At 42.0% G+C, this 72,089-nt stretch overlaps 1 protein-coding gene across 1 annotated transcript; it reads left to right on the top strand.

Annotated features, from left to right (window-relative positions):
* Positions 1-26,609: 26,609 nt before the first annotated feature.
* Positions 26,610-47,534, top strand: LOC126212626 (uncharacterized). Its single transcript, XM_049940054.1, has 3 exons — positions 26,610-26,981; positions 34,174-34,405; positions 44,341-47,534. Exons 1-3 carry the CDS (start codon positions 26,610-26,612, stop codon positions 44,457-44,459), a joined length of 723 nt encoding a protein of 240 aa, XP_049796011.1. The 3' UTR covers positions 44,460-47,534.
* The last annotated feature ends 24,555 nt before the right edge of the window (positions 47,535-72,089 follow it).

The raw sequence follows: 72,089 nt of genomic DNA, 5'->3' as shown, positions 1-72,089 counted from the left end.
CACGCTGCAGATCAAATTTTAGCTGGTTAAGGCAAAGCATTATGTTCAAGAAAGGATACTGGTATAGGACAGCGCATTGCAGCATTTGTAATTGATAAAACAATGCATGGTAATGTGAAGTTGTGTCTAAGTGTAGATTTCAAGCAAGCAATGAACGCTGCACGTCATGCACTGAAGAAGAAGAAGACAACGACGAAGAAACAAGAAGGAATGTTTAAAAAACTGTATCCTGACAGCATTGTATGCAACCCTGAAGAATGAAGGACCGGTTAAAGCACTCAGAGTTTCACTGACACCCAAGATATCAGGTTGAATTATCCCCTTCCTATTTTCTGCCCTCCCAGGTCTCTCAGCGATGGGTTCACTGGCTGGTGGTGCTGTAGCTATTGCCAGAACAGTGAAGCGGCAAGAGGAAGCAAGAAGACGTAAACACATGAGGGAAGCAGCACCCATCGGAAAACGACTATACCTGAAACCATACAAGGAAGGTCTAGGTCCCTTTACAGATAAAAAGCCCTTAACTATCCTGCCGGATGGACCGCTTACAAATACAGCAAATACAGATCTGCTCAAATTTCGTAGGAAAAAATTCAACATTCCAAGATTGCGAGGTGTTTTTATGCGGTATACATTATTAAAGACTATGCGGAAATCTGGAGAATGTAGAATTGTGAATTTAGTTGTTGCTTGGGGGTTAGAGCCCCATTGAGTGGCATATGTTAAGAAAAATACAAATAACGTCAACTGTTTCGACTCATTTGGAGACCTGCAACCACCAGAAAAGTTGCAGCGATATTTCACCAACAGAACACGTGTGTTCTACAATTTTCATCGCTACAAAGACTTTAATACCTACTTATGTGAGCATCTGTACACCATGTTCTTCCTAACATATATATATATATATATATATATATATATATATATATATATACACATAGAAGTATATATATACGGTTTCATACCATATATATATGTACACCATGTTCTTCCTAACATTTACATAGAAGTATATATATATATATATATATATATATATACTTCTATGTAAATGTTAAGAAGAACATGGTGTACATATATATATATGGTATGAAACCAAAGTGCTCAACACACAGTGTGCACATCAGAACAGCAAGGTGATAATACAAGCAGACTACGAGTTTCTTAAATCGATGGGTCTGAAGCCATGCAATGACATCTTTCAGTATAACTAGCCCGATGGAATATGACGAGTGTATTTTACTCTAGGATTACTTCTTGCAAAAACCTTATGCATCAACCATGTTTAAACAAGAGCAATGAAATCAGGACTGTCTTCCAACACAACGACACTTTAACCCTCCCATGCAAGAGTTTCGTATATCTTTTGATGGGTCGTTACGAAAATGGGAGGTACTGCTACAGTGGCATCGAACCTTATGCATAATGCTTTAGCGTTCTTGTTTCCTGAGATATGATAAGAACTTAATGGGGTCGAGATTTATTGTACGTGCAATGTAGGTGTAACAACTCTTAAAACGTATGTATCTGCTTCTCCTTCGGATATGAACGATTTAGAAAATGCTGGATCGCTCATTGACGAACCAATGGATAGAACAATGGATGAGTACAAGAGATATACTCCATGTATACCTTTAAAACTGCTTATGAGATACCTTGAGGACATGTGGTGAATTGTTATGAATGCTAAACAGGTACTTATTGTGTTATGGAGTGCAACACATAACAATTCATTCGCTCAAGGAGCTCAAGAGCAGAACGAGATCACCATATGGAAAATACCATACATCATTGTATCAGATAAGCAGTGTTTGAAGCTTTTACAAGTTATGAATGCTGGCGTATTTCTACTGTGATCTTTCTGTTCATAGGAGGTTTTGAGTACCCAATGCTACCGACTGCAAGCAGACAAACATGGTCTATTAAAACTTCCGCTCATCTTGCGTTTCAGGCCAGTAAAAGAGGAAATATAGGAAATGATTCATCAAATTTGATAACTGCAAGTTAACTAATGCCAGAGACATCCTGAACTCCAAATTCTACCTGTATGATAATTTACACCTGAAAGGGGATGAAAATGTATACAGTCTAGTATATGACATGCATGCGAGGTTCTATGTTTCATAATATGAAGAGGAAGAATGTCTATTCATTCCTCAGAAATTCAAGGAGCTGGCGCCAATCATTGTAATAGATTGCTCAAAACAGAATAATATAAATAAATCTGGATCTAAAGGTGTACAATTTGAATTTGAATCTGTGGCAAATTTCCCAGAACACACTGCAGTGTATGCTTTTGTTATACATGACCATGTGGTCAACTACTGCCCGCTCAACTGCGTTGTGTAGCAAGCTGTACAAATGAACATGTGCTGCGCCATACACAGAGCATTCCACAATGGTATTTCAAGGTGTGAACATCATTGCAAATGCTCAGAGTTTCTATGACGATGAGTGTAGACAGTACATAGTTGAAGATGTTTCATTCATAGCATACACAAGAAGATGCAGCTATAAAAGAGACATTCTCAGCATACATTGTATCACCAAGCTCTTTCTAAGATGTGAAGTGTGATAATACACAAAGGACTGCAAGTGATTAACATATTTCTACTTTGGAATTCACTGGGATGATCCTGGAGTACCATATAAAGATATAGTGACGTCGCTTCTATTATTCAACCACACAGATACCATCATCTGTGTGAAGAGGAAAGAGAAGATCACATGGATACGTCGAATATTCAAGTTTGCTGCTATTCAAGACCTGGAAGTCTACAGGTGTCCTGCTCTCCGTCGACTCAAGACACAGAAGAAAATGTGTGAAAAATAGTGTTGTGTCTGCGTATGAAAATGTAAAATATCTGTTAAGTTTTGTGAAAAATTTTCATCTCAAAGTCTGCATATGATTTCTCTTATCCCCTTTTTCCACTTTGATAGTATACAGTTTTACTCAGATACTATGTCTATAGTTTTCTTCATGCATAGGAGATATAATTTTAGACATGTTTGCTGTATGTATGTGGAAGCAGACACAGTCACGTGCAACCTGGACCCATAACCCAATATGTGCAGCACGACAGGCATATCCCATGCAACCATTCTATACATTTTGTTATCTTACATGTTCACCTTCATCTTCAGAACTAATGTAATTTGTGTCCTGCATGTCTTTTATATACACAACGAAATAGGGGATAGTTTTTTTTAAAAAAATAACAATAAAGATATATATAGTAACGAATTTTTCATTTGTTCAGTTCACACACAAACAATTTGATTTTTGAGAGACAGTTCAGTTCTTGAGATACAGTTCAGTTCTTGAGGTATAGGTCATTTCTTGAGGTACAGTTCAGTTCTTGAGACACAGTTTGGCTCTGATACTTCAGTGCAGAAAGACTTTTAACTTACATGCTAGTATTAATAACTAGGAAAAAAACCCTCCCAGCAGCAACAGTGGTTGAGAATATTTCTACAATTTGCCAGTAGCAATGGATGTGAATATTCACAATTTCCCAGATATATAAATCTATGGTAAAAACTAACACAGGGGAACTTTTTTACTGCAACTAAATTCCACAGTCCCATAGCACATGTTTTACAAAAATTGTGATGGACTGCGAGCTATATATACTTAACAACTATCCATTCTTGGACAGTTACTGGCAGGCGAAACTTAAAAACTATTCTATTTGCGTGATGCACTACACATAGAGTTTATATAAATAAATATTTAGGTGGCACCTTCCAATGTGTGATACGTATACATTTTTTATTACAGACCTAAAAACTCCGCAATTGGCAATACATTCACCTCATCTTTCATAAGGCCAATAATCTTCTTTTCTGTGGAACAATACCATAAGGATTGTGGGCTTTTTATGAGAGTATGCCGTATTCGTTACCATGGTACCTCATTACCTCATCAGGATCACAGTTCTTCACCCAATAGATGAAGCTACCTGTATCTATATAAAGTAACTTTGGATTTGCGAAATAAGTTTTCCCTAACTCATAATGAAAGTGGAACATGAGGAATATGGATAAGTCCAGTACACACATCTGCATGTAAATAATTTTCATAAGCTCCACTGCAGTCTTCCCCATCTTCACAGCAAAAAAGCTCTCATTGAATATGGCAACCCACTTAAAATTCGGTTCCGCAATGCGTTCTCTTACGGCATAACGCCCATACAATTCAGTTTCAATCACAATTTCACGACGATCTCTCAAATTCTCCATTGTTTTGCCAAAAATTGAATTATTCATTAATTTATAAAAGTCCTTCTTAAGGGCACACATCATGGAAGCTCTCTGTCTTGTATTCAAATGAATATACTCTTTCAACCAGGTAGAATGCTTGAAGGAGGTAGCCTGAGTGATTGTAACCAGCTCCATCCCCAAGCTTAGAAACTGCTGGAATTGTAATAGTAAATAATATATTTCCCCTCATTTCCCAGTGTTGTCATCAGTTTTGGGGTGGAGCATCTTCGCAGAATTAGCTGCTCTGGACACAGTGGCAAAGCAGATTGTGCATCATTCAAACTAATAGGGTATGTGAGTTCTGCCTCCACCCTGTATCCTACATCAGCAGCAGCTGCCATACTGCCCTTGATTTTTCCAACTAATCCCCTGCATTTGTCTGGACACCTATTGCAACTCGCCAGTTGGCATTGATCGCTGCATGGCATGCCTGCATAAGATTTTACATCCAGGTACATGATGTAATTCGATTCAAAGGATGCATTGAACCTGTCACCCATCTGTGAGCTATTTTCCTTGGTGTGCCTGTAGACACATTAGCAAACTCCCCCATGAATCTCTCACTCAATGAAAAGAAACATGTTGGAACCAGTCAATAATTTGATGCTGCGCTTCGTTTCCTGATGCATTGCGACCCAATACAACCCAGGTGCCATCTGACAAAGGGAGGGATACAGAGAATGTGTGGTCATGCATAGACTATGAAATTTCTCAAAACCATCTGCAAGCAAGCTCACATCTGTATCCAGGTAAATCTATGTATACTGTCCTAAAGTGGAGATGCTGAATTCCAATCAGATATTCATGGTATATTCATAATCTGCATCCATTATGGCACCGACTGCTACATTGCTGGAGAACGCACTTAAGATATGTAGCCTGGTTTCGTTGAGTTTTGCCATGATATCCAGATAATTGTGTGGGAAAACCCCCTTCCTAGCCACAGGTTGAAACTTTTCCTCATAGGGAAAAGCAGCTCTAGTGATGTGCATATCCTCCTGAGGTTGAGTTTTAACAAGTTTCTGGAGTAGTCTCTGCATAAAACGAAGCGAGTCAAGGAAGCAGAGTGTGAGTCTTGCCATCATTCGTTTGGAGAATGAAATATATTTCTCGACACTCTCAGGCAGTACACCGAACTAAATTTTCTCCCAGTCATTTTAGCCAAGTACTCAACAAGAAAGAGAGTGCATACCCGCTTAAATTATGGTATCTGCCTTGGTCACTGGTACTTCAAATTCCTTGTCTTTTGAGCTCCGCCACGGAACTTCCCTGTACGATGACAGTGGTCCCTATGAGGAGTTTCTGTTTTTTTACCTAACGGCAGCCCACAAACTTGACAGTCAACCATGTTATTGTACAAATCTTCATTTTCCTGAGATTCCATCATGGGAACATTGTCATGGTAAAGCTTATCAAACTCCTATGAAAGTTTTTCTAGCTCAGTGAGAAGCCAACTGCAGGATTGTCCCTGACATAAGATTTCTAGTGGTTTAGGCTTGAAACATAGGACGATACCATTTGGAACACAGAACATATGATACATGTTTTTCTGTAAATGGAGTATCTGAGGCTGGAGGGTCACTTGCACAGCGTGTCACAGGAGCAAGGAGGCATTCAAAGTTGGCATATATCACAAACAGACATCACTCCTGATGATTGGCATTCCTAAACTTTATGAACCTCTTTTCCTCAGTAAGCACAGTAACACCTACAGGGTCCTTGGAAGCACAATCTAACAGATGCTTGCTAAATACTCGCTTCTCGAAAAGGCATTGAGGCACCTTATGCAAATATGTTCTGTACCCCTATTTTCTTTACCCTTATTTTTATTCATCTGAAGACGAGAAAATGGGACATGTCTTCGATCCAAACAAAATGATAATTGTCTTTCTCCTTAGTTTTCTCATCATAGAATAAGACCATGTTTACATGCATCCTAAAAGTGGTTCAAATGGCTCTAAACACTATGGGACTTAACATCTGAGGTCACCAGTCCCCTACACTTAGAACTACTTAAACCTAAGGACATCACACACATCCATGCCCGAGGCTGGATTCGCACCTGCGACAGTAGCAGCAGCGCGGTTCCGCACTGAATCGCCTACAACCGCTCGGCCACAGCGGTCGGCTCATGCACCTTAGAATCAGTGCCACATTGTGATAAATGGAGGAGGCTGATGACTATACACCTTTTCTGCTCATCTGACGTGCATTTCTCCAAGCCATAAACATGAACAGATATTCCAGTATTCTGAGCCTCAAATTTAGGTATGTTCTCGATCTTAATGGGGAACTCGATAACATCAAAGTTAGGCCCTCCAGGGATAGTATTTTTACACTACAGATCATTTGTAAAATTTCTTTTGACCATTCAAAACAAGGCTTTTTCATTTTTGACATTAATGCATGCCTTCTTATTCGCTATATCTTTAGGTAACTCAGTACAGCTAGACTCTCCATTTACTCTATCATAGACATGTATATGGAAGTCCAGTGGCTGAGTGTTTTAGCTGACCCCATAACTTCCATCCAGATATGCTCGGCGTTATCACAGCATTATCCTCCCAAAGATAATGAAGACTTTTGCCTTCAACTCCAGAGGCAACATTGGGGGGTGGGGGGCTGCGACAGTTTGATCCATTTAATGGCAGGATACTGTAGATCTGCAGACCATTAACACCCTTAAGGAACTTCGTTTCCACGACGGTAAGGCACGCTCTTAGAAATCCGACAAGGCTGCGGCATCCTCCTGCCGAATTCTCGATGCTAGTGAAGGAGATTCGCACCTCAATGGTGTCCGCAATCACCGAGTATTCTAATCGTGGTATGGTCTTACTACTCTGATTTTCTTCAGTAAAAGAACATTGCTACTACTAAGTAGGTGATGACGGTGTCCACCCCATTGCCAAAAGTGGTTACAGCAAGGTGTTCAGGGGTATGTGCCAAGCCACACACACCTTTCGTTGACGCTGATTCTGGAGGGGATAAGATGATGGAGTTGGAGGTGTTGCTACTGGGTCAGGCCAGTGAGAGCAGCCTGGTTGTGGTGATGGCTCTCGCTGCTGCTGCTGCTGATGCTGTTGTTGCAGACCTGACCCGCTAGCCTGACGGGTGGAAGGCCGTTGCTCTTGCTGATTTCCTATCCAGGAACTCCAGAGCAAAGGTGGCGCTGGGGCTACACCGAGAGCAGGCTGAGCGATGGCCGCAGCTGCGGCAGCTTCCCGCACCACGACTATACAGTAAACCACACCGTTATGCAGGGTGGCTTGTGTGCTGGGGCTGACTGGTCATATCTGTGAGGCTTGTGTTCTTATTAAATGAACCTGTAACGAAATGCACCGCTCTTATTTCTATCTCCTCCATTTGCTCTATCAGTCCTGTCTGGTATGGATCCCAGATCGACGAGCAATACTAAAGTATTTGTCGAAAGCGTGAGCTACTTCCTTTGCTGATGGGCTAGATTTTCTGGGCTTTCTTCCAATGAATCTCAGTCTGGCATCTGCCTTACTCGCGATTAATCTGTGGTCGTTCCAATCCAACTCGCTCTGTATGCATGCTCCTGGGTGTTTTATGGAGGTAGTAATTATGTGGTCGTAAAGTGAAGGGCCTTTCTGTCCATGTAATGAGGAATACACTTACATTCAAAACTGCATTCGGTTGTAGCTTTTGCCGTACTTCCAATGTCTCAACAAATAGTATAATTATAGCAAATTGACAATTGTTACCAGAAATCTAGCTACGAGTGAGTACTTTAACACAGCATTCAGATAAAAGATAAATATACTATAGGACAGACAGTTCGTTTGCTAAGTGATCTAAAAGACAACTGCCTTGCATTAGACATGTAGCATTGCAAAATAGAAAATATAAAATATGTAATCTGAGTTCCAACAAATAATGTTTCTTCTCAAGAAAGTCAGTTGTATTTCCGTGGTTTACACAGGACATCAACTACAATAAACTAATTTTAATTCTCTATTTTTATGAAAATGAACGACGTCGGGTCTATAAGCCCACTGTTATGCGAGCAAGGGTTAACTACTGCTGTCTGGCACTGACCATCAGGAAGTCATAACGTTTCTGTGTCAACCATAAACGACACCATGTCCTAAATTCTGGCTGCAACAATGCGGAAGGAAGTTGAAGTGGAGGCAGGCACGTGGTTGAGGGTTGCTACAGCTGGATTTGGCGTTTTCCTAACCGAGGACGCTGGAAACAGCTGATGATGTCGTAGATATGACACGGTCTATGGCTGCGACCCACAGCATTACACTTCTTTCCCCATAGGAAGAAGTGGACCTCGATATTCCTGTCTGTGAACCAACTGCAACATAAGCTCTGGCGTATTCACTATAATCCTGTAATCCTGTACTTCACTCACAGTGTCACTGTTTCCTTTACACCAGCTACACTTCCTTTGTTGTTCTGTTTGTACTTGACACACACACACACACACACACACTGAGATTTGCGTTCATGCTTTGCTCTGACTTGGCCAGCAACTTGTTCCTAGGTAGCAGCTTTTAACTCCACTGTGTGGTAGTTAGTGGCTATTAGGGTGGCATCCTTACACTACTGCTTGATTTGCTTTTACCCGCACATCCCTGCTTCATCTTCTACAAAATTATACTAATAACTTGCTAAAAAGCAAACTAAACTAAACTCCGCCGGAAAAGGCCCCTATGGGGGGGGGGGGGGGGGGGTCAGCCCACTGCTCTCCTGGGCGTATGTCAGTTTTCTAGATGGGAGCCGCTACTTCTCAGTCAAGTAGCTCCTCAATTTGCCTCACGAGGGCTGAGTGCACCCTGCTTGCCAACAGCGCTCGGCAGACAAGACAGTCACCCATCCACGTGCTAGCCCAGCCCAATAACGCTTAACATTGGTGATCTGAAAGGAACTGGTGTTACCACTGCGGCAAGGCCGTTGGAAATAACTACTACCCATGAATAATAACTATAAAGTAGAATACACTTACCTTGTTGTAAATTCTTCTTTAACCTATGGGGGACCAAACTGACCTCTGTGAATTGACTGGTATGTGCACTACCATACTGTTGGCGATACTGGCCAGAATAAACTTCATAGCGTGAGTGTGCTGTCATATCGCACCTTAGCAAATCATGACAGTTTACCTATCCACTGTAAAACTGCCTTGGTTGCATTCTCTAGACGTCGTGACTGGAGAATCTATCAAAAATATACACAAGCTATAATTATATCCACTCTTTTAGTAATTCCGATTTACCCAGTGGCCCCACTTACCCAGTGGCCTCACTTCACCTTTGCTTAAGAAAGGTAATGCAGAAGTCATAGGAAATTACTGGCCCATTTCCCTGCTGTCACCATTCTCAAAAATAATAGAAGCAAGTATGAAATACAGATTAATGAAGTACCTGAATAAATACAATCTTTTATGCGAATCACAGTTTGGTCTCCAAAGTGGCAAAAATACTGAGTCAGCCATAGTAGAATTCACAAACTGATGCTCTTGACAAAGATGAATGTGTCACAGGCATTCTTTTGGATTTTACTAAGGCGTTTGATACAGTCGACCACAAGGTCCTATTAAATAAATTAAAAGCATTAGGAATAAGATGGGTACCTAAGGCCCCCCCCCCATGAACCATGGACCTTGCCGTTGGTGGGGAGGCTTGCGTGCCTCAGCGATACAGATAACCGTACCGTAGCTGCAACCACAACGGAGGGGTATCTGTTGAGAGGCCAGACAAACGTGTGGTTCCTGAAGAGGGGCAGCAGCCTTTTCAGTAGTTGCAAGGGCAACAGTCTGGATGATTGACTGATCTGGCCTTGTAACAATAACCAAAACGGCCTTGCTGAGCTGGTACTGCGAACGGCTGAAAGCAAGGGGAAACTACAGCCGTAATTTTTCCTGAGGGCATGCAGCTTTACTGTATGATTACATGATGATGGCGTCCTCTTGGGTAAAATATTCCGGAGGTAAAATAGTCCCCCATTCGGATCTCCGGGCGGGGACTACTCAAGAGGATGTCGTTATCAGGAGAAAGAAAACTGGCGTTCTACGGATCGGAGCGTGGAATGTCAGATCCCTTAATCGGGCAGGTAGGTTAGAAAATTTAAAAAGTGAAATGGATGGGTTGAAGTTAGATATAGTGGGAATTAGTGAAGTTCGGTGGCAGGAGGAACAAGACTTCTGGTCAGGTGACTACAGGGTTATAAACACAAAATCAAATAGTGGTAATGCAGGAGTAGGTTTAATAATGAATAGGAAAATAGGAATGCGGGTAAGCTACTACAAACAGCATAGTGAACGCATTATTGTGGCCAAGATAGATACGAAGCCCACACCTACTACAGTAGTACAAGTTTATATGCCAACTAGCTCTGCAGATGACGAAGAAATGGAAGAAATGTATGATGAAATAAAAGAAATTAAGATTGTGAAGGGAGACGAAAATTTAATAGTCATGGGTGACTGGAATTCGAGTGTAGGAAAAGGGAGAGAAGGAAACATAGTAGGTGAATATGGATTGGGGGACAGAAATGAAAGAGGAAGCCGCCTTGTAGAATTTTGCACAGAGCACAACATAATCATAACTAACACTTGGTTTAAGAATCATGAAAGAAGGTTGTATACATGGAAGAACCCTGGAGATACTAAAAGGTATCAGATAGATTACATAATGGTAAGACAGAGATTTAGGAACCAGGTTTTAAATTGTAAGACATTTCCAGAGGCAGATGTGGACTCTGACCACAATCTATTGGTTATGACCTGTAGATTAAAACTGAAGAAACTGCAAAAATGTGGGAATTTAAGGAGATGGGACCTGGATAAACTAAAAGAACCAGAGGTTGTACAGAGATTCAGGGAGAGCATAAGGGAGCAATTGACAGGAATGGGGGAAATAAATACAGTAGAAGAAGAATGGGTAGCTTTGAGGGATGAAGTAGTGAAGGCAGCAGAGGATCAAGTAGGTAAAAAGACGAGGGCTAGTAGAAATCCTTGGGTAACAGAAGAAATACTGAATTTAATTGATGAAAGGAGAAAATATAAAAATGCAGTAAGTGAAACAGGCAAAAAGGAATACAAACGTCTCAAAAATGAGATCGACAGGAAGTGCAAAATGGCTAAGCAGGGATGGCTAGAGGACAAATGTAAGGATGTAGAGGCCTATCTCACTAGGGGTAAGATAGATACCGCCTACAGGAAAATTAAAGAGACCTTTGGAGATAAGAGAACGACTTGTATGAATATCAAGAGCTCAGATGGAAACCCAGTTCTAAGCAAAGAAGGGAAAGCAGAAAGGTGGAAGGAGTATATAGAGGGTCTATACAAGGGCGATGTACTTGAGGACAATATTATGGAAATGGAAGAGGATGTAGATGAAGATGAAATGGGAGATATGATACTGCGTTAAGAGTTTGACAGAGCACTGAAAGACCTGAGTCGAAACAAGGACCCCGGAGTAGACAATATTCCATTGGAACTACTGACGGCCGTGGGAGAGCCAGTCCTGACAAAACTCTACCATCTGGTGAGCAAGATGTATGAAACAGGCGAAATACCCTCAGACTTCAAGAAGAATATAATAATTCCAATCCCAAAGAAAGCAGGTGTTGACAGATGTGAAAATTACCGAACTATCAGCTTAATAAGTCACAGCTGCAAAATACTAACACGAATTCTTTACAGACGAATGGAAAAACTAGTAGAAGCCAACCTAGGGGAAGATCAGTTTGGATTCCGTAGAAACACTGGAACACGTGAGGCAATACTGACCTTACGACTTATCTTAGAAGAAAGATTAAGGAAAGGCAAACCTACGTTTCTAGCATTTGTAGACTTAGAGAAAGCTTTTGACAATGTTGACTGGAATACACTCTTTCAAATTCTAAAGGTGGCAGGGGTAAAATACAGGGAGCGAAAGGCTATTTACAATTTGTACAGAAACCAGATGGCAGTTATAAGAGTCGAGGGACATGAAAGGGAAGCAGTGGTTGGGAAGGGAGTAAGACAGGGTTGTAGCCTCTCCCCGATGTTGTTCAATCTGTATATTGAGCAAGCAGTAAAGGAAACAAAAGAAAAATTCGGAGTAGGTATTAAAATTCATGGAGAAGAAATAAAAACTTTGAGGTTTGCCGATGACATTGTAATTCTGTCAGAGACAGCAAAGGACTTGGAAGAGCAGTTGAATGGAATGGACAGTGTCTTGAAAGGAGGATATAAGAGGAACATCAACAAAAGCAAAACGAGGATAATGGAATGTAGTCTAATTAAGTCGGGTGATGCTGAGGGAATTAGATTAGGAAATGAGGCACTTAAAGTAGTAAAGGAGTTTTGCTATTTGGGGAGCAAAATAACTGATGATGGTCGAAGTAGAGAGGATATAAAATGTAGGCTGGCAATGGCAAGGAAAGCGTTTCTGAAGAAGAGAAATTTGTTAACATCCAGTATTGATTTAAGTGTCAGGAAGTCATTTCTGAAAGTATTCGTATGGAGTGTAGCCATGTATGGAAGTGAAACATGGACGATAAATAGTTTGGACAAGAAGAGAATAGAAGCTTTCGAAATGTGGTGCTACAGAAGAATGCTGAAGATTAGATGGTAGATCACATAACTAATGAGGAAGTATTGAATAGGATTGTGGAGAAGAGAAGTTTGTGGCACAACTTGACCAGAAGAAGGGATCGGTTGGTAGGACATGTTCTGAGGCATCAAGGGATCACCAATTTAGTATTGGAGGGCAGCGTGGAGGGTAAAAATCGTAGAGGGAGACCAAGAGATGAATACACTAAGCAGATTCAGAAGGATGTAGGTTGCAGTAGGTACTGGGAGATGAAAAAGCTTGCACAGGATAGAGTAGCATGGAGAGCTGCATCAAACCAGTCTCAGGACTGAAGACCACAACAACAACAACAACCTAAGGACTGGTTTCGATCATACCTGGCAGATAGGGTACAAAGAGCAGAGATAACACATACTTCAAATAGGTCTAAATATCTAGTAAAACACTTATCAGAACGATAATACATAAATATAGGGGTTCTGCAAGTTAGCGTATTAGGACCACCAATGACTTTCCCAGTAGTGTTACTCATGGCGAAAAACTTCTCTTTGCTGATGACAGCAATATCACTGTCACTGAGAAAACAAGATAACTCCTTGCAGAGAAAGCAAATGAATTCCTCAAGGAAGTTTACAATTGCTCAAAAAGCAATAAAGTGACATTTAACATAAAGAAAACTAATGCCATGAATTTCAGTTTGAAGAGGGAAAATGACAATGTTAAATTGAACTTACATGGCATCTCTATAGACTGTGTAAAAGATTCAAAATTTCTAGGAATAAATATTGATTCTCAGTTGAAGTGGTGTGAACAAACCAAGGTACTTGCAAAGAGGATGTCATCAGCATGTTATGCCTTTAGAATCCAATCATCAGTGTGTAACATGCAGTGTCTTTTAGTTACATATTATTCATATGTACACTCAATTCTTAGCTATGGCATCCTTTTGTAGGGGAACAAACGCACAAAATATGAACACAGTTTTCAAACTCCAGAAAAAAGCCATAAGAATCATAACTAAAAGTGCTAGTAAAGCCCATTGTAAAGATCTGTACAAAACGCTGGGGATTTTAACTGCTTCGTGTGAATACATTTACCAGTCAGTTGTTCACATCAAAAATAACATTGGTAATTACTGCACAAACAGTTCTGTTCAAAAAAATGGCTCTGAGCACTACGGGACTTAACATCTACGGTCATCGGTCACCCAGAACTTAGAACTACTTAAACCTAACTAACCTACAGACATCACACAACACCCAGTCATCACGAGGTAGAGAAAATCCCTGACCCCGCCGGGAATCGAACCCGGGAACCCGGGCGCGGGAAGCGAGAACGCTACCACACGACCACGAACTATGGACAACAGTTCTCTCCATGACCATGGAACAAGAGCTAGACTCAACTTACATTTGCCAAGAAAAAATAAACATAAAACTCAAAAGAGCATCTTCTACCAAGGAATGACACTGTACAATAAATTACCAAAATACATAAAAACAATAGGAAAAATACAGTTATTTATAAGGGTAGCTAAAAAGTACCCGTTATGCAATACATTTTATGTGTTGAAGGACTACTTCTATAAAACAAAGTAGGGGTTTGGTAAAGAAAAATGTTAGACAAATAAATAGTAATAGTGATTATAAAACATCCAACATTCCATGTAACACCTTTGCACTATGCTTTTTTCCTTCTTTTTTCTTTTTCTAGAAAAAAACGGACCCTCAAGATATGCACTGCACAGTAGTAACACCTCTTCCTTCTGAGCTCAACATCTCACTCATTATAGAAGGATGCTGACTCAGTTTTTCTGGCTAGCAAATAGGAAGTTGTGGTACAGAAAACGGCCCAGAGATCACCTGTGTGTGTGTGTGTGTGTGTGTGTGTGTGTGTGTGTGTGTGTAGTAAGTGAAGTGTTATGAAACAATGTGTGTATTGTGTGTGCCGTGACTGATAGTGAGGTATGAGTGAATAGTGAGCCATTACATTATTTAATAAGTTGTTTGTCAAAAAAGTATTGTATACCAGGAATAAATCTAATGATTGTCCCTAACTAGATGTCTGTAAATGTATGTGTATACGAATTAGCTTATTTTAAATTTCACTGAACTCTTAAATACTTTGACATGTCCTATATCCTTGTAAAAAGAGATCTAGGGATGAGTAAAGCTACTACTACTAACACTACTAACAGCTCTCCATTATTAATGGCCTAGCTACAGGTCCCACATATGGTTCACCTATGTTGCCCAGTAATACTTTTGCTTTGTTGGCTAATTTTGATGGGTCAGCCAGAGATCCATTATCGCGAACATTGTTCTTCGAGGGACATAGAGCGGTTGAACCCTTTTGCGACTGCTAGGGCCGAATTCCTGCTGAGAAGGCCAATGTATGCATGCCTGTAACCTATAAGAAATTCCTTAATATCCGACCAATGCGTTTCTAGCTACAAGGTTTTAAGGTGGCCTGCCCCCAAAACTCGCACATCTTCTGTTCCTCGATGCAGCGGCAGTTGCTAAGAAACTGCACATATTTTGTTGCACTCCTCGCGTTTTGCAACACCTGATACGCGAGTTGTGTACATTAATTCGTCCCATTTCAGATTATATATGTTTGTATCATGAGACTTTGTAGATTAGGAACTCAAATTACAGTTACTTGGCTGGGCATGTCGTTTTCTTTTTGGCATGGTCACGAGAGTTTTTGAGAAACTGCAAGTACTTTGTTACAGTGTTTGTCTTTTGAAATATCTGAAAGTTCAGTTCCACAGGATAATTATGCCATTCAGGCTACACAGGGTGATTTTTTACACCGTACACAAACTCTAGAGATTGATGGATGAGAGGATATGGAACAGAAGAGTTCTAATAATCTTATGTCCAGAAATGCAGGGCTTCCATGTTAGAGACCATTTATTCCATTACGTTGCTACAGAGACTGCGGCTCACTATGCGCCGTACCATGCAGCCACAGTTACAGTGTGCGTGGTTTTCTCTTTGAGAGTGGTACTGCAGGGATTTTCTCTGCCTCGTGATGACTGGGTGTTGTGTGATGTCCTTCGGTTAGTTAGGTTTAAGTAGTTCTAAGTTCTAGGGGACTGATGACCGTAGATGTTAAGTCCCGTAGTGCTCAGAGCCAAATTGAGTGGTACTGTTTTCCATATCTCTTGTCCTAGTGCCCCCTCCTGCCATGGTAATTGTTGTCAGAAGATGTCAAGCCAACGATTTTCTGTTACCCTCATATTATGCATACTTCTTTGTTGTTTATGTGCCTCAAAATATATAAATGTGTTGAAGTATATATATATATATATATATATATATATATATATATATATATATATATATATAATGTCAAAACAACTACTAACCTATAGAAGTCGTTTTACATAAGCAGCACATTTATTGTAGCAGGAAAAAGAAAGGAACCAGTGGAAAAATTCACAGAAAATGTGAATATGTTCCTCTTTGCAAGACTCTGACAGAAAAGTGGGCAACAAGCTACCTCAATTCTTATTTCATCTTACTAATGAAAAATTTCGGCATACAAACACATTCACACTTTTTTGTGCTGAAAGAGAGTATCAGAGAAAGGAGAGAAAGACAAAGGGAGACAATGTAAGTGAGAGTGGAGATAATGGCAGTGGAATATACTACATGTCAGTGGGAGAAAAAGAAGACATTGGCAGACAGACGAATATAGGCAGTGGCTGTGTGAGAGGGATGCTGCGTGCGAAGGCTTTACTGTGAGATAGATTGGATAAAATTATTTAAAATATTTTGTGTTAAAACAGCATGAATAAGTTCACTTGCCAAAATTCTTGTTGAAGTAGACGGAAAGAAGATTGGGGCAGCTGGTTTCGCACTTGCCTGTCAGAGTATTTTACAGATGAATATATTCCTCTTTTTGTGTTCTGACAAAAACATTTTTCCACTGATAGAAAAGGTGTGAGTGTAAAAGTATTCAAGACAATAAACCATTTTTAAAAAATGATATCCTATGCCTATGACTTTTAAGCCATCTGCAGTTATCGAATTTGGGAAAACGTTATAACAAGGAATAATAAAAAATCACAAAGTGAATATTGTAATCAACTATTAATGTTTAGAAAACCCAATGAGGGATTCAGTTAATTTCAGATGTAAAGATTTCGGATACAAAGACTATAAATCAAAACAATGGAAATAAATAAGGACAAGTCCCTTCCTACAGAAGAATTAGTGGCCTATTTAAATGATGTGATATATATCAGTAGTATAGATCTTACTACCAGTTATTGGTAAGTGCCTCCATCCTTAGTCACAACCATACCCAGCTTTTATTTTCAAAGGACGATCTTATCAATTTAGTGTTACCTTTGGTTTAAATGTGCCAGTACCAGTGTTCATGTGAGCCTTAAATTTGGGATTAGGCTATAAATTAGTGAAAAGTATTGTTCTGTATATTGATGATTTGCTTATTATGTCTGAAATATCGTCAATTAATACAGCTTTATTGAAAGATGTATTTGATAATTTTAAACAAGTACACGTTGCAATGAACCTATCTAAATCTCTCTTTAGAATAAACTTTTTGTATACATAATAGATTCTAGAGAAATCTGAGGTAATGCCCAGAAGGTGGAGGCTATTGCTTAATGCCCATACCTAGGGAGCAAAAAGCAAATAGTTAATATCTCACGAGATTTCTATGAATGAATCAAATCAATAATCCACTGTTATGCAGTTTTTTTATACAGAGATCTTACTGGCAATGGAGTGACAAGGACAGGAAAGTTTTTGCCGAAATCAGGGAGAACCTTGCACTGGACAAAACTGTTACACTATAGCAATCTGGACGAAATATTGAGGGTTTCAACTAATGCTTAGGATTATGAATTAGCACATGAAGCCTTCCTGGGAGATGCACAGAATAACACCTGTAGCATAGCTTTTGCCACTCAAATACTAAATGAAGGTGACCTTAATTGTTCAATGACTGAGAAAGAGGCACTTGCAGTTACCTAGAACTTTAAATTATTTAAGGAACTTCAAGCTGGCAATAAAGCTGTAGTGAATACTGATCACTAAACTCTTACCTTCTTAAGGAATGGTGAACTAATTCACAATATACAGGGTTATTACAAATGATTGAAGCGATTTCACAGCTCTACAATAACTTTATTATTTGAGATATTTTCACAATGCTTTGCACACACATACGAAAGCTCAAAAAGTTTTTTAGGCATTCACAAATGTTCGATTTGTGCCCCTTTAGTGATTCGGCAGACATCAAGCCGATAATCAAGTTCCTCCCACACTCAGCGCAGCATGTCCCCATCAATGAGTACGAAAGCATCGTTGATGCGAGCTCGCAGTTCTGGCACGTATCTTGGTAGAGGAGGTTTCAACACTGAATCTTTCACATAACCCCATAGAAAGAAATCGCATGGGGTTAAGTCGGGAGAGCATGGAGGCCATGACATGAATTGCTGATCATGATCTCCACCACGACCGATCCATCGGTTTTCCAATCTCCTGTTTAAGAAATGCCGAACATCATGATGGAAGTGCAGTGGAGCACTATCCTGTTGAAAGATGAAGTCGGCGCTCTCGGTCTCCAGTTGTGGCATGAGCCAATTTTCCAGCATGTCCAGATTCACGTGTCCTGTAACGTTTTTTTCGCAGAAGAAAAAGGTGCCGTAAACTTTAAACCGTGAGATTGCACAAAACACGTTAACTTTTGGTGAATTGCGAATTTGCTGCACGAATGCGTGAGGATTCTTTACCGCCCAGATTCGCACATTGTGTCTGTTCACTTCACCATTAAGAAAAAATGTTGCTTCATCACTGAAAACAAGTTTCGCACTGAACGCATCCTCTTCCATAAGCTGTTGCAACCACGCGGAAAATTAAAAGCGATTCACTTTATCATCGGGTGTCAGGGCTTGTAGCAATAGGAAACGGTAAGGCTTCTGCTTTAGCCTTTCCCGTAAGATTTTCCAAACCGTCGGCTCTGGTACGTTTAGCTCCCTGCTTGCTTTATTCGTCGACTTCCGTGGGCTACGCATGAAACTTGCCCGCACCCGTTCAACCGTTTCTTCGCTCACTGCAGGCGGACCCGTTGATTTCCCCTTACAGAGACAACCAGAAGTTTTAAACTGCGCATACCATCGCCGAATGGAGTTAGCAGTTGGTGGATCTTTGTTGAACTTCGTCCTGAAGTGTCGTTGCACTGTTATGTCTGACTGATGTGAGTGCATTTCAAGCACGACATACGCATTCTCGGCTCCTGTCGCCATTTTGTCTCACTGCGATCTAGAGCGCTCTGGCGGCAGAAACCTGAAGTGCGGCTTCAGCCGAACAAAACTTTATGAATTTTTCTACGTATCTGTAGTGTGTCGTGACCATATGTCAATGAATGGAGCTACAGTGAATTTATGAAATCGCTTCAATCATTTGTAATAGCCCTGTATTAATTAGATCAATGGAATTATACAGGAAGTTCAATAGAAATTCAATTTTGAAATGAAATATACTACAGGTATTAAGAATATTATGATTAGCACATTACACAGATAACTATCGGTTTTAAGGAAGCCCAGAGCTTGCTTGTGCCAAGAACAAAGTTTAGAATTTATTATACACTCCTGGAAATTGAAATAATAACACCGTGAATTCATTGTCCCAGGAAGGGGAAACTTTATTGACACATTCCTGGGGTCAGATACATCACATGATCACACTGACAGAACCACAGGCACATAGACACAGGCAACAGAGCATGCACAATATCGGCACTAGTACAGTGTATATCCACCTTTCGCAGCAATGCAGGCTGCTATTCTCCCATGGAGACGATCGTAGAGATGCTGGATGTAGTCCTGTGGAACGGCTTGCCATGCCATTTCCACCTGGCGCCTCAGTTGGACCAGCGTTCGTGTTGGACGTGCAGACCGCGTGAGACAACGCTTCATCCAGTCCCAAACATGCTCAATGGGGGACAGATCCGGAGATCTTGCTGGCCAGGGTAGTTGACTTACACCTTCTAGAGCACGTTGGGTGGCACGGGATACATGCGGACGTGCATTGTCCTGTTGGAACAGCAAGTTCCCTTGCCGGTCTAGGAATGATAGAACGATGGGTTCGATGACGGTTTGGATGTACCGTGCACTATTCAGTGTCCCCTCGACGATCACCAGTGGTGTACGGCCAGTGTAGGAGATCGCTCCCCACACCATGATGCCGGGTGTTGGCCCTGTGTGCCTCGGTCGTATGCAGTCCTGATTGTGGCGCTCACCTGCACGGCGCCAAACACGCATACGACCATCATTGGCACCAAGGCAGAAGCGACTCTCATCGCTGAAGACGACACGTCTCCATTCGTCCCTCCATTCACGCCTGTCACGACACCACTGGAGGCGGGCTGCACGATGTTGGGGCGTGAGCGGAAGACGGCATAACGGTGTGCGGGACCGTAGCCCAGCTTCATGGAGACGGTTGCGAATGGTCCTCGCCGATGCCCCAGGAGCAACAGTGTCCCTAATTTGCTGGGAAGTGGCGCGGTGCGGTCCCCTACGGCACTGCGTAGGATCCTACGGTCTTGGCGTGCATCCGTGCGTCGCTGCGGTCCGGTCCCAGGTCGACGGGCATGTGCACCTTTCGCCGACCACTGGCGACAACATCGATGTACTGTGGAGACCTCACGCCCCACGTGTTGAGCAATTCGGCGGTACGTCCACCCGGCCTCCCGCATGCCCACTATACGCCCTCGCTCAAAGTCCGTCAACTGCACATACGGTTCACGTCCACGCTGTCGCGGCATGCTACCAGCGTTAAAGACTGCGATGGAGCTCCGTATGCCACGGCAAACTGGCTGACACTGACGGCGGTGGTGCACAAATGCTGCGCAGCTAGCGCCATTCGACGGCCAACACCGCGGTTCCTGGTGTGTCCGCTGTGCCGTGCGTGTGATCATTGCTTGTACAGCCCTCTCGCAGTGTCCGGAGCAAGTATGGTGGGTCTGACACACCGGTGTCAATGTGTTCTTTTTTCCATTTCCAGGAGTGTATAAAGTGAGGTGACAATAACAGAGGTGTCGGGAAACTAGCTAAAATTATCATCAAGGAGCAGATGACAAATCCTGTGTTGAATGAAGTTTAAATCTGTACCAGAAATCAGTTTAGCAAATTTTAAGAAGAGTAATTGGTTACTCTACAAAGGAATATTACACTGGCCTTGCTGTTACAAGATCCAGGAAGCAAAACTGCTAAGCAAATGTATAACGCCTGAGATGTGCTGAAGTATTGAGAAGTGTGGTAGACAAAATTACCCTGAAATACCTAAGAATCCTCCCAATTACCCGACTATCAGTGTCACAGTATAATGTAGAGGCATCTTTTGTATTTTTTGGTTGTATGCTGTTTGTTAATTTTAGCTGGGAAAGGGGTTTACTGTTTTGGAAATTTTTTACTTGCTAGTTGACAGAGGAGCAAGACAAGGACATTGGATTTAAAAAATTTCCAACATCTGGAATACATATTCTGCTCCCATCCAAGACTGTGCTATGTACATAGGTAGCTAATATGTGGAGGATAACGCCACTGCTGAGGAAAAGTACAGCTGGATCCAGTTTTGAGTTATTCCAGAAGAGCTGGTGTTAGGAGAGTAGGAACATTTACTATTGAAGAATGGTTGGCGAATTGCTAAGAGTCAGTATATCTGAGAGTGAATGATATGAAGATCTGTATATCAATATGCAGTTACATAAATAGTATAAATCGTTCATGTGGTTATAGACCTGTAATGTCCTAGATGTAGTGGAAAAGATTACTAGATGAAGAGTGATGGATGGTTCGTAATAACTAATTTATTAAGTACTTGGGGAGTGTTGTGGGGGAGCAAACTCCGAAATAATACTTCTATGAAAGCAATTTGCCAATGCCACTGATGCTGTTTTGTTAGCAAGTATTGGTGTTAATCCAATAAGGTGTGCTGTTCTTTTAGGATTTCTGATTAAAGCTTACACAAACACAATCACATAGAGTTACGAATAAATTAGTAACCCCTACGTAACTTGCTATATACACACCTGTATACACACCTGATATTAGTATTTGAATGCAAGGCATTGTGTTTGCCAGAATGTATATCCAATGAGTACCTTCAGTTTGTTCCTTCAGAATACAGTTTTGTGATTAAGTTTGAAGGGAGTAGCTGAAATAGAAGATTCATTTTCTTTGTAACACAAAGATTTGTTATTCTTTATGCCAATAAGTGGATCTCACTGATTTCCAAATAGATCACCTACAGAAACTAATAACAGTATGCCCTATTTACTGCTAAGGATGTATAATTGAACGAAAGGTTATATTTTGATTGCAATTCTTGCAGCCAAACCGTTTAGTTGAAGAATATTGTAAAACTGAAGAATACCTTATAACTTAAAGAGAGGAAATAAATATGTCAGCACTGCAGATAGTGTATTGGGATGTGTACATAACACAGTTAACATGAGCTCATAACCTGTGAAGCGCTGTTAAATGTTTACAGAACAACTAGAATTCCATTTCTATGATAATGTGTTACATAATGGGGCTATGCAAACTGCTCGTTTAGTGCATATTATTCTTCAAAGCTGTATAGAACCAAAATTAGAATTATTATTACAATTAGAAAATAAAGGAAACATAATGAATACCAATACAGCATGAATTTCCTTGACTTTTATGGGGAAATTAGAAACTGTCGTTATCATCAAAATGTTCACAAACATAGATCAAATGTGATGTATTATCTTGTGCATTATGTTTATGGGACTCCAAATGGGACATCTTCGTATGTTCATATTCTGTAATGAAGCTAAAGCTCTGAGCAGTTAGTAACAAGATGGAAACCATTGAGCATATACTGTGCAGTTAACTACAACAATTTTTTTAAGGAATAATATATTTCTGTGTATGTAAATCATTTCATGAGATTAGGATCATATTATTGTTTAAACATTCCCATTAATCAATAAACAAACAAAAATGGACATTTTAAGAGCATATTTAGCGGAGATATGTTAATTAAAGTCAGATTCAACAGACGAAGATTTCAGTTCCATAACATCCTTAAAACTGGAGTACGCTCGGCTCTGAGGGACGATATGTAGTGTTTCAATGTATTAGCCGAAACATCGACGTCTTTTCCCGCCTGAGCGACGCAGGTAAGTAGCAATTAGTTATTGGAACGTCTATTCTTAGGTTGTGATCAGTGTATTAAAGATATGTGCTTCTTTCTGTTTTGAAATGTGCAGCACTCGAGTTCGTGACAGCATCGCCCACTCACATGCCACTGTGCAGGTCACCAAAAAGAGTCAGACGACACTGGCGAATGAAAGATTTTCACGTTCGTGTTGTGAAGAACATTAATGTCTGTCATTACGCTGGGGTGAAAAGGTGATGGGACAACGATATGCACGTATACAGACGGCAGTAGTATTGCATACACAAGGCCTAAAAGTGCAGTGGATTGCCGGAGCTATAATTCGTACTCTGGAAAGTTCCATTATGATTATGGCTGCACGACAGGAATTAACATTCTTTCAACCTGAAATAGTATGAGGTGCATTCAAGTTCTAAGGCCTCCAATTTTTTTCTCCGCATTGGAAAGAGATAGAAACATGCGCATTGTTTTAAAATGAGGCCGCATTCATTGTCAATACGTCCCAGAGATGGCAGCACCATACAGCAGATGGAATTTTACCGCCAGCGGCGAGAATGAGAACTGTTTAAAATACTTAAAATGGCGACGTTTCCTTACTTGAACAGCGTGCAGTCCTTCGTTTTCTGAATTTGCGTGGTGTGAAACCAATTGAAATTCATCAACAGTAGAAGGAGACATGAGGTGATGGAGTTATGGATGTGTCGAAAGTGCGTTCGTGGGTGCAACAGTATAACGGAGGCAGAACATCGTGTGACAACAAACCGAAACAACCTCAGGATCGCACAAGCCGGTCTGACGACATGATCGAGAAAGTGGAGAGAATTGTTTTGGGGGATCGCCGAATGACTGTTGAACAGATCGCCTCCAGAGTTGGCATTTCTGTGGGTTCTTTGTACACAATCCTGCATAACGACCTGAAAATGCGAAAAGTGTCATCCACGTGGGTGCCACGAATGCTGACAGACGACCACATGGCTGCCAGCGTGGCATGTTGCCAGGCAATGTTGACGAGCAACGACATCATAAATGGGACTTTCTTTTCATCCCCAGAACCGCATAAAAACCCTGGGTTCGGTGTGGGGCGGCCGAGTGGCGGGTGGACGGCTGTGGCCTGTTGTGGGGTTGTGAACCACAAAGGGCTACAGCAGGACGAAGCCTCTCCGTCGTTTCTAGGTCCCCGGTTTAATACAATATTGCCTGCTGTACAATTAATGAGCGTTGTGTACTCTACTACTATGCTGTGGTTGCGAAAAAAGCAGATACTTTGAAAGTTATGTACTACCTGTTGGGAAAAATGTTAAGAAAATAATTGGAAAGAGTATTTTTTTCTGCTAAATACTTTAGTCGACTGTAGATATTCCGACGAGATTTTGTCCCACTGTAACGACCATTTGAAGTCTCTAGTTTTAAAGGTACAGAGAAATCTTGCAATTCTCCTCTGAATAGTATAGCGAGTGTGCACCAAGAAGCCGGCCGCGGTGGTCTAGCGGTTCTAGGCGCTCAGTCCGGAACCGCGCGACTGCTACGGTCGCAGGTTCGAATCCTGCCTCGGGCATGGATGTGTGTGATGTCCTTAGGTTAGTTAGGTTTAGGTAGTTCTAAGTTCTAGGGGACTGATGACCACAGATGTTAAGTCTCATAGTGCTCAGAGCCATTTGAACCATTTTTTTGCACCAAGATAAAAGTTAATTGAAATATAAAAGTTCCAGTCATAAGAAACATCGAGTGAAGGGGGAAGATTGGTACAGGGAAGCTGGTAGTGGTGCTACTGCCGACACTGCGTGCATGTGACATATTATCATAATGAACTAATCCACTGCAACTGAAGAATATTTTACCACAGAATTTTGTAGCGAAACTGCAGTTTCTAACACCTTGACCTTTATGAATTCTTTGACCGACCTTCAACCGGATTCCATAGATGCTGAGGGCAGTAGCACACGAACAGTCGACGTTCCCACGCACCAGCTAATGACAATCTGTCTCTTTGCCGAAGTCGCCTATAGGTACGTCAGTGAGTTTCCCCACTTGCGACCCTTGCCGTATCTACACTGAAGGGCCAAAGCAACCGGTACGCCTGCCTAACATCGTGTAGGCCTCCCAGGAGCACGCAGAAGTGGCGCAACACGACATGGCATGGACTCGACTAATGTCTGAAGTAGTGCTGGAGGGAACTGACACCATGAACCTGCAGCGCTGTCCATAAATCCGTAAGAGTACGAGGGGGTGGAGAGCTCCTCTGAACAGCACGTTCCAAGGCATCGCAGATATGATCAATAATGTTTATGTGTGGGGAGTTGGGTGGCCAGCGGTAGTGTTTAAACTCAAAAGAGTGTTCCTCTAGCCACTGTGCAGCAATTCCGAAAATGTGGGGTATCGCCTTGCCCTGATGGAATTGCTAAAGTCCGTCGGAATGCACAATGGACATGAATGGATGCAGGTGATCGGACCAGACGCTTATGTGTCACCTGTCAGAATCGCATCTACAGACACTAGCGGTCCCATATCGCTCCAACTGCACGCGCCCCACACCATTACAGAGACTCGACCAGCTTCAACAGTCCCTTGCTGGCATGCAGGGTCCATGGATTCATGAGGTTGTCTCCATAAATGTACATGTCCATCCGCTCAATATAATTTGAAACGAAATTCGTCCTACCAGGCAACATGTTTGCAGTCATTAACAGTCCAATGTCGGTCTTGATGGGCCCATACGAGGCGAAAAGCTTGGTGTGGTGCAGTCATCAAGGGTACACAAGTGTGCCGCCGGCTCTGAAAATCATATCGATGATGTTTCGTTGGATAGTTCACACGGTGACCCTTATTGGTGGCCGAGCATTGAAATCTGCAGGAATCTGGGGAAGAGTTGCTCTTCTGTCACGCTGAACGATTCTCTTCAGTCGCCATTGATCCCCTTCTTACAGGACGATTTTCCGTCCGCAATGATGTAGGAGATTTGATGTTTTACCGGATTCGTGATATTCACGGTACACTCGTGAATTGGTCGTACGGGAAAATCCCCACTTCAGCGCTACCTCGAAGATGCTGTGTCCCACAGCTCGTGCGCCGACCAAAACAACCCACTGAAACTCACTTAAATCTTGATAACGCGCCATTGTAGCAGCAGTAACCGATCTAACACCTGCGTGAAACACTTTTGTCATATACAGGCGTTGCCGACCGCAGCGCTGTATTCGGCCTGTTTACGTATCTGTGTATTTGAATACGAATGCCTATACCAGTTTGTTTGGCGCTTCAGTGTAGAAAGATTGCCCATTCTCCTCTACTCCGTTTGTACGCGCTCCTCAGCGAGTCACGTTCTCACAGCGTCTTCTGGTAGCATTGAATCCCGCGCTGGCCGTTGTCGTGATGTTTCGGCTCAGCGGTGTGTTATCCACATGGTATGTTCAGCATCAATCATTTCAATCTACAAATATATTTTTACAATAAGTGTAGTTACGTACAAACTCTCTCAGCTCCCAAATAAACACTAAAAACCAGGTGCGGCGAACCTTTTTCTTTTTTTGTGTGTGTGTGGGAACAGTAAACGTGAGTTTCTGGACATCACCCACAAGTATTTTACTTGAACTAACTTGTCATAAAAAGCATGTGGCAGACGTGCGCAGAAAACGAAAGAATAATTTTTTGTCACGTCTGTGTGTTGGCAGCTGGCCGCTCTGAAAACAAGAAGGAAAACGGCTGCGGTCAAGGCGAGAGGCGCCGCACTTCCTGTGGTTTCGCTCAACCGGCGGAGAGACTTCGTGTGCGCTCGTCGCTGTACTGGGACTGTTCTGCGTGCGACGCGCGCTGCGTGTGTCGCCACCTCAGTCAGCCTCGACAGCCGACGACGCGTCCAGCGGGCGTAGCTGCGTCGCCGCTGGCTCTGCTGGCATCAAACGGGGCGTCCGTGCTGGACTGCGTCTGCAGCCACGTCGGCCGCGGTGAGGGAGAGGTGTTTTCCTGCAGCTGTCAGCGCAGGGTAAGTACTTCCTCGTACATCATAGAGTCAAACGGCGCTATACACCGCGTCGTTTCGAACTTGTGAGAGGCAGCTGGGCTTTTGCATACTGCTACGAGGCAAGACTAAACGTCGCCAGCCTCACAGTGAAGGACCATGTTCATTAGGGGGAAACTACACTTAATGTCAACATTTAGGTGAATGGAATTTGTTCTCCATTTTGCGAATCAGAAGATAACACAAAGTTCGATTTGGCAAGGCTTTAAATTAATGATCTTCAGTTGTTTATTGGATTTAAAAAGTTTTCCAGGTGTATGCGAATAACACGAAGTCAGTCGCTGCGAAATGTGATAGACAGGATGCAGGATCCAACTACTCGCCAGATCCTACATTACCGATGCAAGTTCGTGAAAAGGTTGTGATGTAAGTGCCCTTTATGTATTTCTGTAATTTTTACATAATTATGAACGTTGTAGACATTACAGAAGCGATCAATAGCCTATCAATACGGCCACGGAAAACAGCTATAACTGCTTAAAGCATAACAATACTTCTAGAGAATCTATAATAAACTTCAAATTATTTGTGTCTTTGCGCAAGTGCACTGAATTGGAAGCCTGAGCATACGCAGTGATCAGTTGCCGAAAAGTTACTTATCATGAGTGAAAATGACGCACGCTACACAGAAACTAAAGGCATCTGAGCACCAGCTGAAAAACTGAAAGTAGATTACGCCGATTATTTGCATCAAATGAGCTGTTTTGGAACATTACTAGTTCAAACCATTTTCGTGGTTTTTTTTTTTTTTTTTGAGTTACCAGTCTTCTGATTGATTTGATGTAGCCGCCACAAATTTCTTTCCTTGCCAACCACTTCATCTCACAGTAGCATTTACAATCTACATCCCCAATTATTTGCTGGATGTATTCCAATCTCTGTCTTCATCTGCAATTTTTGCCTTCTACAGTTCCCTGTAGCACCACGGACGTTGTTTTCTGATGTCTTAATAGATGTCCTATGATCCTGTCCCTTCTCCCTGTCAGTTGTTTTCCACATATTCGCCGCGCGGGGTAGCCACGTTTCGCGCGGCTTCCCACATCGGAGGTTCGAGTGCTCCCTCGGGCATGGCTGTGTGTGTTGTCCTTAGCGTAAGTTAGTTTAAGTTAGATTAAGCAGTATGTAAGCCTAGGGACCGATGACCTCAGTGGTTTGGTTCCATAGGAACTTACCACAAAATTCCCAAAACAAAGTCCCACATATTCCTTTCTTCTCCGATTCGGCACACAACTTCCCATTCCTTACGTTATCACTCCACCTAATTTTCAACATTCATCTGTAGCACCACATCTCAAACGCTTCGATTCTCTTCTGTCCTGGTTTTCCAAAACACCTTGCTTCACATCCATACAATACTGTGCTCCAAACGTATTCTCAGATATTTCTTCCTCAAATCAAGATCTATATTTGATAGTAGTAGCTTTCTCTTGGCCAGGAATGCTCTTAATGCCGCTGCTACTCAGCTTTTGATGTTCTCGTTGCTCCATCGGTCATTGGTTATTCGATTTACAACACAATTAATATGTTCGTATCACAATGACCAAGACAAGTACACAACTGTGTGCACATAAGAAGTTAATGAGGATCCTCAGTGTTGCTTCCCAGCGTCTGGTTACTGTAACACAGAAACAACCTTTGGCAGCATACTATGATGAGAGACTTGTCGTTGCAGGAAGTGAGAGCCCAGTGAGCTGTTTTGGCAGACAGGGAGACCCACACTCACGTAAGAGGACCTTTCTCCTGGCCCTCTGCGAAGTTTTTTCTAACGGGATGTCCACACATGAGAATGGCCAGCTCACCATCTTCATTTCGCCAGTCAAATCGCTAGACTACAACTTTCAGAGCCGTTCCACAACGCTCTCTGTTCTCATACCAGAGGGTACCCAAACCCGCCAACAAATTTCCAAATTTCCATTCTGAATGCACCCTTCATCACTATCTGCAATGAGGTCCTCTGGCATCTGCGACTGTCTTGTTCACCTGTGTCGTCCGTTCGCCCCTTGTCTTCGTCAAGCGCCTTTTGCTACTGTGCAAATATCTGTGTGTCCGTAGCTGGGCAAAACCTGGGCTCGGAAAGCATCCGCCTCACCTAACCTGCCGGGGTGGCCGAGCGGTTCTACGCGCTACAGTCTGGAACCGCGCGACCGCTACGGCGCAGGTTCGAATCCTGCCTCGGGCATGGATGACTGTTATGTCCTTAGGTTAGTCAGGTTTAAGTAGTTCTAAGTTCTAGGGCACTGATGACCTCAGATGTTAAGTCCAATAGTGCTCAGAGCCATTTGAACCTCACCTAGTCAGAACAGTGGCGCCCAACTGCCCTCCTGCAGCAGCAATTCGAGTCCACTGCCGGAGGTTGCGGACGAGTTTCACCACCTCTCCGCCTCAGCACAGCTCGACGTCCCATCTGGCTAATAGCTTACGACCTATGCCTGTTTCTGTATATGGATAGCTCGTCCAAGTGGTCGTGCTCTGTGCGAACCTATTCAGTGACAGTAGTGAGTACTCGAACCGTCTAACATCTACGACTGTCTCACAGCCGCGCGGGGTAGCCGTGCTGTCTCGGGCGCCTTGCCACGGTTTGCGCGGCTACTCGCGTCGGAGGTTCGAATCCCCTCTCGGGCCTGAGTGTGTGTGTTGTCCTTACCCTAAGTTAGTTTAATTTACATTAAGCAATGTGTAAGCCTAGGGACCGTTGACCTTAGCAGTTTGGTCCCGTAGGAACTTACCACAAATTTCGAATTACTGTCTCGTATTTGTTGCGTACCATGTTGGAAAGTCGAGGTACTTTGAATACAATGATCGCCTTAATACCAGCGAGATTCTGAAAAATATTGGTCATGAGGAATTCGAGTAGCACTTTTTACACAAGGTATTCTGAGAGCTAACGTTCAAGGCAATCAAGTGGAGGATTTATTAACTCGTGAAGAACATATATCATACAAAATATTATTAAGAGGTGTACTAATACATGTGGTACCACGACTCAAGACGGATAAAGAATCATACAACATGTGCAGAAGTAACCGAAGGGAAGTGCGCTGTAACCATTACAGACCATATTGTATGTTAATTGCCTACTATACAATGCTAATAATAATCGCAGAAATTTCTCTGGTGGCGAAATTGTACCTTGAAAAGCTCCACATATACCCACTCACAAATTTACATGATTTCGAACTCATACAGACATTGGCAGCTTTCTTTAAAGGTTCATAAATACGAAACTTTGCACCCCACCTATTGGAATCAGTGAAATTGTACAAACAGTTTGTGGAGACAGGAAATGGAAGAATCAGATACGGTCAATCGTAGTTAAAGCAGGTGGTAGACGACAGGTTATCAGTAGGACACTAGCGAAATTCAGTCAGTCTGGCTTCCAAAATGCTCGTGGGGCCCATTCTAGAATATTACTGTGGGCACCACAGCAGACAGCACGACGAGAGGATTTTGGGAGTGTACAGAGAGATACGAAGGGTGTCAGGCTTGTCTGTGTTTTGCGAAAGTGTCACAGGAGTGCTGTAAAGCCTAAAGTGGTTGGGGCTTGGAGATAGGGGTCAGCTGTTTCAACAATGAATATTAAGTATGGAATCTGGGACTATACTACAGCCACCCACGCATTGCTGTGCTTGGGACCATGAAGACAGGATTAGATAAATTACTATGCACACAGAGTAATTTGAGGTGACACTCTTTCCGAGAACCTGATGCAAATGATTCTACAATATAAAGTACCTAGTACCAAGAACGCCACAGTGGTTGCTAAATTATGAATGCAGAGACACACTTCTGGCCATTACAACTGTTTTATGAATGTGTGATGTCTGAAGCAACAGACATCATGCAAAATCCGCAGTTGTGATGAATATTATGTAAAGTGAAGGTGGAGTCGGGTGAAAGGGAATGCAAGAACAGACAACAGGGATCCAGATAACTGATTTGTCGCGACGGGCTATGAATCCACGACCTTGGGTGCAGACGCACATCTGCGTTACATCTATAGAGAGAATCTAAAATCAGTGAGTGTGGAGGACATGTGTGAGACTGCAAGTAGGTGGCGCCTGGGTCGGCCGGGGAGCACGCCGGGGATAGTCCGCGCGTTCGCGACAAACGATCTGCCTGGGTGGCGCAGTGGTTAATGCAACCGTCTAGTAAGCAGAAGATCCCTGGTTCGAGTCCTTGTTCGCCTGGTCCGACACACGATTTGACTCTTCGCCGCTCATTCCGTATAAAGTCCAGATGCAGCTGATGTTATTAGTTTCTTTCCCTTCCTTTCCTTTCTCCCACCTGCACCTTCAATTTACGTAACATTACCACTGTAACACAAGCCCAGACACGATGGACAACATGAGGCCTTGAATTATTTGCTTGAAAGATAATGTTAACAAGCTCTTAAAAACAGTGGGCAGCCACCGAACTAGACAAATCGGAAATATGGGCGGCTGCTGTCCACCTTACCGACTATGGGCTACGTACAAAATAGCACCCCATACAATTCTGCCAGCTGCTGCCTATGTATGGGAACGACAAATGTTGCGTGGCCGCCTATGCTCTCCTTGGAGCCTCAACACATTGACACATCCATCGCGATGCTGCAATGAGAATGGCGACTATCCTGAATAGACGATAGTGTGAGATGCCCTGTTTTCGGGTATCTAAGAAAATCTAAGGATATGGTTGCTTAAAAATCAGCTGAAATTTTCCAAAAAATACGGATTTATGTCCGACATAACATATTTTGGTTATATACATCCGTTTATAGCAAAACTCAGCAGATTATATTTAATAATTTATATCAAAGAAGTTTTTCATTTGGGATTGTGTACTAAAAGGATGAGCAATTTCAAATTGTCTGTCTCTTAATTTCATAAGGAAAATTCTAAATTCCAAACCTATAGAAATGTCGTTTTATTACAAATAGTACAAAAAGTAATATTGAGATATTCCAGTTCGATTACAATAATGATACTCTTATAACTACATTTATAGTTTCCACATTTGTACATCTTCCATCCAGGTTTCTGAGTCCCAGTACACAGCTCATGTACCCAACGGAAACATTCTAAACATCTTACCCAATCTTCCCCTGATTTATCTTTATGGTATGAGACAGAATAATAGAGGCAGTCCTCATGTGCGCTGTCTTTGTCGTCTGTCAAGAGGAGGGAAACAGAATCCTTAGCAAATGATAACTCATATGTCCATTTTATTTCCTCCCCATTGTATTGTTCTGGCTGACCTTTTGGGTGCTTTAGTGTTTTTACCTTTTAGAATATTGTCCTACTTCTTCTAAAATTGCTGTGTTGCATTTTAGCTTGTCTTGAGTTGACGACTCTTCCTAAAGCACATTTGAAACGTCCCCTTTGAACAATTGTACAAGACTGTGCTTAAAGTGACACACAATACTTTTTAGCGCAACGCAATCTGACTTTCAATAATCCCTACAAAAGAATGGCCCTGAATAACATTAAACTATACCTTTCAGAAATCACTTACCTCACAAAAATCTTCATTACTCGAACTACTGCAATACAGCGAGCGCCACTACTGCCAGCTAAATAAAAGATTCAAACTACGGAAGGCACTAACTACTGATAGGGATAGTTAGCAAATGAAAGATATTAATAGAGAACAAACAATGTATTTACCTTAATAGTCATAATATATGTAGCAGTTCATGACAAATTACAAAACTCCGCCATCTCTCTGCCCACATCCACCACTGCTGGCGGCTCACCTCCAACTGCCCAACGCTACGCGCTGTTCACATCCAGCTGCCGCTGCTCAACACTACAATGGCAGACAACAATGCAAACCAGCCACAGACTGCACACAGCACAGCCAGTGATTCTCACACAGAGCGCTATGTAACGTTGCCAATAAGAAAACATAAACAGCCTACTTACACATTTTCCGTCTACCCTAGAGCCCAGTTTCTCTTCCGAGTTTCCTGACTTTAAGTAATCTAAAAGCGTAAATTTTGCCACCTGAAACACTTTCGGCGCTTTTAAGAAACCCAATTCATTGCCTTCCTCCTGAAAAGAAATAAAAAGCGAAATCTAGAAAGAGGCACATTTGTCAGATGGTCGAAATTGTCACCCTAACAGTATCCGAAATTAGGCACCTTTACCTCTAGACAAACATGGTTGACCTATCGAAAAATGTAATGAATTACTGCATTCAAAAGCTACTCACAGGTTTCGATAATATATCACCAATAAATAAGACTAAAAAATCAACTTACCATCCGATTGCGTTGCTTACATTAAAAAACTAAACTAAACTCTGCCCGAATAGACCATGAAGACCCAACGGTACCGACCGGCCGCCGTGTCATCCTGAGCCCACAGGCATCACTGGATGTGGATATGGAGGGGCATGTGGTCAGCACACCGTTCTCCCAGCCGTATATCAGTTTACAAGACTGTAGCCGCTACTTCTCGATCAAGTAGCTCCTTTAGTTTGCCTCACCAGGGCTTAGTCTGCCTGGCTTGTCAACAGCACTTGGCAGATCAGATGGTCACCCATCCAAATGCTAGCCCAGCCAGACGGCACTTGACTTCGATGATCTGATGGGAACCGGTGTTACCACCACGGCAAGGCTGTTGGCTGTTTCTTAACTGTGTCTACAAAATATTACATTCAAATGTAAGATATTAAGAAAAAAATCAGCTATAAGCACAGAACGTGGCTGATATGCTTGGCAGTTAGCAGGGTAGTAAAATGGTGGCAGTGCATGGATTTCATCTAGTTTCCGCTTTGAGAGCACTGTCCAAAGAGAAAATAGCCAATCACCCGGTATTGGGCCACCATCAGAAAACAGGGCACCCTACCCTATGGTGTTACCCCAGTGTACAGCTTCGTCATTGAACTCACCAGCGTCATCGCACCTCTCATTGCGTCCACGTCCAGGTGAGTCGCCACCATGGTCACAGTGGTGATAGCCAGCTGAAGCGCTGATGTACTGCTCGTGGAAGCATGTAGTGCACTTCATGCCTTGTTGATGTTTGTCCATTGCCCCTCTCGTGTTGTTGCAGTTTCAATGGATGGTGTTGTTGATGTGGAGGCAGGTAATTAAAGCCCTGTCTGAGCAGGGTGCAGCCCTCAAGATGACCGGAAAACGTTTTACAGGAAGTCACTGGATGTTGCAACTGTGCAGGACCTCGACACGCCTAGCATCGCGGTGCCGGTTGTGGCGCGCCTGGCACAGAGTAGCTGGTGTCACGGACCACCGTCGCCTGCAGAGGGAGACCAGCAGCCCACAGACGAGGAGGGTCACGGCGGCGCCCTGGTGGCTGTTCGCGGCAGCGTCTGGACCTCTGGCAGGGGACTCAGCGGTGGCCTCGCGTGCCTTGTCGCTGCCGACTGCACCAACCCCTGCTCCGTGCACGGTATGTACACCACTGAAGGCTACAACCACTGATTATACATCTGATTCTCCTCTTCACTTGTTACATTCGGTCTGCTGCCACTTGACATGTTTGCTTAGACTACGCATAAGTGACAACACATCGGCCAGCCACTAGGAGACAGCAGGCTATGACGGCGTAAACACCGTATCTAGCTTCGTAAATGTCCTCCATTAACCAGGAGCAGAGTAAGATTGTTCAGGTATAACCCAGCTGAAGCCACACACTAATGATCAGATCCTGCAGGGCCAGCAGTCTTCGGAGATGTTGATTCCTATGTTTCAGCCGCCGTTCCAAATACACTGCCGGAGGAAAACTGTACACTATCGTCAAGGGCTGTGTAAGAGTGTTCCTGGAGCCACTCTGCGGCAATTCCAGAAGTGTGGGGTGTCGCATTGTCCTGCTGGAATTGCCGAAATCCGTCTGAATGCACAATGGACATGAATGGATGCAGGTGATCAGACAGGATCACCAGTGAGGGCCTTATATAGACGTATCAGTGGTCCCATATAACTGCACATGCCCCACACCGTTACAGAGCCGCCAGCAGCTTGAACCGTCCCCTGTCGACATGCAGGGTCCATGGATTCATGAGGTTGTTTCCATGCCCGTACACGTCCATCCACTCGATACAATTTTAAACGAGACTCGTCGACCAGGTAACATGTTTTCAGTCATCAACAATCCAATGTCCGTGTTGACGGCCCAATCGAGGCATAAAGCTTTGTGTCGTGGGTACACGAGTGGACCTTCCGTTCTGGAAGCCCATAACTATGATGTTTTGCTGACTGGTTCGCACGCTGGTACTTGTTGATGGCCTAGCGATGAAATCTGCAGCAATTTGCAGAAACGTTGCATTTCCCGCACATTGAATGATTCTCTTCAGTCATCGTTGGTCCCGTTCTTCCAGGATGTTTTTCCGGCTGCAGCGATCTCGGAGAGCTGATGTTTTAACAGATTCCCGATATTCACGGTACACTCGTGAAATGGTCGTACGACAAAATCCGCACTAGATGACTACCTCAGAGATGCTGTGTCCCATCGCTCGTGCGCCTGTAAAACGACGTTCAAACTCACTTAAATGTTGATAACCTGCCATTGTAGCAGTAGTAACCGGTCTAACAACTGCGTCAGATACTTGTTGCGTTATACAAGCGTTGCGACCGCAGCGCCGTATTCTGCCTGTTTACATACCACAGTATTTGAATGCGCATGCCCATACCAGCTTCTTTGGTGCTTCTGTAACTTGAATACTGAAGAGTTTTAGTCATTCATTTCTCTCAGAGATTGGCGAAAAAATGGCGCTGATAAGGTCTGTGCAGCTTCTGTTTTCACTCTATAGGCATAACGGTGCTGAGTGTCTAGGTAAACAGTTTCTGAAAGTTTCGTTCTGTGGTACAACCACGCCCCGACGACGAATAAGTACTCCTGGTTAACAGCTTCAGCCATATGTACAGGGTAGCGTTGTATGCCTGCAAGAAAGAACATACATTTATAGACAGACTGCCACACATGTAGACCTCAAAGCACCGGCGCAGAGTCGCAAGTTTCAACACTCGTCTGCGGAACATCACCCTTAGTTTAGGTGTCCGAGCTTCTGTACAGTACAGACGCACGTCAAGGGAGACGCGTTGTGTGAGCGGCGGTGGCCGACCGAACACCATCTAGGGAATACATAGGGGACACGATGTACCTGGTGTCATCAGGGACCACAGAGACCTGCCAGCTTGCATCAGCATTAATGTCACATGTGCCTCTAGCCAGGCTACTGGAGACACCATGACACTACTAGAGGTGGCTACTCTGGTGCTGTGAAATGGAACAAAGAGTGGAATGGCGCTCCTGTCTTCAGTGATGAGAGTAGGTTCTGTCTATACGTGAGTGACGTACATATACGTCTATGGAAAAGACCTGATAAGCTGGCTATTCCAGACTGCATTCCCCCATAACACACTTGTGCCATTCTTCAGGGTTCATGGTGTGTGGTGGGAGGCATAAATTACAGTCCCCAGTCACATTTGGTGTTTCTGCAGAGTAAATTAACCAGGGCCCACAACATTCCACAGGTTATTATTCAGGTGAGACTCCCAGCTTTTCGACGGGAAGTTGATGTGCCTCTTCAGCAGGATGATGCACATCCACATATGGCTGCTGTGGCCCAACGTTCTCTTCATGACGTTCAACAACTGCCCTGGCCAGCAAGATCACCAGATGTCTTGTCAACAGAATATGCACCGGACGTAAGTGAAAACTTACTCGTTTTGCAGGGCCTGCATGAACTGTTGCCGAATTGCAACATGTGAAAGATGTTTGGAACACGATACTGGAGAACGAAGAATAGAGCGGTGTTCCTTTGGACATGCATGCATACCAGATGGAACACAGGCACTGGAATGTAGTAATTATCCTCCGATATTAACCAGCGTCTTTCAATTAAAATTTTCCCTCCGTAAAGGAATTACAAAATGATTGTACAGCAACAGGTTGTGATGCAGGGACAACTATGTATGGAAGTTTGGCTCTGGCCTTGAGGCGTGCACGGATAGCCAAAGGGGTTGAGGCGACCACTCGCGTACATCAGGAAATCCTGGTTCGAGTTCCAGTCTGGCTCAAATTTTCACTGATGTCATTGCCGTATACATTTGACGCTTTTTCGTATTCGCAACTGCGAATACGCTTCATGTATGTCTGGGAAACTCTGTCATTGGATGCTATTCGGCACATTTATGATAGTCTGCGTTCAAGATTTCGCGCCTGCGTTGTTGCCGGAGGGTGGGGGGGGGGACGACGACACTGTCTATTCATGTGATTGTGACTGTGAATGTGGCAAATCTGTTTCGCTTCTTGTCCCACAGTCAAGTGATAATGTTATGGTAGCCTAAGATAACAAACCTGTTTTCAGTTAAATAAATATAAGCTGAAGAACATCAGGTGCTTCCCTTACGATATTACTGTCACGTTCTGTCAGTCACTGAGGAGGAGTTCAGATACTTTATTTTCTTCCAGTCGGACTTAAGTCTTAATAAAAATCAGTTGTATTATACATCACAATATGTCCATAACGTGCTAAGGGAAGATATCAGAATACTGAAATCTGGAACTGTGAGCCTCTGAAGTGTAAGTACAATTCAGAATTGAGATAAAGAAATAAGTAGATGAGCTTTCCTGGTTGGACAGCAAACTAACTGATTATGGCCGAAGCAGAAAGGATATAAAATGCGGACTGCATATAGCTTCAAAAGCATTTCTGAAAAAGAGCAATTTACTGACATCTAATACAAATCTAATTTCCCGAGTGTAGACTCGTACAGAAGTGAAATGTGGGCGGTAAGCACTTTCGACAAGAAGATAATATATGAAATGTGGGTTACAAAAGAATGTTGAAGGTTACATGGGTAGATCGATTAACTAATGAAGAGTTACTGAATCAAACAGGGTGACGATGATCTTAGCTTTGTGGTGCACTCAGCTGCATGGTCATGAGCGCCGATGCAAAGTCCCAATTTCTTACACACTCCAATCTAGCCACTGTCATGATTGATGATGATGATGAAATGATGAGGAAAACACAAACACCCAGTCCTCCAGGTAAATAAAATCCCCATCCCACCTGCGAATCGTACCCAGGACCCCATAATGCAGAGGCAGCAACGCTAGCCACTAGACCGCGAGCTGCAGGCGAAAAAAACTGCGAAGAATTTATAGTACAGTTTTACTAAAAGAAGGGTATGGCTGATAGTACGCATTCTGAGGAATCAAGCCATCGTCTTTTTGGTAGGGGGGCAAGTGTGTGGGGTAAAATAAATGTAGACGGATACAAATGCTTGAATACAGTCGGCAGGTTCAGACAGATGTATGCTGCAATAATTTATCTGGATGAAGAGATTTGCACAGGACAGAGTCGCTTGAAGAACTGCATCAAACCAGTCTTCGGACCGAAGACCACTAAAACAACTCTGCAGCTCGAGGTTATAACCACAAGGTTATCGTTGCTGCCTCCTGGTCCCGGCGTTCCAGGTTCGATTCCCGACCGGGTCGGTGATTTTCTCTGACTGTGGTCTGGGTGTTTGTGTTGTCCTCATCATTTCATCATCATTCAGGAAAATGGCGAGACTGGACAGCGCAAAAATTGGAAATTCGCGAGGGCTCTGATAACCACGCCATTGAGGGCCCCGCAAACCGGAATCTTCATCATCATCACAAAAACAAATAGCAATGGAAATTGCAATAATGACAGCAATAAAATTGTTTAACATTAACTGTGCCAGTAACGGGAGAAACGAAAATCTGAAACTTGCTGACACACCAGAACTGTGTGTCAGACTGCGGCCCAGAGGCAGCCCCCATTCTTCCGCTGCGTTTACCGACTGCAATACCGAGGCAGGAGCGTCGCCTCGCACTCACAGCTTCAGTCCTGGCACCGCCTCCCTTCCGGAACTCACACTGGAAATGGTAGTCACGTTCCCAGCATAGCACTGGAACTGTTGGCAAAACAGGGAAACATCCACGTCCAGCAGAGGGATCGGTTATCTGCTTTCCATAAACAGTTTTCGAGCCTTTGCATGCATTCGCTGACTTACACTACGTGCTGAATTATGAAATGTGTAGAGTCTTGTACCTCAAGGAAACAAGGGAGCGAACGTTGTTATGAGTGGCCAGTATCCTCTTTCTACAACACAAATGCGCACGTGAAGTAATATCATTCTTTATTTACATAAACTGAATACTTAACTTTAATAGAGTCCATGTCTTGTGATGCAAGCTCTTCAGTAATAGTCCTCATGAAGACAATAATGGTAATCTTGTTTTGTTTAATTCTCTAATATTACCTGTGAGTATTTCATTGCACGTCAGTAGCTTTTATTCAACTAGTTTTGTTGTTTCTGCGAGTGGTGCTGAGGTGTAAAAGTTCTCCATATCAAAAGAAATGAGTGAAGCTGTGTGTTGAATGTGCAAGTTTTTCAGTTGTGTTTGAAATTAATTTTTGTTGTTGATCATTTCATAATGTTGTATCTTGACTGTGTTACGTGTTTTTCCACATGGTATGATGGTGCATTTATGAAATTTATGACTAGCCTCACAGGAATATTTGGTTTCTGAAGCTCGGGTTGATTTTTGGGTGCAGATGTTTTTGGGTTCTTTTGTGTGAGGTGTTGTTTCTGTCTAACAGTGAGTATATGTCTGATGCCCTTGAGGTTGGTTTTGTGTGTGTGAAAATGTGCCTCTGGACCAGATTTCTGTTTTGTGATGATTGAGTAAATGATTTCTTCTGTTTTTCTATGTATTGTTCCATACTAATAAGTACTGTGGTGTTTCCTTTATCAGCTCTATTGATTATGTTGCTGGAGTGTAGGTTTTTTTTTTTTGTAGTATCGTTTTCTAGTTCAGGTTTCCTGTTATGATTTTTATCTGACATGGTGATCGTGTTGTTTCTTTCATCTTTACCAGTTCACGTGTTAGTGCTACATTTAGTGCTACTTTGTCCTTTCTCTTCCTCTGTCTGACTGCTTTCTGTGTCTACAATCACAATTTTTATGTAGTGTTTGTCTGTCATGGTAATAATGTTGTGCTCGTGAACTTTTCCTGGTATCTGTGCTTCTTCCTCTTTTAATTCCGTATTTGTGGCATTTAGTAGTTTAGGGTGGAATGTGTGAAGATGTATCTGTCGCACTTTGTGTATGTATCTTACAGTTTGTGTTTACTAGCGATTATTTTACTTTTGTATGTGATTTTGTTCCATTTGTATTTCAGTGTTTTTGCTGTCAAGTGTTTAATTTCCTGTGGCATGCTAATCATCACTTTAAGACTGTCAATAAATGCAAATAAGCGGCAAACTACATCACGTGACATTCTATTAGGCATGAATATCTTGCTATAAAGCGATTTGATTTTTAATTTTAATCGAGTTTGTCAAGTAAAAGATTTTGTTCTTTCTGCCACCAATAAGTTTTTTCTGACGTTTACATTTACATAAGGTGGAATTATAGCATTTATTTTGGCTTTTTTAAGTTGAATATGAAGTCGTGGATGCTGTTGTATAGTCTGAGACGAACATTCTTGCAATTATCGTATAACCAGATGGAACACATTAGACGTGGCTATATCGTCATTTTTTTGTTTTCAGTCGTTCCTTTATTGATTCTGTATTGTTGAGCATGCAGCTAAGTTAATGGCTGTTTGTACTGGACAATACGTATTTCGCTCTTTTTTCTTTGTGAAGCATTCTAAGTGGCTGTAATACATGCTTGCTTTTCTTACAATGTTTTTGCTATATAATAATTACCAATTTTTCACTAATTAAGGTTTTTCTTCTTCTTCTCTTTATATTAGGTGAGAAACCACTCTTTGTAGCACATGTTTGGAGAGGTTAAATTATGTTTTGTTTCTACTTATCAATTGAAGTCTCATTACTGCCTGTGTGCCACTGTGAGGCTACAATTGTGTGGTCTACATACCCAGGATGTCAATGCTTTTAGAACCCATTTAGACTTAACACCTTACTTCCTGATTACTGTGTGTGCTATTCACAAGTGTTATTCCGTGTTGTTGTTCACTCATCTTTTGTTGAGTTGTATTGTCTGTTTTTAGCTTAATATTCTTTCGTTTCATGCGTGTGTTTTTCATTATTCTCTGGTTTTCATTATTTTAGTGGTTAACATGATGGACTGTTGATAACAAATTTCATAAGTGAATGCCTGTACAATGAGCTAGCGATGGATTAAAGAGATACCTGCAAGATGTATTGGTGTGAACCCAACACCTCGTTCTAATAACTTTCTTTTGGGAAACTTCAGTTTCGATTTACCCAAGAATATTATCCCATAAGGCATCATTGAAAGAAAAAAAAATGCAATTTAAATTGACTTACTGACTGTTATATCACAAAAGTTGGAAGCTGTTCTGATGTCAAAAATAGCTAGTTGTAATAGTTTTAGCAGGAGTACTATAAGGTTTTCCCAGTTCGAGTATTCATCAAAATGCACACCTAAGAACTAATGAAATATTAAATGCTCTTAGTAACCGGAAGTGACCCCATGTGACTTTTTGTGATCTCTCAAAGGCTTTTGATTGTGTAAATCATGGAACACTTCTAGATAAGCTCAAGTACTGTGGTATAAATGGGATTGCACTGAAATTGTTTAAATTATACCTAACTGGAAGAGTGCAGAAAGTCGAAATAAGCAGTTCACATAATATGCAAAAACTGGTGATTTCTCAAACTGGAGAACAGTCAAGAATGGGGTGCCACAAGGTTCGGCCTTGGGTCCTCAGCTGTTCTTAATATATATTAATGACGTGCAATTCTATATTCACGAAGATGCAAAGCTGGTACTTTTTGCTGATGATACAAGTATAGCTATCACAACCAACAGACAAGAATTAATTGGTGAAATTGTAAATGATGTTTTTCAGAAAATCATTAAGTGGTTCTCTGCAAATGGGCTCTCATTAAACTTTGACAAAACACAGCATATACAGTTCAACATAGTAAATGGAATGGCACCATTAATAAATATAGACTTTGATCAGAAATCGGTAGCTAAGGTAGAATATTCCAAATTTCTAGGTGCATCCATTGATGAGGGGTTGAATTGGAAAAAATACACTGAAGATCTGCTGAAACATTTGAGTTCAGCTACTTATGCTATTAGGGTCATTGCAAATTTTGGCGATAGACATCTCAGTAAATTAGCTTACCACACCCACACCTTTTGTCATTCTCTGCTTTCGTATGGCATCATATTCTGGGGTAACTCATCATTGAGTAAAAGAGTGTTCATTGCACAAAAGCGTGTAATCAGAATAATTGCTGGAGCTCATCCAAGATCATCCTGCAAACACTTATTTAAAGAGCTAGAGATCTTCACTGTACCAACACTATATATATATATATATATATATATATATATATATATATATATATATATATATATATATATATTCACTTATGAAATTTGTTATTAACAGCCCAAACGAATACAAAAGTAATAGCAGTGTACATGGCTACAACACTAGAAGAAAGGATGATCTTCACTATTCAAGGTTAAATCTAACTTTGGCTCAGAAAGGGGTAATTATGCTGCCACAAAAGTCTTTGGCCATTTACCTAATAGCATCAAAAGTCTGACATATAGTATTTAAAAGGAAATTAGAAGAATTTCTTAATGGCAACTTCTTCTACTCATTAGATGAATTTTAGGATATAGTAGGTGAGTAATTTCCCCAACACCCACAAAAACATTAAAAATATTAAGTGTCATCTAATATTTAGTGTAATGTAATATCTTGTATAGACACCTGTTATTAACCTGGCACGTTCCACATCAGTACCAAGTGTTGTATTCATGATCTATGGAACAAGTACAAATCTAATCTAATCTAATCTAATATAGATGAGCTTTTAATGGTGTTTTCTGAGAATTGTTTGGTGATTCTCTGAAGATGACCTCACCACAAATTTTGAGAATCCATGCTACATTTATTTCTGTAAAACAAACAGAGCCACACAAACAGCTGATGTAGCACATGAACAGGAGTCAGTAAACAGTGCAGAATGCTGCAGTTCTTTGAGTGTAGATACTGACGAAAATTAGAACTGGAGGAAGTTGCTGCTCAAGAAACTGAGTTGAGCTTCATTTACTCTTCGTATAATTATGGTTTTGGAAACAAACGAATGAAACTCTTGAAAAATTTTACACATTTTCACTAAAAATAATTCTTACAGAATAATTGTCTGGGGTAGCTTGTCACTTAGAAAGAAAATATTACACAAAAGCGAGGAGTAAGATCTGCGCAGATAGTCACGCAAGGTAACACGCCGTTTCTGGGATTTGGGGAGCTGAGCCTGACACCAGAGAGAATCCGCCCGCGCGTTAACGATTTAGGCTGGAAGGCTGGCGAGCTGACCGGACTGGGCATGGGTTTTAGGTGGTTTCCCACGTCCCGCTAGGTTCGATACGTAGGAACTGTACAAGTCAGGTAAATTATTCGATCATCTGACATCTGGCTAAGTGAATTCCAGGCTGGATACCACGTTACATGCTACATAGACATTTAGTACACGTTTTCACAGTTCCACATAGGATTTACTCTACAGATAGACAGATGGTGTACACTAATTCCGTATTGTTGACTGTAAATGTGTAGTCTTCTTGAACCCACAGTCTAACCACCTGTTTGCACGCTTGTGCTGTGGCTCTATACCCGGAGCTAAAGTGGTTAGAGCCCCAGTGGTGGAAAAAATTACCACTGCCAGTATTTGGCCGTCAAGGGGAGGAGAGGTGGTGACGTAATGTTCCTGGTCACCAGACTTGGCGCCAACGCCCTGGTTTAACTGCCAGGCCTCTCTGCAGTGCCTGATGATGTGAGGGCGTGCGACACTGTCGATGGCGATCCGTCTGTCGGATGGGGACGTTAAGCTCTGCGGCCCACATGGTGCTATTCGGAAGTGGTCGGTTATGTGCCGGGAATGGCTGCCTTATTTCACCATAATCATAATCATCATAGTCATATTGATCATCACACAATACAAGCATTACGCTACACTACACTACACTACACACACACACACACACACACACACACACACACACACACACACACACAGGATGTATATGTAGTATTACACCAAGTTGATTTAATGGAGCGTGTTCGAAATAAACAAACAAAGACCAACACAGCATAAGCGAGCAGTAAGGATAATGTGTGGTGGTCACCCATGATCGTCATGTAGGTGTGTCGTTTTCAAGGGGTTAGGCATCTTATTTGCACTATGACGACACATATATTCGCTAATGGAATTTGTTATAAATAATGCATCACATTTTCAGAAGAAGTGTGACTTCCATACTTTCACCACGGAGATATCGACAGTAGGTTCTCCATATTTCCCCAGCACCATCGCTGTTTTCTTTCAGGCTGCGGCCGACGTGCCTGCAGACGCAATCCAGCACGGAGGCCCCGTTTGATGCAAGCAGAGCCAGCGGCGCCGCAGCTACGCCCGCTGGACGCGTCGTCGGCTGTCGAAGCTGACTGAGGTGGCGACACACGCAGTGCGCGTCGCACGGAGAACAGTCCCAGTACAGCGACGAGCGAAGCGGAAGTCTTTCCGCAGGATGAATAAACCACCGGATCTCAGTCTCATTCATTTTTCCTTTCAGAATGATCTGCTGCCAACACACAGTCGTAACAGAAAATTATTCGTTAGTTTTATGTGTACTTACTTATACTCTACGCTTTCAGAACGACAACGACTTCAACTAAAAGTTTTGTGGACCATGTCCAGAAATTATGGTTTACTATTCCGATACCAAAATCGTCAGGCCTGCCCTTCCTTTGCATGAGCCGAAGGATTAGGACCACTGCCCAGCGCGAGACAGAATGCCAGGAGGAGGGGCTGTGGGAACGTGACGCGCTGAGGAGTGTGCAGAGTCGCAGCAGAGAAGAATGTGGAGTAATTCTAGAAATGGCCAGGGCTGCAAAGTGGGAAAACAGTTGACACATGCGACTCTGACACAGCACAGAGTGTTATTAGCCGATGCATGGGAATGGAACTGGTTGGAGGACAGAGAAACCACAGGAAGGAGACAAGGTGTTGGTAGGGGACGCCTTATCGCAGGTTGTGGAGGTCAAAATCTTGCCCGCTCTGTAGTGCAGGATTGGCGGTGATCTGTGGCCAAGCTGACGGCAGAGCACAACCCTGGTGCTGACGACCCTTACCTGTTACCGTGGTGGTACGACGACATCGTCAGCTGCGACTGCAGAGAGTACACTGAGTTTGAACAGTAGATCAATGGAAACCCGTCTCCAGATAAACAGATTTCTTTGATACGCTAGATCGGTGGTCGTGTTGCTGATACGCCATCATCCACGCGAGCAGCTGCAGCAGACCCCAGACGTGAGTCGGTGGGGAAAGTGTTATGCGTGACCTGTGCGCATATGTCTGCTGCTGTACACCTCCGTAAACCTACCGTGGGTTTGTCGAAGACATGCCATCCTGAATGCCGGCTGTATTGCGTTCCACAGATGGACCATGTCTCATACATTTACACATGGTTAAAATATTTGATCGGCTTGCTTACGATTTCGTGGGATTTGGATTCTATAACACCAACACTTCATGCTACTCATCAGTTTCAATAGTTCATAAATAATGTTTTATTTCTATTTCCCACATAATTTGTTAATATTGATGTTAACTTGTAATTTAGCATTTAATATGTACATTTTCTGTATGTGAATTGTAAACTGTGACATATTGTATAGTGTATATATTATTCGTCCGTTTTGTTACAGTCCTAGATACATTTTTTTTTCTCAAACTCAATCAATAGATGCGAGTTGCTGTTTTTTTGAGTCTTACGATACCATTTTTGTTTTCATTTGTGCAGTACCTCATTTTTTGCACATGAACATGGGTTTTTATTGTACTCATCCATTATATCTGGTTTTTATCCTATGTCACATTTATAAGAATATTCGGTATGCTTTCTATGTACAAGTATGGGCAGCCTAGAAATCCAGGAAAGTTGGTAATCTTAACGAACGAAAATGAATGAGATGTTACATCTTGTAAACTGAAAACAATTTAATGAAATAAATTATTGTAAGAACTCTAGTTTCGTTGAGACCATCACAAAATCACAGAGAATATTTTGTTTTAGTGACTGAAGATATACACTGAAGAGCCAAAGAAACTTGTACACCCGACAAATACATCGTGTAGGGCCCCCGCGAGCACACACAAGTGCGGCAGCAAGGCGTGGCATGGTCTTGACTAATGTGTGAAGTAGTGGTGGAGGGAACTCAAATCATGAATCCTGCAGCGCAGTCGATAAATCCGTAAGAGTACGAAGGGGCGGGGGGGGGGGGAGATCTCTTCTGAACAGCACGTTGCAAGGCATCCCAGATATGCTCAATAATGTTCGTGTCTGGGTAGTTTGGTGGCCAGCGGAACTGTCCAAAGTCAGAAGAGTGTTCCTGAAGCCACTCTGTAGCAATTCTGGATGTGTAGGATGTCGCATTGTCCTGCTGGAATTGCCCAGGAATGCACAATGGACATGAATGGATGTAGGTGGTCAGGACGCTTACATATGTGTCACCTGCCAGAGTCGTATCTAGACGTGTCACGGGTCCCATATCACTCCAACTGGACACGCTCTAGACAATTACAGAACCTTCACCACCTTCAACAGTCCTCTGGTGGCACGCAGAGTCCATGAATTGATGATGTTGTCACCATACCCGTGCACGTCCATCCGCTCGATAGAATCTGAAACGGGACTCATCCGATTAGGCAACACGTTTCCAGTCATCAACAGTCCAACGTCGGAATTGAAGGGCCCAGGTGAGGTGTAAAGCTTTGTGTTGTGCAGTGAACAAGGGTACAAGAGCGGGTCTTCGGCTCCGAAAGCCCATATCGATGATGTTTCGTTGAATGTTTCGCACGCTGACACTTGTTGATGGTTCAGCACTGAAATCTGCAGCAGTTGGGGGAAGGGTTACACTTCTGTCACTCTATCTTGAGTCGTCGTTGGTCCCGTTCTTGCAGGATCTTTTAGCGGCCCCAGCCATGTCGGAGATTTGATATTTTACCGGATTCGTGATATTCACGGTACACTCGTGAAATGGTCGTACGGCAGAATCCCCGCCTCATCGCTACCTCGGGGATGCTTTGTACCATCGCTCGTGCACCGACTATAACGCCACGCTGAAACTCATTTGAACCTTGATAACCTGCCACTGTATCAGCAGTAACCGATCTAACAACTGCGTCAAAACTTGTTTTATGTAGGCGTTCCCGACCGCAGCGCCGTATTCTGCCTGTTTACGTACCTCTGTATTTGAATACGCTTGCGCATACCGGTTTCTTTGGCGCTTCAGTGTATATTGGTACAGGGGGAAACATTGTTCTCCGAAATATTTTACGGGATTATTAATTTATACACTGCACACGTTGGATTCACAAACTATACAGCGAAGTATGTTATAGTATATACTACATTATACAGGGCTATACTACACGATAAAACCGTTGGAATCGACTGTTCAACGTGGATGACCTATAACTGTGAAGTAAAACTACATAATATATTTATATTTCAAATCACAATCCCAGTAGTTATTGGTAACTATCTTATAGATTTAATATAGCATCCAACATCTGACTACAGAAAAGTTTTAAATATATCTTGGCTAAAAAACATGGCATTACCAGCTGGAGACGATTACAGAATGGATCGCTGCTCGATCCCTGAGGAGCTCTTTTTAGGTTGTAAGGTTGAGTTTTTTGTGTTGTCGATGTGAATGCCAGAGAGAGAGAGAGAGAGAGAGAGAGAGAGAGCATGTTACGTTACTGTTAAGCAATCTTTGCTCCTGTCGTGGTGCGGTCTTTGCCTCTGCGCAGTCTGATTCATTCTTAGTTGAAGTGTGGTAGTTGATGGACGTGTTCAGTGGTGCTGCGTCGACTTGTGATGAAGTCCGTTAGATGAAGGAAGAACGATTGTAAAGGACAGCAAGGGTGAATATGATGTATATGTTGGTAAATCATTGCTCACTTTGTTAAGCATGGTACTGTTCAGACCAATGTTATGTGTACAGATGACGCGAGATTTTACTCTATCTTTTTGAATAAACACTTCTCTAAAATCGTTTGTTGGAACATCATTTCATAGGAATAGTTACTCTCCCCACCCCACTGCTTATCATTATGCATTACTGCGTGAAACAGTTCGAATATATTTTAGAAACAGAAATCTAGCTTAGCCGTTGCCTGCTTTCTGTTTGCTGTTGGGCTTTCGAGAAATCTGCAATAATATTTTCAAAACGCAAGGTAAGTGGAAATTTTCATTGGGGCCACATAATTGGTTCAATTGGCTCTGAGCACTATGAGACTTAACTTCTGAGGGCATCAGTCCCCTAGAACTTAGAACTAAGTAAACCTAACTAACCTACGGACATCACATACACCCATGCCCGAGGCAGGATTCGAACCTGCGACCGTATCGGTCGCGCGGTTCCAGACTATAACCGCCTAGAACCGCTCGGCCATCCCGGCCGGCGCGATATAATGGTTTTATTTAAGTTGGGCGTTTAATATAAAGAGAAGTTGAATTCAGATCAGTTACAGTTCAGTTCAAATTAGGCTCTGTTTAGTCAAGGGTTAGCATACGAGTTTATGTTGGATAACAGTTTGTGAGTACATAGTTTTCGTAACATGCAGATTTTTAAAGAGTGGGGGGTAAATGTGGGCTAAATTTCATAAGAAACAATATTGTGGGGAGGATACATACGGCGACGTTGGTGCCAGGTTAGTTAGTGATTCTCTTGGTAATATGTAGTCAGATAATGTTGATTTTCTCGAAAGTAAGAGATGCCGCTGCGCTAATTTTACTAATGTTGTACTTCTTCTTCAGGCAATGACTTTAAAATCATGTGTCCAATTTGTGAAATTTTATGTCGCGTGACGCTTATTGATTACTCTATTACATAAACTGTCGACATAATAGTACACGTTTGTGTGAATTTGATTCACTGTTCAGTATTGGCGTGGACAGTAGTAAAGTTTTATTTTTGTTTGCTTGGTCACTGTAGGAATTTTGTTTTTCCTAAAAATCAGTATTTCATCATGTTTGGTACAACAGAAAACAATATCAAAATCCGTCGTAGCACAAGTGAACAGGGTGTTGCAAAATAACGATTTAGTACAGGATGAAATGAACTACGTTGAGCAATTTGCAAATACCAGTAGTTTACGTCAGATTCCAGCAAATTGCGCGGATCCACAATTATTAACCAATTTATCAAACAATAATGAAACAGAACAAGCGATAGGTAGTGAAAACGCAAATTAAGAAGTTGAGTTGGTCGGTGATAAGTCGCCATAGTCTAGCGAAGGCTTAGAAATGTCACCACAGTCGCGGGAATTTTATAATAACTGGTAACAGACACGTCAGAATCAGGTTTTGCTTAATGCCTTTTGAACGAACACAATAGGCAATGACGCCAATGTGACTGGTGAGCCAGTCGTTAAAAGAATTTTTGGAAGTCAGTAATGCAAGCACAGTTGACAAAATGTACAGTATTTTCTGCATTTCTGTCATCTCTGGCTGAGGAGCAGGGTTACAGCAGCGCAGGGGGCGTGGAAGTACCTCCCCTCCTCCCCCTCCTCTTCCATACACCCCTGACACGTGGCCAGATGCAACGACGCTGATGTTATGATTCCCACTATGACCTTGGAGACAAAGAAGAGCTCATTATGATCACATGAGTCCCAGTCCCTTCGCTCTCCACCTCCTAGGCTTTGTCAGGTAGCTGGATGTCATGAGTCCCATGAACTCCTTGGGGGTAAGGAACTGCTGGCAATGACCTCAGCAAAATATAACAAGCACAACTGCATGAGTATGGTAGGATACACGGAATGACGCTGAAGATGAAAAAAGAGCTGGTGCTGACAACTGCGAAATATAACAAGTTAGATTGTATGGCGTTTCTGGAAAAGACCTTTAGGTCAGGATCATAGTTATCCAGTGCCAGCAGTCCCACACTACTTACTGTCTAATCCATACTGCAGACACAGTGGTAAATTCAGTCTGAGATAAGAACTTACGATGCATTCCAATCATATAGATTATATGGCAGTAAGCTGTGTATGTCGCAGTTTTCGCTAGTTTAATATAAGGCTTATTTCTGCTCTTACCAAGTACTTTTCACTAATGATATAATGTAGAGATTGCTTCAAACACCTTGTGAGTATGCAGCTGGGTGAAGTCTTCGGCAAGCACCGATAATTCGCCATTTTCGACTTGAAAATGGTGGAGTGTTCACCTGTCTAAACATCAGCACGTGTTGAAGATGCCACTTAGCTGTAGTCCTGTAAGTTGTCTTAACGTTTTATATGCTGGGAAAAGCAACTTTCAGACATAGAAGTATTGTTTATTGGTAATGAAAGGAGCATTTTTTAATTGTTATTGTGTTTTGTAAATGTCACTCGAGAAATATCTCTATTGTTTCCTCAAGACAAAGACTACTTACATTACCTTAAGGATCTCTTCAGCACTGCTCTTACGATAGTGTTACTCGAGTAGTTATATGTTCTACATAAACCCGGATGCAAATGAATGGGGATAGGACTAATTTTTCGTATTCCCTGTTTTAAAAATAGCAAAAAATTATTTAGTTACATCTTGTTTAACTTCGCATATGGTCACAGGATGGTAAGGTTGATGTTAACATCTTTATAAGCAGGTGGAATTAAATTACCTAATAGCATTTTTGGCCGGGAGACTCCACCTGGGGCTTGTTCAGCTGTGTAGTTTAAATCCTTTCATTATGTGATGCCACTTCCGCTTCTTGATTTCGATGATGATGAAATGTCAATGAGGACAACTCAACATCCAGTCCAAAAGTGGATAAAATTTCTGATCTGACGCGGAATCGAACCCCAATTCCCTGTGTAGCCTTCCACCAGACACCCCACTGCCTTCACGTGTCGCCTGTCTGCAGCCCAGTGCACAGTGACCCCTCTCACCCTCCCATCCACATCTGCCCCAGCTGCCCTCAGTATTCACCGATCTTCATTTCCTCCTCCTCAGCACCGTGGATCCACCTCCCACCTGTTTCCTCTCCAGGAGTCACCAAGACAAAAAATTTAGATTCTTTAATTTGAACACTCACATCAAATGAAGAAAATCATCATAGAAACGAAACTGTAAGCATTCCTGAATAAAGTTTTCTCCAACAACAAATTAGAAATCTAAAATTGTCCGTTCCATGATACAAGACAGTCCAACAGTCAGTGAATGAGGTAAAAACGTATAGCAATAGACTCTCCTCGAAATCTTCATTCACTTTCCATTTTACGTTCTCACAGTCCTTTTTATAGCTTACTCAGCTGTCACATTTTGTGGTAATTCTTTCTAAACAGTCAACTAGTTTGAATACAGGACGTTTTTGTTAACCAACTGTTGAACTCCACTGACACGCAGATGTAATACAGCTAAAACGAGCCCTTTGTGAGCAACAGTCTCTTCTGACACATCGTCAATGAGGTGGGTGGGAGACATCAACCACTTTGACGACAAATTTTTGATGATATCATTTTTATTAAGTATTTTTTTAATTATGTCATTAATAATAGTGTCTATTAGGCAAGATGACTAAGTACAACACTAGGTTTAAGACAGAATTTTTTTTTTGGGTGAAGTAACGTAATGTCTATACTTTCTTTGAAAAAGTGCGAGTTTTAGTAGTTTAACATTCTCTACTTCCATTGTAGATTTTATGTTGGATTGGGAGCTGTTCAAGTGTCTTAGGAAGTCACAGAGCTGTTTTTCACCATGGCTCCACACAGCGACAGTATGATCGACGTATCTGTACCACACCCTAGGTTTGCAAGTCGCCAAGTCCAGTGCATGTGTTTCGAAATGTTCCATGAAGAAGTTGGCCACCACTGGCCTAAGACGTCTTCCAGCTGTTCGTAGAAATTGCCATTCCACGTGAAATAGCTCGTGGTGAGAGAGCTTTGTGACGTCTTGTGGGAAAATGGAACCGATGTGCTCCAGAGCGTCACTGAGTGGCACTTTCGTAAACAAAGAAACAACATCAAAGCTGACCAGGGTGTCGTTCGGTGCAAGTTTGAGTTTCTTGAACTTCTCAATGAAATATCCAGTCCTTTATGTAAGTGTCGGTCTTCCCCACGTGTGGCTGGAGCGGAGAGGCCAAGTGTTTTCCCAGTTTGTACGTCGGTGAGCCAGGAGCGCTAACAATCTGTGCTAGTGGAACGTTGTTCTTATGGATCTTAGGTAATCCATACAGCCGAGGTGGTAGGGCTTCTGTGTTGCGCAGGTTACTCTGTATGTCCACCGGCAGAAAAAACACCTTGATTAACCGATTCGTATTCCGTGTGAAACGCTGCGTCGGATCTAAATAGGTCTCGGATCTTTTGCTCCTAATTTTGTATAGCAAATCTGTTTGGATTAAGCGCGCCAGTTCCCAGTAGTTTTCTACTGTGGACTATTCAAACACTTCGGAGTGCGGTCACCACATTTTATATGGGCAGCTATTAATGATACATTTCTCCTCTGGCGTCATGAAGGCTATTACGGTAATGTTTAATACGTGGGCGGAATGTGTAAGATGTCGCATCACTACTTCGCGGAGGCAGAAGCGACTACAGCGAAACCACTTTGGCAACAGGGGGTGGGCAGCTCGATTGTCGAGGCTCGTCGCCCGCCGTATTCCTAACGATGGGTTATATGTGCACCTTTTACACGTTTTAAAAACGTGTTAAAGCTGTAGCAAGACAAAAAGTAAGCCCTTAAAATGCTTATACTTGATATTATGACGAATCATTTTAGTGAGAAGAGTATTAGGACAAGCTCTGTGGACTGTAGGGGCTTCGCGTGTTGCGTTGCAGAGTAGGTCGTAATAAACAAGACGCAAGTGTCGATGTTAAGAGGTCTCGGTTGTGTACCATGGAGTGAGGCCTGCCGCGCTGTGTACAGAATGTACGTAAATTTTCTCAGGCAGGTATCTACACGTGCATATCACGCGTCTCCAGGGCTGCCTTGACGGCGCTGAGTCGTCGGCACTGCATGTGCGTGTGGACGAGTGTGCCAGCGCTACCAACACAGACGCTCAGTCGAGGAGCGACGTGTTTGACGGCGACGTCTCGTTTGCCACGAATGAGAGTCCGCAGCCTCCAGCGTCGCAGGAGTCACTGAGTGGCTGGCCGGCCGGCACACGGGAGGTCCGACGGGTTTGAGCAACGTTGCTGTGGAGACGACGGACGCCTCGCCCCACGACTCACTGTGCTTTTGTTCACTGCCAGCTCCGGCTTGGAAAGCACCTCCGTTACAGACGCCATTGTGAAGGCCACGTATCGTGTCACCACCTATCGGCACTTCATGAAACTATGTGGGCTGAAGCGGGAATATTCCACGATTCCCCACAACATATTCCGCCTTTTTTCAACCGAAACTGGCGGAGATAAACAAATGTGTTGCATTACTTACTGAACGTCCCTCGCAAACCCTAAAATATAAATACTGTCATTACTCCGAAATGCTGTGGATTTTGTCTCTTTTAGAAGTTCAATACTTATACAAGAAAGTACAACAGTCCTATTTCAAAAGCGAAATTGATACCGACATCACTGTGACTTGTATAAGTATGAAAGAGACTATACGTCATTCGCTGAAGCCTTTCTCACAATATTTAACGTGGATGAAAATCGAATTTCAGTATCTTAAGCAAGTCCAAATGGCTCTGAGCACTATGGGATGTAACATCTATAGTCATCAGTCCCCTAGAACTTAAAACGACTTAAACCTAACTAACCTAAGGACAGCACGCAACACCCAGTCATCACGAGGCAGAGAAAATCCCTGACCCCGCCGAGAATCGAACCCGGGAACCCGGGCGCGGGAAGCGAGAACACTACCGCACGACCACGAACTGCGGACTTAAGGAAGTCCATAAATATGACTTGTGCTGCTCAGATACATCACCGTGTATCTTGGGATGAATGATCAGTGTGTTAATGTGGCTTCACTCATTTTACGGGCGTCTGTCTACAGCTCCACATGTGAGCGACCCTTCAGTGATTGAAGGCAAAGTGATTCTGGTGCTGGAAGGCTGCGGCCGTTGCCATTTAATCACTAACACATGTTATGCAATTTGCTTTTAAACCCTCTGGATACAAAAGTGAACCAAAAGAACCAAGGCCTACGGAATAGATGACATTCCCTCAGAGCCACGGTAAAGCAGTTCTCCCTGTTATGCAAAATATAAGAGGCAAGCAGTGTATCCGCAGACTTCAAGGAAAATATAATGATTCCTGTTCCAATGGGCGCAGGTGATTATAGGTGTGGAAGCAGTAGAACTTCAGTTACCCGACCCTCCTTAATCCAGATATGTGGTTCATCTGAATCTTTTTTTTTTCTATTCTTAAGTACGGTAACTATACACTACTGCAGTGGGAATACTCGATGGAGACAATCATTAAATTCAAACACAGCCAGCCGGCAAACAGGGATCCAAGCTCAGTGTCAGTTACCTAGTCAACATGGGGGTGTGTAGTTGCCTCCTTTGGCCCATCTGTTACGAATGTAAAGGGACGTCACAGAGAAGGTACGCGGTCGTGTCCACGGTCAACAAGATGGGTGTCTTGCAGAGGATGGATAAAGGAGAACTGTTGAACAAAATTGTTGTGTAATTTGTTGTTGGAGCTTCAACGATTTCAGACAGGAAGAGGAAACTGGAAGAAATTGAACATCTTTGTTTCGAAATGGTGACTCCTTATGGTGATATTATTTCCATTTGCACGTCTTCCGCCAATGTAAACAATTTAGCAGAGACATCTGTGTGGTCCTGCTGAGCGCAAACAATGTATGAATCTCTGTAAAGTTAAATTCACCGATTATTTCACTATATAAAACTCACTGTACGTTTTCCAGTACCTCGCTAAAATTTATGTGAAAATATTTAGCAGAATCGACGGCCTTCAGATTTATGTGAGTTATCGTGTAACAGAAAATTACCGGATTCCTTTTAGTACTCGTGTGGATCGAGTCAACTGCCGCTTCTCGTATCACGCAGATATTTTATAGTTTGCAGCTTCGTTTGGCGAGAGATTCAAATTGAAAACATTTTATTTACCATAAATTTACAAAAACGGATTTTTTCCGATAGCGTGAGAGATGTTGAATTCTTGGGCCGCATTTATACTTGCTTAGAGCCGCATGCGTCCCGTGCGCCGCGCGTTGGACACCCCTGATATAGATTAACGACAGCAGAGGGCGCTGTAACACATTCTTGGGGAACTCCAGGTAGGACTTTTGTTTTAGTCGATGACGTCTCTTCATTTACTGCGAACTGTGACACTTCTGATAGGAAATCACAAATCCAGTCGCTCAAGTCAGACGGTGCTTCATTGGCGTGCAGTTTGATTACGAACATAATGTGTTCCAGAATCCTACTGGAAATCGACGTCAGTGATTTGGGTCTGAAACTGAATGGATTATTGCTGTTCCCCTTCTTGTGTACTGGTGTGACCTGTGCAACTTTCTAGTCTTTAGGTACGGGTCTTTCCTCGACCAAGTGCTTGTATACGATTGCTAACTACGGGGCTGTCACATCTCAAATCTAATTGGTATACAATCTGGACTGGAAGACTCGCCCTCATTGAGTGATTTAAACTGCGCAACTACACCGAAGATCTCGACTTCAAAGTTTCTCACGTCTGCAGCTGCTCTTGACTCGAATTCTGTAATATTTACTTCATTATCTTCGCTGAATTTCGGGAAACCGCTTTTAGTGACTGTCATAGGTAACATCGTCATTACTGTCGCAGACTGTGGGTGGTGGCTGTGTCTTTGTGCTGGTTTACTTTTACTACGATCTAAATCTCTCTGATTTTCTGCCAGTTTTCGAGGTAGAGTTTCGTTGTGGAAACTATTAAACTCATCTCACGTAGAATTCCGCGCTAAATTTCCAGCTCCAGTAAGAACATCGCCAATCACGATTTTGCGTTCTTTCTGTCTTTTGAGGTCCGTACAACACTTCGTAGTTTTCATGCACCATAAGTGTACTTGTCAAGTGAATATGACCATGACCCTAATTATCAGAAAAGGCAGTTAGTGCTGAGAACACATCATATGTCTACCGTTACTGTTTGTTCGATGTAAACCGCACCTGAATTGTGTGATAATGCATACTGGCATCAAAAGGAAGAGAAGCAAGGAGGGACAGAGGTCAACAAAAAAATGGTTCAAATGGCTCTGAGCACTATGGGACTTAACTTCTGAGGTCATCAGTCCCCTAGAACTTAGAACTACTTAATCCTAACTAACCTAAGGACATCACACACATCCATGCCCGAGGCAGGATTCGAACCTGCGAGCGTAGCGGTCACGCGGTTCCAAACTGAAGCGCTTAGAACCGCACGGCCACACCAGCCGGCAGAGGTCAACACACTACACCGAATAGCTAAAGGAGATATGACTAAGACCGTAGCTCAATATAAGTCATACAAAAACTTCATGATGCAGCCGCGTTGGAATTGCGATAAATGTCCCCTAAAGCTTGCGAAATATATTTAATCAACTGGAAACACCCCTACTCATACATGTCCAAGACGATGGAGTACACAACATAACCATAGGACATAAGCGAAACTTGCTCACTTTTATAGTTTTAAATAATGTTAGCATTTCGAACAAGTTTAGTCATTAGAATAAGAGTAGTTGTGGGAATAAGAGAAAACATTTTTGAAAATTAGCCGAACGACGTGCAATAATAATCGTGAATTACGATACGTTCAAGTTTCCAGAAATGTGTTTTGCATTCGGAATGTTTGTCCTGGTTTGTACGACTGGCAGAGGTCAGGAAGTGTCAGTACATCCTCATAACCTGTAACTCTCACTCGACAGACAGTTTCAATTACAGTAAGCACGTTAGACCATGGTAGATGTAGCTAAACCAGTATTGAAGGTGGCAGTGACAGATATGTATGTCGTTTCAGAAAGTATATTCGATTAGGAAAGTCAACTTGTACAACGGACAGAGATAGTGGACATCTGCAGTGGCCACATATGAAACGTCCACTTGAAAAATTATACATGACTGTGTTTAAACTGACACACAATATTTTTGCGCAACGCAATCTGACTTTCAAAAATCCCTACAAAAGAATGGCCCTGACTAACATTAACCTATACGTTTCACAAATCACTTACCTCACAAAAATCTTGGTTACTGGAACTACTGCAATACAGCGAGCGCCACTACTGCCAGCTAAATAAAAGATTCAAGCTACGGAAGGCATTAACTACTGATAGGCATAGTTAGCAAATGAAAGATTTTAATAGAGAACAAACAATGTATTTACCTTAATAGTCATAATATATATAGCAGTTCATGACATCCAGTCGGGGGACTAATGACCTTCGCTGTTTAGTCCCCCTTAAACATCCCAACAACCACCACCACCACATCCAGTCTTACAAATTTCAAAACTTCGCCATTTCTCTCCCCACATCCACCACTGCTGGCGGCTCACCTCCAACTGCGCAACGCTACGCGCTGTTAACATTCAGCTGCCCAACACTACAATGGCAGACAACAATGCAAACTAGCCACAAACTGCACACAGCACAGCCAGTGATTTTCATACAGAGCGCTACGTGGCGTTACCAATAAGAAAACCTAAACAGCCTACTTACATAGCCCCCATGCTCCCCACAAAAATTTTTACAAATTGCTTTGGGCAGTGGCCAATACAGGTTTGAAAAAAATTTTCATAATTACAATAACAAAGATATCAAATGCACACACTTATTATGTTGGTCAAAAGCTAAAACTTTCCCACAGTCCATAAAGACAGTCCTGATCATTCATCACAGTAAATTTGCAGTGTTTTTGGCTCTGAGCACTATGGGACTTAACATCTATGGTCATCAGTCCCCTAGAACTTAGAACTACTTAAACCTAACCAACCTAAGGACATCACACAACACCCAGCCATCACGAGGCAGAGAAAATCCCTGACCCCGCCGGTGCAGTGTTTTTCTCAAAGTCTGAGCAGTAAAAGAAAATGCACACGGATTTCCATGCAGTCTTGAAGAAGTAGTGTTGTCCTTCCAACGGAAAGACAGTGCTGACTCTCGACATGCAGACAGGTAATGGGGCACAACAGAGGAAACCCACAGCAGAGTCATTCGACGTTTTGAAGAATATTGGTAGGTAGGTAATCACAGAGTAGACCCACTGTAGCCCTGGTGGAGATTACGGTATTGGTGGGCCACCAGAGGTGCAGAACCACTGCAGTCCTTGTAGAAATAATGGTACTGGTGAGTCAGCAAAGGTGTAGACCCACTGTACTCCTTGTAGAAATAATGGTATTGGTGGGTCACCAAAGATGCAGACCCACTGTAGTCCTTGTAGAGATGGCCAGCAGCCATCTGTTGTGACTGTGCAGGTGCACAATCACCATCGAAGAGTCTTGCGGATATTATAGCAAGTCCATGAACCACCACTTGTGCACTCACAAAGTTTTTGGAGTTGTCCTTAGAACCAGCAATGCTGTTATCCAGTCCCTTGCTGAATTATTAACACACGTGCAAACACTAACAGTCCCTACTTCTCACATATTGTCCATATACTATGACCAACAGAAACGACTGCAGTGAAATGTAACTTACAAGTCAATAATTTGATGAACTGGTGTCAATTACAATTTTATAACATGAGAATACAATTACAAAGGTACAAAATACATCTTTAAAGAACATAACAATACAGATAACATTTGTAGTAAAACAGGTTTTACAAAAGAATAGAAATAAACAGATACATCAGTGTTACAGGAATTATGACATAAGTAAATATATAAAATAATGAGAATAGTTTTCGAAACATTAATTTCACACTTGAGCATTGAAACAGAACAGAATTACTAATGTCTAAACATCTCTACAAAGTAAATAACATATTATTAGAAAAATTGTACAACATAACTCTTATTAGCTAAACACATAAAGACAGGAAAAACACAAATTCACATAGCATAATAACACAGAAGTACAGGACAGGGTTTGGTTTCAGTGTGACATTTGGTACTGCAGTCCAACCCAAAACTTCATTCCATAGATCTTTCATCTTATTTCAAAATTTGTTTCCACCAAAAAAATCCTATCCTGCCATGCTTTCTGTTTTCTGTTCACATCCTATTTCAAAAATAGTTTTTCTCCACTATACACTACTTTTTTGGCCAAACCATTTTCTTATAGCTTCTCAATGATTTCTTCCAATTCATCATAGTTAGTTTCTTATATAGTCTACCCCCTCTTAAGCTAACTTAAATCTACTGAGCTCAGATATATATACCAATGGACGAGGCAATGCAGCAGCACAAAACAAATTAACACAAACAGCAATGACAAAAATTCGAATTGGCAAAGCAAGCAGCAGTAAATCTAAGTTAACAGAGAAAATGCAACATTACAACTATTATGAGCCAATGTGCAGCAACAAGAAAAATAAATCAGTAGTAAAACTAGCTTAACAGAGTAATACAAAGTGAAATTTAGTAGCACTATGCCGGGCAAACAGCAGCAGCAAATGCAATAACTTATTTCTAAACATGACAAAACTCAAGCAGAAAAAATATTACACTAAAGACAACAATGCAGAAAAGGGAAATGTCTGTTCACATCTTAATATCTATGTCATTAAAGTGGTGCACCACAAGGAGTTATTCTACCAAAAAAATTAACAAGTAGTTGAAAAGAAAATTATGTATGCAGTTACTGTTATTAATCCCTTCTTATTGTTCTTTTCATTCCAAGTGCTCCTTTTTCGAAGAATATGGATCACAAAATTATTATTTAATAGATCTGTTGATAGAAAGTGTTCACATTAGCAAATGCATTTTATTTCATTTTATAAAACCAATGGTGCAACAAAGCTGGAAACTAGATATTAAACAAAATGAGCAAATATGTACAAAGGAAGGCATGAAACATCATTGAATAGCCATATGGCATTTCATAAGGTAGTAAAAAAATCTCTCAACTAGAAAGACAGTAGTCATAACCAGGTGTACAGACATAAAATATTTCTCATCATTTCATTAGACATTTCAGTAAATATCAAATTAAGAGCTCCACAGTGGAATCATATGTTTTCAAGTTTGGGCGTGTCGTATTTGCGATGCTTTCTACAAAGAAATGTCAATAGCGAGGATAATGGCCTCTTTTTTTCTCCACCTCTGCCTCTGAAAGGCACATACTAATGGCTTTTTCCCAGGTGACTGTCGCGCAGCTGGGTGCCCATGATGCATTATGTGCAGGTGGTCATTTAAATTTCTTACCAAAATATTTACGACACCAGTTTGCACTACAGTGACAGTCTCATATACAAATAAAATTTCACAAGTGGAGAAATTACAGTAGAAAAGTGTAGAAACAAAATCCTGCAAATATAACAGTGTCCAAAAAATTTTCGACAGCATTGTAATACATTAACGCATGTACACACATTTCATAATTCTTAAAATACGATTCTTGGTTTCCAACATCCTTTTCCATTATTCAGAGTCCCTAACCACTACTCATTATTCCTTCCCTTATTATACATATACATATTCGTCGACACTTCTTCAGTATTTCATCATAAGAAATATGCAGCATAATCAAATTCCTCATATACGGTAGCATCATCTTATTGATCATAAACATACCTCAACAGCATAATACACATCGTCGTTGTAAAAATAACATCATAATATCATAACACCTCAGTCAAATCTCAAAAACGTCGTAACTTTCTGCAATAATTTCAAAACTTAAAAAAAATTCTCTGTTCTTTTCAATAGTGTCATCTACCTCAAATGGTGATCCCATACCAAATACATCATTCAAAGCTCTCATAGTATCACAATGGTTCCGAAAAATATGAAGGGTTCACACAGTTCGGACAAAATACAATTTCATAAGTGTGAAGTTATCCAGCTGTGTAATTGCGTAAACATCTGTCACTGACGTAGAAAAAAAATGTTTGTTTCTCTGTTAAATAATCAGGTGGCTGTGTATTTTGTGTTGGAGAAATATGGTACCGATGTGTAAAGTTGTATAAGCAAATACCATATTAGCTAGGGCTCCTTGTGCTTGCCAAACACATGGTACACAAAGTAAGCGTGTACCCCCTGAGGATTAATGTAATTATACCCTCAGGTGTTACAGATTACAGCAATGGAAGGAAATGTATCACGGAAAACCTTTGTATCATTGTAATTAAAAAATCTTTAAAAATAAATGTTTTAAGTACAAAATTAGTCACTCAAATACATGTACTGAAGCGCTAAACTGTGCGTCTTGTTGTAAGATAATCTCTGTGGAAGTGTCGTAGTTATCGTCCTCCGAAAGCTAAGTTCTGTAGAAGTCAATGTACTTACCTCACGCTAAAGGAAAGTGAAATGCTTTGCTTATAGATATCTCAGTTATTACGCTTATTGCCGAGATGAAGAAAGTACTGTGCTGTAACGTATTGTTGTGCTACGGAAAAGGCTGTCTCATCGTAGCTATACCACAAAAGTTACTACTAAAACATGTTTTACTTTCCAGAATAATTCAGAAAAACTGTGCAGATATAAAACAGAAACACGGCAAAAGCAACATTGTAAATTGTCACTCATTAGTAGCGTCGTTCATTGTACTTCTGAAGAACACAGCAAGTGCAATTTTATACTCTCATCCAAACTTTGACCAAAACTTTAGTCACACTCTTTACTTTGTGTAGATCCTGTGTGACACGTCCGAGTTGTCTGAGGGAAAGTTTGTATAGTCCTTTGTAATCAACAGGCCTAGAAATCATAAACAAATTAACTTGTGCATCAGAATGTAATCTATAGATGCTAAAATCTGTAAGTAATCCTTTTAGGTGTACTTAATGACATAAAGAATTTTTGATACCTCCAACCGTTCAGTGCTTAGCTTTTCCGATGTTTATGTAATACCACACAATTCTTTCCGTTACGATTCCTTGATACTTGAGGATATCTCCTACAAATCGATTGCTCCTATTAGTCAGATTGTACCACTACTGATTTCTATCAGTTCGACCGAATACTTCTTCATTACGTATTCGATTTAGCCATCTTATCTTCAGCTTTGTTCTGTATATCATTTCAGATGCAGAATCGATGAGAGCATGACAGCTTTTTTTCCGCTTGCCAACGTATGGAGGGCATGTGGGCTAATGTTGCAGGGCTAGACCTTCTGCCACTCACCTGTACTGGTCCCCTCTAACTAAAGAATAGGCTGCTGCCCCTCATCTGGAACCATACGTTGGTCTGGCTCCTGCGTAGACGCCCATTGCACGTTGTAGCATCTACAGTATCGCTGTTTGCATCACTGAGACACGTACACCACCCCACCTCTATATGGCCTTGTTGCTAAACAGTGGAGGTGGTGGTGGGATTGGAGTATTGTAGTCTACAGTGTGCAATATTTTTCTTGGTTCATAAAAGACATGAGGGTATCACAGGTTCTCTGTATTCTCCCTTGCACTGATAATGGCCAGGTAAGACTGGCTGCTCTGGCGTCTATATGTCTACTGAATCTTATTTTTTTCAGATTCTTATATAAAATTTTTTAATTAGGTGTTTGTATCTGAGGATATACAGTTAAAACTGAATGAAGCGATTACCAGTGACTGTAGATATAAAACAGAGAGGAAATTAATTTTTGATTCTTTATAGGTGTTTTGTATGAAGCACTTGGTGACACGTACAACATTTAAGCCTCCAACCATTTCACGCCACACATTTAGAAGCGTATGTGGAGTTTGTGGCGTAGCAGAAATGTGTGATTTGTGTTCTGGAATGGTTTCCGGCAAAGGTGGCGTACACGCAAGGTATTTCGCATAACCCCACGAAAAGAAATCCTTGGGTGTCAGGCCCAAAGGTGTAGGAGGCGGAGAACGCAACGCCGCCATGGCAAGGTCGACGGATTCATCGTTTTGGGAGGTGCAGCTTCAAAAATGTTGAGCGCCTTTGGATTCTCCGCTCTTGCACAACGATGGAAATTTTGAAGTTTATTTTACATTGCCTATCATGCTTATGACGCTCACATACGCTCTGTCAGAATTAGGAACAGTTTGGAGCACAAACAGGATTTCAGCTCACGCAAATCGCTAACCGCCTGCGGTCACAGCTAGGATATGATACCAGCACTCGTGGCCACACTTCCCACACACACACGTAAGCATGTGGAGTATTCTTGGCGCACATCCGCAGTGATCTCGTTACGCAAATAAGACATAACATGTCCTTAAACGGCAAGTGCATCGATACTGTGTGGAGACCTGTCTGTGGCGGACTAGTGTGCTGACTAGTGTGCTGTTCTCGCCCACGTGATTTACGCAAACTCAGTTGTAATGTGTAATGGTTACTCACAACCGTCGATAGCCACCAAGGCCATATGTCACAAGCTCCTTATACTATTTAATAGTTTATGCCTAAAATACATTTTCACATCGACCTCCCAATAGAGAATCTATAGTTTTTAAAAGGTTCAAGTTAATTTTGATCCTCATGTCAGACAGGTACCCCACTAACACAATCACATAAAGCCCTATTTGGGAAGTAAGATTCGATCAGGTGTAAAATGGAAAGGACAGAGAAAATACAATGATGCTTTGCACAGATGTGACTGGCAGTGAGTCTAGTATGGTAATCGATCGCGTCATGACACTCTTTCCAGTTCTGAACGCACAGTGAGCACGTAAAGATGACTCGAAAATAGTGTCTGCCGTCAAGTGAGGGTGCGTGCCCTGTGTTTCGCCTGATTTCATGCAACCCCGCATAACGTACCTGTCGTGTGTTTCCTTCTGCTGTGGCAACGAAGACGCTCCAGCAGCGTTTTGGATGGGCAGTTTTGATCGGCCACCATACATCCCGGATTTGATTCTCTCTTTTATCTCTGCTCATATGACCTGCTCGCTTTCAGGACACCCTGTTGGAACAGACAGAGAGCTGCAGACCAGCTCAGAGAATTGGCGGACAGCACAGGTGGCTGCTTTCTGTGACAAGGATGTCGGAATGTTGGTACAACGCAACGACAAATATCTAAGTCGGGGTGCCGAGTGTGTAGAGAAGTATCGCGATCGCGCAGCTAACTGTTACAAACAAATCACTTTATATTATCACTGTGGTTTCCATTCTGCGGCCGATCGCACCCTACTCTCCGAATAGCCATTGTAAATGGTGGTGACTCCAGTCTACCCTCGTTATGTTTGCGACAGTGCATATTTAAGTCGGTGATAGGCATAAAATACTGCCCGAAAATCCACTAAATGCTTTTTCCGAAATTTATTTCAAGGAATTGGTTGCGGAGACAACGTCTGCGAAAACATTCAGTGACCATTCAGTTACAAATAATTCTGAGCACATTGGGAGCATCATGACGCTTACACGGATTGTTGCAGCTAGACTGAACAACTTAACACCCAAAATCACTGAAAAGCAAATAAAAATATATCTATTTAAAAAAAATGAGACAAACGTTAGCTTCATGACTTCATAAGCTTTCAAACCTATGACCGGTTTTCACTTCAATTTAAAAAAAAAGGTAGTATCGACAGCATTCGAGAGATTTATAACAACAGATGAGTATGACACGAAACTGCTCTCCCATGGCGCACAAAACAGGTCACTTTCGAAGAAGAAACAACAGGAAACGTTGTGAAATTTAAAACAATACAATATCGCCAAGACTGACGATGTTTTATAGAAACTCAAAATTTAGAGTAGGCTTCAGTGTGAGAAGCTTTTAATATTTCTCACAATAACTCTTTGTCTCTACATCTGGCAGCAAACCTAGACAGATTCTGGTCGTATGTAAAGCACGCCAGTGGCAAGACACAATCAATACCATCTCTGCACGATGGCAGTGGTAATGTCACTAATCAAAGTGCGGCTACGGCGGAGTCACTAAACACGGTTTTCCGAAAGTCCTTCACCAAATAAGACGGAGTAAATATTATAGAATTCGAATCAGCAACAGCTGCCAACATGAGTGAATTAGCAGTAGATACCGTCGATGTAGAGAAGCAACTGAAACTACCTAATAAGTATACCTGTTGGATCAACTACGGAGGACGCTGGTCAAATATCTCCATATTTAGGAATCATGTACATCTGCTGGCTCGACAAAATGTCCACACGTAAAGATTTGAAATGTTCCACACACCACACCTACAGTGAAGAAAGGAAACCAATACGAGTAACATTGATTTTTACTATGACCTTGAACATCCACTGTGTTCGAACATTACGAATTATCTCGAAGAAAACGATATATCGACACTTACTCTGGACCGATTCAGCACATATCGTTCCTATGAAACACAACCAGCTTTTCACTCAGTCAAAGTAATGAGAGCTATCTACAAGCAATCGTAAACCGATTAATTTCCAGATTTCTGGGAGTCTTTTGATACCGTTCTTCACAAACTGCTTGCAGTCACATTACGTGTCTATGGAGTATCGTCAATAGACCAACATCGACAGACGGATCAGCACTCCCCAGCCGCAGGCAGCACAATAACAGAGACATGAACTGTGGATTGAGTGAACACAGAATACCGAACAAATGGGTTAATTCGTATTTCTTAACAACAAAGACAAATGTAACATTATTGATCATAATTACTTCTTAGAGCGGCAATAAACAATTGAGAAGAAACACAAGATCAAGAATACTATGAATCATTCATTGTCGTATGTAGGCATATGGAGTGTAAATTTAAGGGAGGAGGGTGCAGAAGGATGGACTGGGGGCGGGTTATGAAATGACTAATAAAATGAAGAAGCTATTATAGTGGGGGGGGGGGGGACAAAAGGGTAACAAATAAAGGAATAAGAATAAAAATGTGAAGAGACTGACTTTTTAAAAATTAAGATACACCTATGGTAAATGGGCACTTTTAAATGTTAAAGCTAGTACCAAATATAGCATATGTTAGGTAATTGTGTGGGAATGATGTGTCCAAATTGAAGGTATGGCTTTAGTGTGTATCGGTATATTCTCTGTGTGGCTTCATGTGTCATAGTATTTTATGTGTTAAATAGTTGTGATACTAAACTTTATTCCATAAATTTAATAAAATAAAAGGTTTTATTGAGACTTAGTCAGTTTGTCCTTTGGTTATTGACAGAAGGTCGGGGTGAGGTATATTGATTCCTCATGAAAGTAGTATATCTCAGAGGGAGGAAAATGTACTTCAAACAACATCAATGACTAGCTGGACCGCTATATTTAAGGATGCAGCGGATGTTATCGACAGGTTTGTTACAGTATATGTTTATGAGCAGGCAACTTCATGGTATACTGAGATAAACGGGTACTGCAAAGATGTAACAGCTACCAAAGAAAATAAATTGCTCCTAACCTTTCATATCCTTCAGGACACTGAGTCCAAAGATTTAAAAAATGTCACCTGCTTGTAAGAGGAATTTCTTTGACCAAGACAATTTGACACTTAGCCAACTGTCATTCAGTCAAGATGGTATACTGAGTAATGAAGCAAAGCAGTAGACTCTGTGTGTAATAGTGCATTTTAATACAACAGTAGGCCATCTTAGGAAATTTATAACACTTGTAAGTAAGCATTTCAAATATAGATTCTTATATGATAATGACATTTGTTATGTATTTCACTGTTATTGTCTAACCTACTTTCAAAAGACACTTGATAAGGCACTTTGAAGACGATATCATGATTGTGTAAGTGTAAATGTAACACTGTAAATAAACGTCTAATGGAGGTACTGACTTTAAAGAATAAAAAAATTAATGGGTACCTGATTTAGCCTAACGTAGAAATGGTGTAGAGCATGCCGTATGTCCTTTTGTGGCGTCACAACATTGCCCTCGTCGATCTCAAGAGATGTGGTACACGCATGAGGAAGACGAGTCTGATGCCGAATCAGATGATACAGAGGAGTCAGTTGGTCCACAGCCCAGCGGACGTGGTTTGGAACGCCACCTCAACCCTCCCACTTGGCGCCGCTTCACTCCTAATAATCGCGCCTTTACACGCGTGACGTCTGCAATACGTAGCAGAGCCTGATGCGCACTTTCTTAAAGGCCACATAAGAGAGAGTTGTAAAATTCTTGCGTGCTCCGAAATTTCCGCGCTCTATCAGCGCACAGTCGTGTCAACGCTTGTCAGAACCTAGGGTTTGCCCTCTGAACTCAGCATTCCAAAATGGAGGCTTATAACGCAGCTGACCAGAGACTATGGTACAACACTTCTGGGTTCACCTCATATGGTAAGGATCTCCATTTGCGCCGTATTCAACGCCCAAGGGAATCAAAACCATTTTGACCGACTGTCGTGAATGACGTAATGTGATAGTCACTACACTGTGGTCCGTGAAGTCGGCGGGGATGGCATCGATAGCCAAAGTCCTTTCACACGTCCGGCCAGACTAAATATGTGACACCTGTTGTTAGAAGAAGCAGTAAAATATGTAAAACTGACAGAAGTCGGATATTTACAGACGAAAAGAACGGACAATTTATCTAGTGAAACTTCCTGGCAGATTAAAACTGTGCCGGACCGAGACTCGAACTCGGTCCCGAGTTCGACTCTCGGTCCGGCACACAGTTTTAATCTGCCAGGAAGTTTCATATCAGCGTACACTCCGCTGCACAGTGAAAATCTCATTCTGGAATTTAACTACTACCGACAGAAATAAAAATTAGAAAACTGGTCTACAGGACGCAACACACAGTTAGAACAACCACCTGTCAAAATAGTATCCAGTAATTTGTGTAACAAATGAATCACCTGTTGCTTAAAAAATTCGGATGGATCTAAAGTGCGTCACGTACTGGATGACGCATAAAGGAGAATGGTCACGTGAAGAAAAGTCCATCTTATCCCTTTACCATTATCAAGGATTTCAATTCCTTCAATGGAAATGTCCTCCACAAAAAAAAACATATAGAACACACGGGAACCACATTAAACACATGCAAAAAACCGAGACAGAAAAAGATGTTGACTCGACTTCTTGCAGGAATACGGTACCTGCAAAGGAAACACAGAACAATTTACATGAAGAAGCTAGCCGCAAATCTGACACAACCCTATCAATATTCAAAGGAAGAAGCGTATGAGCCCGCACACTTTAACGAACAAGAAGCTAAATTCGATCTCATGGCTGGCTTAATTACGTGACCAGATTGTGTCAGGGTCCATTTCAGAGTCCGCTGACGCGTCCGTGTTAGACCGAGCGGCTAGCCGGGCGGGCTTATGATCACTTACTCAGCACCGATTCAGTCAGTTAATATCGCTCCTCTGAAACACTACCAGCTCTTCACTCACTCAAAGTAATGAGTGCTATTGACAAGGTACCTTAAACGGATTCCTTTCCACATTTCTGGAAGGCTTTTGAAACCGTTGCTCACAAAAGGCTTGTAGTCACATTGTATGCCTATGGCGTATCGTCCCAGTTGTTCGTGTGTAATCGTGTATTCCTGTCGGAAATTACACAGTTAATAATAACTGACGGAAAGTCATCGAGTAAAACAGAAATTATATTTGGCGTACGGAACGGATGTGTTAGAAACCGTCTGCTGTTTCTGATCTGTATATACGATTTAGGAGCCTATCTGAGCAGCCCTCTGAGTGTGTATGCACATGATGCTATCGTGTTACGGCCAGTAAAGTCAACATAAGCTCAAAACCAGTTCGTTTTGTACCAGCGAGATGTAGAGGAAGGAGTGTCACGCATATGATCTGCGGGTTTGGGGTAGCAATAAGTCAGACAAAGATGTTTTTCGTTGCGGCGACACAAATTCAGTCAAAATCTTTCTCCTGCGAATATAAAAATACTTTGTGGATGTCCATCCACATAGCGAGGACCGATGGTCGTAATAAAGTACAAGAAATCGGACGTAGCATTTCATTTCTCATGCACGATGTTCGAGAGCGGAAGTGTACAGAAATAGGCTGGAGGTGGTTCGACAGACCCTCTGCCAGGCACTTTAGAGTCAATTACGGAGTGGCCATCTACACGTGTTGTCCGCCTACACACTTTATCTGGTCAACACTTGTTTGTGGTACAGGCACTGGTCTGACGGTACTTTACCGGCTGGTATGTCCTTTGCACTTCTGTACAGCCACTGCCGTGATATCCATTTCAGCCTTCTTACGGTAGTCGAGCGTTGGTCCCCCTCTGCAGTTTCAACCTCCAGTAATTCCCTCATTAGAAACTCTACAATTCCTTGAAGTCTCAGTGTGACTTCTGAATCCAACCAATCTTTTAAGCAAGTTGCCGCTTAGGTTTCCGTTTTTCCCATGTCAGTGTAGTACTTCCACATTAGTTACTCGATCTACGCATTAAATATTCAACAGTATTTTGTAGCGCCACTTTTTAAAAGCTTCTGTTTCCTTCTTGCCTAAACTGCTGTTCAACATAAGACAAATAGCTTCAGGAGAAGTTCGTAAGATTTCTATTTACATTCAATGGTAGTATATTCCTCTTTTTCAGATACACTTTTCTGCTCTTCAAAATCTCGTTTCGTGCTATTACTTTTTCATTTTGTCGCTCTTTGTTTCGTCCATCTTCAGTTATTCAGTTATTCTGTTGCTCATGCCTACATAATTTCGTAAATTAATTCGTTCAGCAGCGCCTCATCTAATTTCATTACATTCCATTATCACTGTTTTACTTTGGTAGAAAATCATTTACAACCGGTTTTCAAGATACTATCCATTCAGTTCTATTGCTGTCCCATGAGTTTCGGCGTTGCTGGCGGAACTGTGTCATGAATAATTCTTAAGGGTTACTTTCATTTCCTCACAAAACTTCTCTTCCCATTCCTTTACTTGTTGCTTAGTAGACGTGGAGATAGGCTGCCACTCTCCATTTCAGTAGTGTTTCTGGTTTGATGTGGTATTCCAAATGACCCCTGCATGGTCTGCAGGATTAGGATCTGTTTGCTTAGTGAACCATTGAAGTCGCGATAGAGTGCTTCAAGGTTAGTAAAAGCAGAAGCGTTTGCGTAGAGACCTGGAAGATGTAACTGTCCATAGCACACTCCTCATGAATGGGTAGGATTAAGGACAACAATTGGTCATCAAGAATGTTGAAATAAACGACCTGATTTATAAGCGTGATATTCATGGTACATTATCATAACGTCACAGAAGCGTCTGCAACCTGAACAGTGCCCTCAACACAGGGTGAGTTAAACGACTCACTGGACTGTCAGTGGCCTTGACACCTCACATCATCTGAAAGACGCGACCCCTCAGAGCACACTGCACTCGCCTCCCCCCCCCCCCCCCCACACACACACACACTCCAGTCAGCCTCTGGACAGTTCCTGTGCTGTTTGGCCCACTGGAGACGTGCAGCGTTATTTTCCACTGTGAGCGATGGTCTTCTTACAGGTACCGAGCTCCACATCTCCTCTGTGTGCAGCTATTATAGGAAATGTTCGCTTGGAAACTGGTTGACATGGACCTCGATTGACTGGCAGAGAACTGTTGTACTTAGAATCAAAGGAGACACCTCCAAAGTATTCCACTCCTCTAAATTTCTCACTACCATGCCCTGCAAAGATAGATATCTTGTCTATGATGGATGCAACAATTTATGAATTTTGATATCTAAAAACTTTTTTAAATTAATGCAGTTGCTCCTGTCACCTAACACTTGCTTTAAAATGTTTATGAATGTTCATAGCTAGGTCGCCCAATCTCTGGGAAAACATTTACAAGCTTGACTAGCATATTTGTGAAGAGAGTAAAATATGAATTAGGAAATAATTAGTTCCGGAAGTTTTTCAGTTAACCGAGTAGCAGCAGCGATTTTTGGACGCTTCATATAATTACAGTCAGCAGAAGCAAATCTTACAATATTGTTTTCAGAAAAGTTGTATTAAAAAAATGAAAGAATTAGATTAGAATAAAACGTTTTACTTCTTGCATCTTATCATATTCACCGTGCCTAGAGATTTCACAAAGGTTCCAAAATTTACGTTCACCTTTATTTGTGTCCTCGTAAAATTTTTAAGAGCAGATAGTAAAAATCTAGGTGTTCTTTCTGCAGTCTACTTCCATAATGTAACCATCACGGCCTGTAATTGTAGTGATATTATAATATACTAGATTATCTTGACTTACTTAAGTACTCCAGTCCACATGTTTAATTTCATTATTAACTGTGTCATCAATTTTAATTTTATGCATATCTAGCTGGGAAGACGCCACATTTCAATGTGGTACTCATCCGACACTGGCGTGATTTTATTCCTAATTTAAAATGTTCTTTCTTATAGATTACATGAGCAGCTCCTCCAATCGTTCAGAAAAGAGGTCTTAGTTTTTTCAAACCAATCGTTCACCATAGAGCGACCGGGAAATTACATTTCCTGAAATTCAGTCTGTCTACATCCTCTGTTTTGCTACTCCAAACACCAATCAGAGACCATCATCTTCATTCTGGTAGCGAAATTCTGAAATAGATCAGTTGGCGAAAATGGGAGATCAAACTTACATCTTCCATAGCTGTTTGTGATTCTATTACTGTATTCAGCTGTCTCCTCTGCATTTAACAGTGGAATTCCCATTGGACTCGTAATTTTACCGCCCTTCCTTTTAATTTCACCGAAGGCTGTTTTGAGTTTTCTATTTCCTGGGTCACTCCTTCCGCCAATTATTTATCTCTTTTTCGATTTCATCGCATTTCATGCAGCCATTCCACTTTAGCTTTCATGCATTTCCTGTTTATTTCATTCCTAAATGACTTGTATTACCTTATTCCTGATTTTGCCTGCACGTTTCTGTACTTCCTCCTTTCGTCAGCCAGCTGAAGTATTTCTTCTGTTACCTATTTTCTGTTTCCTCTCAATTACCTTCTTTTTAGCTATGTTTCTCTTTCCAAATTGTGTAGTCCTTCTTTTTATAAATGTCCATTCCTACTCAATTTAATTTCCTTCTGAGCTATTCATCGGCGCTGTAACTATAGCCTCAGAGATCTTCAACCATCTATCTTTATTCATGAGTATTTCTGTATCCCAGTTCTTAGCGCATTATTTCTTCCTACCCAAATTGTTAATCTTTAGTCTGCTCTTCGTCATTACTAAAT

The sequence above is a fragment of the Schistocerca nitens genome, chromosome 11 (assembly GCF_023898315.1).
Source record: "Schistocerca nitens isolate TAMUIC-IGC-003100 chromosome 11, iqSchNite1.1, whole genome shotgun sequence".
NCBI lineage: Eukaryota > Metazoa > Arthropoda > Insecta > Orthoptera > Acrididae > Schistocerca > Schistocerca nitens.
Note: the sequence above shows the minus strand (reverse complement) of the source record. Positions and strands in the feature narration are given on the sequence as shown.

Excerpts from the sequence above, each read along its gene's own strand:
- LOC126212626 (XM_049940054.1), top strand. The coding sequence starts at position 26,610 with ATGTGGCAGACGTGCGCAGAAAACGAAAGAATAATTTTTTGTCACGTC. Across the intron at positions 26,982-34,173 it reads CCTGCAGCTGTCAGCGCAGG|GACCTCGACACGCCTAGCAT; the intron begins GTAAGTACTTCC and ends GCAACTGTGCAG. Across the intron at positions 34,406-44,340 it reads CAACCCCTGCTCCGTGCACG|GCTGCGGCCGACGTGCCTGC; the intron begins GTATGTACACCA and ends GTTTTCTTTCAG.